General features: G+C 41.6%; 3 protein-coding genes across 3 annotated transcripts; all 3 read left to right on the plus strand.

Moving 5' to 3' along the window:
• Positions 1 to 961: 961 nt before the first annotated feature.
• On the plus strand, positions 962 to 3543 carry EIF1 (eukaryotic translation initiation factor 1). The gene is made up of 4 exons (XM_070729216.1): positions 962 to 1299; positions 2274 to 2437; positions 2534 to 2635; positions 2866 to 3543. The coding sequence occupies exons 1-4, from the start codon at positions 1269 to 1271 to the stop codon at positions 2908 to 2910; spliced, it is 342 nt and encodes a 113-aa protein (XP_070585317.1). The 5' UTR covers positions 962 to 1268; the 3' UTR covers positions 2911 to 3543.
• Positions 3544 to 22417: 18874 nt separating this feature from the next.
• On the plus strand, positions 22418 to 24858 carry GAST (gastrin). The gene is made up of 2 exons (XM_070728972.1): positions 22418 to 22619; positions 24752 to 24858. Exons 1-2 carry the CDS (start codon positions 22418 to 22420, stop codon positions 24856 to 24858), a joined length of 309 nt encoding a protein of 102 aa, XP_070585073.1.
• Positions 24859 to 29110: 4252 nt separating this feature from the next.
• P3H4 (prolyl 3-hydroxylase family member 4 (inactive)) lies at positions 29111 to 57397 on the plus strand. The gene is made up of 8 exons (XM_070729599.1): positions 29111 to 29771; positions 42447 to 42596; positions 46532 to 46703; positions 48173 to 48301; positions 49322 to 49467; positions 53400 to 53483; positions 56365 to 56509; positions 57009 to 57397. The coding sequence occupies exons 1-8, from the start codon at positions 29175 to 29177 to the stop codon at positions 57020 to 57022; spliced, it is 1437 nt and encodes a 478-aa protein (XP_070585700.1). The 5' UTR covers positions 29111 to 29174; the 3' UTR covers positions 57023 to 57397.
• The last annotated feature ends 14529 nt before the right edge of the window (positions 57398 to 71926 follow it).

Genomic DNA, 71926 nt, shown 5'->3' on the forward strand with positions numbered 1-71926 from the left:
ATTTTTTGTCCAAACTTTTTTTAGCCCCCCCCCTCAATGTTCCCCAGGATTTTGTAAATGTGAATAATGTGCCGCGGCTCACAAAAGGTTGGGAAACACTGCTCTATATCCCTACTCCACAATTGAGATAATTGTTAAGTGAAGCAGATGAGCAGATGAGGTTTCTGTTCAGATTTCTATGAAGGTGCCAATATTATAAGTGCAATCAATATACTGGTAATCCACTAACGCACACACACACATGGACAAAAAATCTTGTTATCTGTGTGCCTGCTAAATACGCAATAATTTATGAAAGAAAAAGCATAGGGGAAATTAAACTGCTCTTCAGTTGTCTGCAAGAGACAGTATAGGAATACTTTTAATAGGTTTTGAAAACAACAGTTCAATTCAAGATATAATTTACTGCTGTATTCAACATTTTCATTTATAGGCTGGGAAACGATACAATTTTCGCTTCTGGATTTGAAAGGCGGCTTGACTCAGGCACCGAAATACGCTGGTGGTTTAACAAAACGTATTTTACTTCATAGATATTTTGTTTTAAGTATCCCCCCGCCCCAAATGGACAAGAAATTTTACCTGTGTGCATGCTAAATACGTAATAATTTATGAAAGAAAAAGCATTTATTTTTGGAGAAGGGAGATGTCAAGATCCCACTACTTTTATTTTAGAAATAAAACATTATTAATATAATTAATCCCCATCGAAAATAGTGGGGAAGGGCGGCAATTAAAATGGACCTAACGCGCATGCGCCGGTTGTCCGCTTTCCTTTGTGCACCCCCCCTTCTCTCGAAAATGGTGCAGACTCCCCGCGTCCGCTGAACGTACAGCCGTTTCCTCTCCTTCCGCGCTTTTCAGCCAATCGCCGCCAACATTCGTGGCGTCACAAGGACAGCCAGTTATGTCCAGTTTGCGCTACCGCCTGCATCATAAAATGCGGAAGCTGGAGAAGGGAGGAGCTGAGGTTGACGGAGCTACGCCCACAACCCAACCTCTCCCATCCCCCTCTTCAAGTTTTCCTCTTTCTAGCCAATCCTTGCGCCCGCCTCCCGATGCGCGTTGACGTCATAAACCTCACGGCTATATAACCCGCCGGACGTTTTAAACCCGCCCTTCCTGCTGCCTTTTCCATTTTTAGTTGTCTCGGAGAGGCTGAGGAGCGACCGTCGCTGCTGTTTGTTGTTTGCCGCGCCCCGCCTTTTGCTGTCGCCGCTGCTGTTGTTGCTTCCGACCCGGGGAAAAGGGGAAGCGAAGCGCGTCGTATGTCCGCTATCCAGAACCTCCACTCCTTCGGTGAGGGGACTCCGGGAATTTGGGGGGAGGGGGATGGGGGAGGGGGCGTCAGGCCAGAGGTGAAATTCGTTTGAACCGAACGCGGGGTGGGGGGAAGCGGGAGCGGGGGGAGGTCTTTGGAAAAACCCCGAAGGGGGAGGGGAAGCAATTGTCCTCAGCTCGGGCGGGGGACTGCGGCGGCAGGTGGAGTTTAGCCAATGGGGGGGGGGGGTGAGGCCTGCCAGGAGGAGCCGCTTTGGCAACGGAAGCTGGGGGGGGGGAGTTCGGCTGCCGGGGGGGGGACGATTTCATTCGTTCAACCCACGATAGGAAGTGAGCCAGCGATTCCAAGAACGGGGGGGGGGGGGGGTCGGGTCGAGCAGGCCGACCTGGCCTAGCTCGACCTAAAATGCGCCACGTAGAAGCGATAGGAAACTGGGACAGACCCTGTCTAAAAGATGGATACCGATAACTGCTAAGGATGAATGTAGGAAGGCGGCATTGTTTAAGAAGGTCCGCCATCTTGTTCGCTCTCTTCTTTTCCTCATTACCCCCCCCTTGTTGACGCACTTGCGAATTCCTGACGGTTGCGTCACCCTGCAAGTGGGAGGGTTCTCTCGAGTCACGTGGTGACGTGAAGCGACTCCGTTTGGTTTATCGCTGGAAGCAGCCTCGCTTCCACATCTGGGCAGGAAGTGGGGAGGAACTATTTTTCCTGCTTTAATGAGGGTGAGCAAAGAAGTTTTGAGGTTTTAACCGATTCAGCAATTGATGACTGCGCCATCTCCGTAGAGGTTGAACTAGAAATATATAGCTGAAGATGCCCTCATACCTTAAAATCTGTCAGTCGCACTTTTCTTTCTCTGAGAGTGAAGTAAGGGCTTGCACAGCTTAGGAAAGTGATTTGGGCTCCCACAACATTGCTAATTCCTTAAACTGACTAAAATTGCACCTTTTTTTCTTGTTAACATATATAAAAATTAAACTTTTTTCAGACCCCTTTGCTGATGCAAGTAAGGGTGATGACTTACTTCCTGCTGGGACTGAGGACTACATCCATATAAGGATCCAGCAGAGAAACGGCAGAAAAACCCTCACCACAGTCCAAGGCATTGCCGATGATTATGATAAAAAGAAACTGGTAAAGGCCTTCAAGAAGGTATTTGTTAAATTCTTAATTCCCAGTAACTGTTTTATTCTTGGTAAGTGCTTAGAACTAAATAATATCTGCTTTTTTTGTTGTTTGTTTCTGTAGAAATTTGCTTGCAATGGTACTGTGATTGAGCATCCAGAGTATGGAGAAGTGATTCAGCTTCAAGGGGACCAACGGAAGAATATATGCCAATTCCTCATTGAGGTGAACACAGACATTTAAAATTTATGGGTTTTATTGCTCACTTTATTGTTGGACTTTTGCACATAATATTTTATATATTTGATTTCTGCTACTAAATTAAAGCCAAAATATTTTGTTCAGAAGTATCTGGTTTCATCTTGGCTGTTGGTGAAATAAATGCAACTGTTAATTTTCCTGGAGTAGGTCACATTCTTAGTATTTAATCTAAATAAAGCTTTTCTTTTTTTCAGATTGGACTGGCTAAAGACGACCAGCTGAAAGTCCATGGGTTTTAAGATTTGTGGGTCACCAAACTTTCAAGGGCGATGACTTTCCTAAGATGAAAGATTCTTTTGTGTCCTGCCTCATTAGTTTAACCAAGCCAGCTTGCATAATGTAATCACATAAGGTTCCTTTTAGTCTGGACTAGTGTAACTCGGCAATGTAATAAACTGACAAGAGCTTGTGTTGTGTTGCTGTCCCTCATTTAAACCAGGTTCGGTAGTGTTGGTGTCATGCCAGAAGTTTACTTTATAGACATTGCTGGTTAGAATTTAAAAATTCTGGCTGTTTTAGAGACATCTAGTATTTTAAGTCACCTTTTGTCACAGAAATTGAGGCTAAATAACTACAAACTGTGAAAAATTAGTTCTCACCTACCTTTGTGTACCTGAAGCCATCTTTGTGCAAAGGTATTGGGGCTATATAAATCAAAGTCTCTTAGAGATAGACATTAAGGTGACTGAATTCAGGAAAGGTTTTAGTTCAATCTCGCTTAAATTTTAAAGGTGCAGTTTTTGAAGAATGTCTTGGCAAAGTGCTGCTTTAGCAACTAACAGCTGTGTGAAGCAACAGATATCTCGGTTGGAATCCTGATGTTCTGTGTAATGTATTTAAACGTTTATTTAAATAAAAATGATTTTCAGAAATATTTGCCTTGTATTTTAATGCACTGTTAAAAGCAGTTGATGTTTTCAAATGAAAATGTGTCTTCCCTAAACCAGACTCAAGAAAATGGAAAATGCTTCTAAAAAAAGAATAATTCAGTTGATGTTACACATCAGTTGAGCTAGCCTGAATGCTCTTCTCATTACAAAATAGTGCTCTACTTCTCAGTGTGATTATACATCATAATACTGAAAATAACAAAAGCCTTGGTCATATACCTTTGACTTTTATCAATTGTGTAGAAAATTATGTCTATCCTCAGCTTGGTCTTTGGTCTTCCAATACTGTAATCTCAAAAAATGCTGCATCATTAATCCAAGTTCACTAGTCAGGTTTACCACTATACAACACAGTTCCCAAAAGTGAGGTATGTGCATTATAAATGCTAATATTAAAATAATAAATTTCAAGCTCAGTAGTTAAAAGTACATTTGTTTAATAAGTTGAAAAATTATATACAGTAATTCTATTTAAAAGGAATTTATCTTTCCCAATAAAGACAACTTTATTCAAAGCAACACAGACCAATAGTTTTTTAGAAGTTCCACACGTGTTGTTTTTTTAATGGTTTATACATATTAAAAGTATGTCCTGTAACCCTTAATTCTGAAACTGCATCCTAGGGCAAAACATTTGAATCAAGCTTCCTTTAATGGGCTAATGAGAATGCTTCCAAAACCCAAGTCTCAACTGAAATTAGAATTTGGAAATTTTATAAAATGTGATATAAACCAGCCATTTTATTCCTTAATGCAAAATGCAAATCATTTTCTGTGGTAAACTGATGTTTTGAGAGTGTTATTCAACTTGCTGTGGGCTACTTTCAAGGCAGATAGATTTATGAGTATCTTCAACCACTTAAGAAATACTGTTGAAGGCATTGCGAAACAACCCAAGGGGTCAGTCTGTCTAGCTGCAATTATTGGATACAGTATTTCTAAATGTTTTAAGAAAGCTTGCATAATTTTGTTTAATTACCCAGGTTCACATCTGATCATTTTTCATTGTAAAGAAAGGAAAAATGTTTAAAAACTGACTTCAATATGAAACCATGAAATATGAAGCCATGAAACTAGCAAAGCATTTGACAGCAAAAAATTAAAAACATTTCTGAATAACCTAATTAAGATGAACATAGAGATAAGCTGACAAGGTCAATAATAAGACCAAATGTGTGTGTTTTTAATTTGGCCTAACCTACAAGTAGCCCAGAATTCTTTGGGGCTAGGGAATGGGATGGCCCTCCAAACAGCACAATTGCCACATGCATCAATGAGACCTACTTTCCAATGTATGTTTTTTCAGGTTATTCAAATCAGGTAAGCAATGCTTACCACAAATTTTGGACATGTGATGGTGAATTGCCATAAGGAAATGTTTGACAATGTAATCTAGAAAGGCTGGTAATGCACCTGTAAAAGGGTTGAAAATTGATTTGGCTGTCAAGTACGCTATTTATTACACCTATTTCTGGTTTGTCAACAGACTTTCAATAACTGATTGCTTGTTAATACTTTTTCTAAGGAAGAAATATAAGCCAGTGGCTCATTCAGGCTTTTCTCATCAATTGATGAGTTTGCATTGGTATCTTTTTGTTTCTGTTAGGAAACCAATGGGATTTTTATGTGTTAGCAACCAACTATGCTTTCAATTTAAAAATAAATTTGTCTGTCTAATGGATGGATGTGATCTTTTATTTTTTATTAATTGTAATACTACCATTTTTCAAACATCAGCCAACAGTTGTACCTTAATCACTTCCATGATGTAGTTGTTATGTGATGTATCTATATTGAGGCCATTTTATACAGAGTTAGCAAGGTTAAATTATATGTTGCCAGAGTGTTAAGATTTGACCAAGAAAGAATTCATCCTAAAAAGGGAAACATTCCATGCCGAGGTAATTTTGTTTAGAATTTTTCTCTTTAAATTGTTGAAAAGAAAAGGAAAGAAAGAAACTTGAGGTCAGCTTAAAACTATCTCAATCTACTTGTAGTTTCTACTACAGATAGTCCTCAACTTATGACCACAATTGAGCCCAACATTTCTATTGGCTAAGTTTGTTAGTGAGTTTGTTAAATGAGTTTTGCCCCATTTTATGACCTTAGTTGCCACACTTGTTAAGTGAATCAATATAGTTGCTAAGTTAGTAACTCAACTCAAATGAATCTGGCTTCTCAATTGTCTTTGCTTGTCAAAAGAGGATCCCATGACTGGATACTGTAAACATCATGTGTAATTCAATTGTCAAGTATCTGAATTTTGACCAAATAACCATGGGAATTGCAATGGTAGTGTGAAAAAGGCAATGTCACTTTTTTCACTGCCATTCTAACTGAACAGTCACTAAGGCAAAGACTGTTTATAATGTATCATTTCCAATTGCATATCATTCTCAATTTGGGGGGGGGGGTTGTTTTTCCTAAAAAAAATTGGCCTACTGTTCTTGCAAGAGTGAAAGCAAGATGAGTTTTTCCAGACAACAGCTATAAAATTAATGCTGCTTTATTCCATCCTTCCATTATGGTCTCACACTCCTTGCGTCCAGAACCTAGATCTTCAAACGAAGGCACTATTTGTGACTATTTCACAAAGCAAAAGTTTAAGCTTTTATTTATTTATGTATTGGATTTGTATGCCACCCCTCTCCAAGGACTCATGGTGGCACACAACATATCAAAAAAACAAAAATACCATCAGGATCCAATTAATGCAATTAAAAAACCTAAAAGTTCTAATATAATTAAAAACATTCATTGCCATTCACTCCGTGAAACACACTACAACACTCGTTGGTCGGGGAAGATCTAATGACTCCAGGCCTGGCAGCATAGATAAGTCTTTAAACTTTTTCGGAAAGCAAGGAGGGTGGGGGAAGTGCAAATCTCCAGGGGAGCTCATTCCAGAGGGCCAGGGCACCCACAGAGAAGGCTCTTCCCCTAGGTCCCGCCAAGCGACATTGTCTGGTTGATGGGACCCTGAGGAGGCCAACTATGTGGGACCTGACTGGACACTGGGATTCGTGTGGCAGAAGGCAGTCTTGGAGGTAATCTGGTCCGATGCCATGTAGGGCTTTGTAGGTCATGACCAACACTTTGAATTGTGTATGGAAACTAATCGGCAGCCAATGCAGTCTGCGGAGTGATGGTGAAATATGAGTATGCCTTGGAAGGCCCATAACCTTGCATGGCTGCATTTTGGACGATTTGAAGTTTCCAAACACTCTTCAAAGGTAGCCCATGTAGAGAGTATTGCAGTAGTCATACCTGGAGGTGATAAGGCATGAGTGACCGTGAGCAGACTCCCTGTCCAGATAGGGCCGCAACTGATGCACCAGGCGGACTTGGGCAAACTCCCACCTCGCCACAGCCGAAAGATGGTGTTCTAAAGTCAGCTGTGGATCGAGGAGGACGCCCAAGTTGCGGACTCTGTTATTGGAAATGGTTTAAGAGTTCACACACAAACACACACACAAGAGGGGAGGAGACAGGGATGGAAAAAGGAGAAGATAGTAATAATAGTAATAGATTTTGGTTTTGTTTTATTATTAATTTCTTTTAATAAAAAAGAAGGGAGTTTTTATTTATTTATTTATTTATACTTCTATGACGCCCAGTCCCAAAGGGACTGCCGCTCAGACACTATACTTTTCCGCCCACACCGAAAAAAAGTTAGAGGGAACATTGCCCACAGCCACTCCATCTTGTCTGGACTGAACTTGAGCCTGTTGGCACCCATCCAGACCCTGACAGCCTCTAGCCACCGGCACATTACTTCACTGCTTCACTGAGTTGACACAAGGTAAAAATGTACAGCTGAGTATCATTAGGGTACTGGTGGTAACTCACCCCATGCCCTTGGATGTTCTGTCCTCCAGAAAGTATTAAAATATTGTAAATAGAAACAGCATAATTTTCCCAATTTATAGGTGGTGTACATGAAAATAATTTAAAATCTGGCAGTCACTGCCCCATCCTCAAATGTTTAACTTAATAAAAGGATTAATAACTTAATACATTAGCATTTCTGCTCCCTCCCCTGCTCATAGGTGTTGAGGGACATCTCTCGTTTGCCGTTGATCTTGAATAATTAAGACATTATTTAACAAGATCAGTACAGGAGCAACAGGATAAGAACAATACTGGGACAGCATAAATTAGCTATGTGAGCAAAAAAAGTCAGGAATAGTCAGCATCTATTTCAACTAATTAATTTTATTTAAAAGCTTGCACTCATTTTATTTTAAAATTGTATTGAAGCACCTCCAACACAGCATGTAATGATTACATCATTGAAATAGCATTGTTTGAACACTAGAGGGTGTCTAATGCCCAGGGCTTGTTTTATAGATGCTTTCACTTTTCTGAATACAGTACTGTAAAACAGTGATGGCGAACCTTTTTTTCCTAGGGTGCCAAAAGAGAGTGCACGCATGCTATTGCACATGCGCGAGTGCCCACACCCATAGTTCAATGCCTGGGGAGGACACAAATATTTCCCCCCCTCCCCCCAGAGGCCCTCTGGAGGCCAAAAACGGCCTGTTTCCCAACTTCTGTTGGGCCCAGTAGGCTCGTGTTTCATCCGCCCCAGGCTCCAAAGGCATCCCTGGAGCTGGGAGAGGGTAAAAAACCCTTCCCCCATCCCTCCGGAGGTTCTCTGGAAGCCAAAAACGTCCTCTCAGAGCCTCTGTGCGAGCCAAAAATCAGCTGGCCAGCACACACATGCAAGTTGGAGCTCAGCTAGGGCAATGGCTCGAATGCCAACAGATATGGCTCCGTGTGCCACTTGTGGCACCTGTGCTATAGGTTCACCACCACTGCTGTAGAAACATAGAAGTCTGACGGAAGAAAAAGACCTCATGGTCCATCTAGTCTGCCCTTATACTATTTTCTGTATTTTATCTTAGGATGGATATATGTTTATCCCAGGGATGTTTAAATTCAGTTACTGTGGATTTATCTACCACGTCTGCGGGAAGTTTGTTCCAAGGATCTACTACTCTTTCAGTAAAATAATATTTTCTCATGTTGCTTTTGATCTTTCCCCCAACTAACTTCAGATGGTGTCCTATCATTGTGTAGGGCAATGATAGTGAAGCTATTTTTTCCTCAGGGGCCAAAAGCGTGTGCACACGTGCTATTGAGTGCCCACACCCATAATTCAATTTCTGGGGAGAGCAAAAACACTCTGCCCTCCACCAAGGCCCTCCAGAGGCTGGAAATGGCCCATTTCCTGATTTCTGGTGGGCCCAGAAGTCCAATTTTTCGCACTCCCCAGACTCCAGAGGCTTCCCTATATCCTGGAGAGAGCAAAAATGCCCTCCCCCGCCCACCTGGAGGCCCACTGGAAGGTGAAAACACCTTCTCAGAGCCTCTGCATGAGCTGAAAATCAGCTGGCCAGAGCACATATGTGCGCTGGAGCCAAGCTAGGGCAACGTCTCGCATGCCAGTAGGTCATTGTTGTCCAAAGTTACTTTTCTAAAAGACACCTGGATTTTCTTGTGCTTTTCTCTGAAAAGTTTTTGCTTCTCATCCAAGACACTTCTTCTATTTTCGGATGAGTAGTGAAAGGTGGGGGGGAACCAATAAGGAAACAAGGAAAAAAACCCCCAAGAAAGTCTTGTTGCCTTTGGGACCCTTTATAGCAATGTTTCTTAACCTTGCCTATTGCTTGAGGAATTCTGGAAACTTAAGTTTGTGAAACATTACTTTATAACTTTAGGATGAATGTCATTCCTGAGCTCAAAATTATTTTAATGTAGGAAACCTCTGAAAACACAAAAGGAACCTGGTGACACCTTTACAACTAACATTTTAATAAAAGGCATAAACTTTCATGAGTTGCTCTACATCAAGTCCCACCGAGCTAAACGTAGCCTTTCGTGTTATAGACATAGTTTAAAAAAAAGAAAGAACTGTGCTAGTTAATAGTCACACAAAATCAAGATTTCAGTAGCATCTGTTCAAATACCCTTTTTTAAAAAAAGCTATAAAACAAGGCTTTATGGCAAACTGCAGTGAGCTGCAGAAATATATTGTTGTGTCTACAGCACAGTTAGATATGGGTAACTGCCCCTATTGGGCGGGAAAATACAGAAATTGGATTGGTTGGCTCAGCCTGGCAATATCACTGAAAAAAAGAATAACAAAGTAAATGAATACTGTAGAACCAAATGAAAAGAAATGGGCTATAAGCAGAGGTGGGCTGCTAGGAGTTCACAGGGGTTTGGGAGAGCCTCTAGCTAAGATTCTGTGCAGATTCTGGCCCCACCCACCCTACCCCGCCCCTCCCCGGAGTCCCCAGGCGGCCCATTTTGTATGTAGGTAAGTGCAGGGTGCACATGGAGGCTGGGGAGGGTGAAAAATGCCCATATTGAAGTTTGAGAAGGCCAGAAACAGGCCCATTTCCAGCATTCAGAGGGCCTCCGGAGCCTGGGAAGCCGTTTTTCTCTCCTGGAAGCTCAAGGAAAGTCTCTGGACCCCAGAGAAGGCAAAAATGCCTCCCCACCATGGTGCAGGAGGCCAACTATGCAACCAGGCAGAGAACCCCTTCGAAGCCCACCCCTGGCTATAAGATAATTAGACCAGAAAGGTTTTATCTATTCCGTCAGATTAAAAACAACCAAAGTTCTAGAAAATTAACTACACTTTTTGTATTGGCAAAAAGTCCTTCATGGCACTGGACCAGAATATCTCCGAGACCGACTTCTGCCGCACGAATCCCAGCAACTGATTAGGTCCCACAGAGTGGGCCTTCTCCGGGTCCCGTCAACTAAACAATGTCGGTTGGCGGGCCCCAGGGGAAGAGTCTTCTCTGTGGCGGCCCCAACTCTCTGGAACCAACTCCCCCCAGACATTAGAACTGCCCCTACTCTCCCTGCCTTCCGTAAACTCCTTAAAACCCACCTTTGCCGTCAGGCATGGGGGAACTGAAACACCTCCCCCGGGCATGTACAATTTATGCATGGTATGTTTGTGTGTGTGTTTGTTAGTAAATGGGGTTCTTTTTAAACTTTTAAAAAAGTATTTTAAATTTATTTGGATTTGTTACGATTTGCTATATTTTGCTGTGAGCCGCCCCGAGTCTGCGGAGGGGGCAGCATACAAATCTAAATAATAAATAAATAAATAAATAAATAAAATGGCAGTTCGTTCATTGTGCGTGCCTTCCAAATTCAGAAAATGCTCTTGTCGTCGCTTTGAAAAAGAAATCGCTCAACTATGCTTCATAGATTTGACATTTTTCCCCCCTGGTTGTGTTCTGGCTTTAACAGCATTTTGCACAACACATAGAAATTAACCAGAAATCAAACTGACACATTTTAAAGGTAGCTTTCCCCATCATTATCTCCAACAAATTGATGCTTTATTTTATTTTGTATGGAAAATATTTCTAATGTTCTATTAGTATAGAATGCATTAATGAAATGGTGTAGGAGCTGATTATCTGCTTGTTGTGCTTTCAGTTAGATGGCAGTTTTATCTCCACTCCAGAAACTATTAAAATCACAAAGTGCATTCAGGTGGGAAATGATAAATTGAATGCAAATAGATGTGGGTTTTTTAGTTAGAAATTCTGCACATCCTGGTCATTTGGTAATGGCAGAATAAATTGTTTGTGTTCATCTTGCGAGAATTGAACAATCTCTGATAAGTATGAAATGTCCATTTTTCCATCTACTTGCCCTTTTCCTTTAGTATTAAATTCTAATCATTCCCAAGTATGAAAGGACAGTGTATATGCTGACGTGTGCTATGCAAGATGGTAGGAGGAAGAAATACTAATCTTACTTCCGGTGGGAAAAATGAAAAATATTGATCTGTGTAGTTGTACTGTCTGCAGTTATGGGGAATGGCAAAAGAAGTCATCTTGCTACACGTATTCCTCAACTTACAATCATAATGGAGTCCTTTCGTCATTAGTCATGACGGTCATAAGTTGATTCCCCCATGAGACCAACTCAATTTTATTATCCTTTTTATGGTAGTCCATAAGTAAATACTATGGTGGATTAAGCAAGTCAGGTCCTATCAGCATTTTAGCCAGAAATTGGCTTAAAAGACTTGTTTCTGGCAAAAAAGAAAGTTATCACACCACTCAACAATGAATCACCGCAACTGGCCATGAAAGCAAGACAGTTCCCAAACCCTGAAATGCAGTCATGTGAATGCAGGTAGTTGCCACCATCAGAACTCCGGAACTGGATTGTAAGTATTTGGGGGGGGGGATCTATTGTAAATATTAATGGTCATTAAGTAAGACTACCTACATCATTCACTCTCTTCGAATTGGCACTCTAAAAAAATCTACTGCCTCCTTATATCAGGAACCATTTCTAGCAATGATTTTAAAAATGTTCTTTTTCCCCCCCAATATATTTTATTAAATTTTCTTAAAATAGACAAAACTGACAAACATACATTTAACATGAAAGTGGGGTTGTATCTTCCCCGCTTATTCTTGAAGTAAAATTTCAATACAAAAAAGAATACATTCAAAAAAATTTAAAATCAACTTATTACTTTAAATGAAAAGAAGAAATTTGGTTAACTTTTTATATTAAATCTTCATACATTGTAATTCATAACTCTTAAATCTTATTCCTAATAAGTCTGACATAACACTTAAGTCATAACTCTACTAATACAATACTATTATTTATTTATTTTTTATTTTTACTGTTAGTATTAATATTTCTTCTTGTTTATCCATATATACACTTTGTTCCATATCTCATAAAATTCTGTTTCTTCTTGATCTTTTAACCGTCTTGTCATCATATCCATTAGACTGATACGTGCTAAGCATTTTTTTAAGAGAGAGGAAAAAAGAGAAAAGAAATCTGTTTCTGTAAAGTCAATTCTGTGGAGGGGACAAATTTAGGATTCTTCAGTTCTTCCATTGGTTAAATGGAAGATTAGTTAAATGGAAGTGGTTCAATCAAGATGGTAAATTGTGATGCAACCAAAATTTCACTTACGTTTGCATGTATTGTAGGGTAGAGTTTCAATTGTACCACTGCAATTACCATCTTAACTTTTTTTTAACATACCTGTAGACCAGTGGTGGGTTGCTACCTGTTTGGACCGATTCGTCCAGAAACTTGCCCCCACTTGTCAAACCAGCAGCAATGGGTGGCTGGCCGCACCTATGGAATTTATCCTCCTTGAAAGTAGCTGGCAAATAACTCTCTGTGCATTCACAAAGCCTTCTGCACATGGGGTCATTCCTCGGCATGACATACGTGTGCAAAATGCGCACTTTGTCATGCTCAGTACTGTAGGGAAGGTAAGTAGAACCTACCCCTGAACTAAGGCCTTAGTTTCCATAGCCAGTCTAAAATGTAACAACATGGACATAATATGACTTGCTAAATGTCCATTATTCATATTGTAGCCTAAAGTAGGAAGCCCATAGAAAGGAGTCAAGGCACCAAAATGACAAACTGCGTGCAATGGGGATCTCACTTCTTTTTATTGATGTATGATGTGTGCAACATACATTAAAAAGGAGGGGAACTTCCATTAACCATTCTGGGCCATTTCATATGTAACTGATTCTGCAGAGAGAAAATCCTTTACTAATCCAATTCATATTCTCAAATATCTTTTCATATTTGGTTTCTGTAATTTTATTTTTTAAAAACCTTTTATTTGCTACCTAGAATTTGTTAGAATTGGGAAAGCTTATCAATTTTTAGTAATAATACAATAAAAATAGAGCAGAGAAACCAAGCTGAATGAAAAATTTCTAAGGAAATAGACAAAACATTTATAAGTTTCTTGAAAGCAATGCAAGAGGGGGGAAATACTGCAAAATCAGTTACAAGATTATTCACAACTTTTAAATTATTCTCAAGATCTGTGGACAGTATGATTAAAGGACAGTATGGTAGTTGAAGTTCTTCCACTATTTCATACAATTGTACAGTGTATGATTCTGAACCCAGTACAGTCACTTCACATGGGCCATAAAGGGAAAAGTCTAGTTAAAAAAAAATAGATAAGTAATTCTATCAGAAAAGAAGGTAGATAAAAATAAAATCTACAGGAAAAAGATCAATTACTGGCATCACAATGCTATATTGGTTTGCAAGGTCACCTATTCTTTGGGTACAGAAACAATAGGCAGAAATGTGTTCATTTTTTTTTCTCTCTGAAAACATTGTAATGGTCTGCACATCTTAAAGTTGGCAAAGTTGATGAACACATTCATGACAACATCATTGTGCTATGATTTAGAAGATCCATGATGATCTGGCTCCTTACCCAAGCCTTTGGCAAGGGAAAATTCACTTCATCACACTTGCCATCTTTTATCTTTGACTGTTTTATTAATTTTACTATAATTCCTTTGTCTGAATGTTGTAAGCTGCCTACACAAATAAACGTAACTAGGCTCATTCCTGAAAAGTGTGCCAATCAGGGAAGAATATCCTTGGGGCACAGTTCCTTAACATCAGATGATCCAGGAAGGTGGATTTTTGTTGTTGTTGTTGTTGTTATTATTATTATTATTATTAATTAGATTTGTATGCTGCCCTTCTCTGAAGATTCAGGAAAATTCCTTACACCAAATGGACCAGGACAAATGAATACCTTCATGTTCCCAATAAAAATTAAAAAATAGAAATTTTCCTTAAATCCATTACCCAAACAAAATTCCCAAATGTGACAAAATGGAGAAGTTATGGCTTTTGTGCTAATAAAAACCCCTAGTATGTTGTGTACTATTTTTTGTAGCAGCGGTAGCAGCAATCCGTCCCTAGTTGAAGCCATTAACAGGTTCAAGAGAAAGTTGTATTAAACTCTCTTCTGAAAAAACTCTCACACACACACACACACACACATATATATACATACATACATACATACATACATACATACATACATACATACATACATACATAAATAATGGTCCTATACCAGTGATGGCGAACCTATGACCAGGGTGCTATATCTGCTGGCATCCAAGCCGTTGCCCGAGTTCAGCTCCAATGTGCATGTGTGTTCTGGTCAGCTGACTTTTGGCTCATACAGAGGCTCTGGGAGGGCATTTTTGCCTTCCAGAGAGCCTCCGGGAGAATGGGGGAGGCCATTTTTACCCCAGCTCCAGGAAAGCCCTTGGAGCCTAGGCAGGGCAAAACACAAGCCTACTGGGTCCACCAGAAGTTGGGAAACAGGCCATTTCCACTCCAGAGGGCCTCCCAGGGTTGGGGGAAGCTGTTTTCACCCGTCACAGGCATTGCATTATGGGCGTGGACACTCACACATGCATGATAGCACGTACGTATACTCTTTCAGCACCCGTGGAAAAAAAGGTTTGCCATCACTGTCCTATACTGTCTCTTTTAACTTAAGTGTTTGTATAGTGTTCTGAAGTGTTCGGAAACTTCAGATCGTGCAGAATGCGGCCGCGAGAGCCATTGTGGGGCTCCCTAAATTCGCCCACGTTTCTGCAACACTCCGTGACCTGCACTGGCTGCCGATCGGTTTCCGGTCACAATTCAAAGTGTTGGTAATGACCTTTAAAGCCCTACATGGCATTGGGCCAGAATACATCCAGAACCGCCTTCTACCGCACGAATCCCAGCGGCCAATAAGGTCCCACAGACTTGGCCTTCTCCGGGTCCCATCAACCAAACAATGTCATTTGGCAGGCCCCAGGGCAAGAGCCTTCTCTGTGGCGGCCCCGGCCCTCTGGAATCAATTCCCCCAGAGATTAGAACGGCCCCCACCCTCCTTGTCTTTCACAAATTTCTGAAGACCCACCTTTATCGCCAAGCATGGGGGAGTTAAGATATTCTTTCCCCCTAGGCCATTACAAGTTATGCATGGTATGTTTGTGTGTATGATTGGTTTTACTATAAGGGTTATTAGTTGTTTTATTAATTGGATTGTTACATGCTGTTTTTTTATTATTGTTGTTAGCTGCCCCGAGTCTGCGGAGAGGGGCGGCATACAAATCCAATTAATAATAATAATAATAATAATAATAATAATAATAATAATAATAATATAAAAGAAATCTTATGTCTGCATCAGATATATCCACAGCATCCAATGCTTTCATTAACAAGACAAAGACAACATTGCACCATTACAACACAAACTCTTTTATATAATGTACAATAACATAATGCATGTACACAATGCATTGTGTTAATACAACACTATATTCTTCATTTGCTTCCCCTGCTCTCTGGAATCCTTTGCAACTCAGCATTCAACAGAAAGGGATAAATATAGTGCCTTTAAGGGGTGAGGTCCTCATAATTTTATACCAGTGCACTACGCTCATATCACATGCGCGAAAGGAAAGAAATTGCCAAAATCTCGTGCGCACAAGTGTCCCCTCACAAGATTTTGCATCCGTGCATGCGCAGGAAGCAAGGAAAAATGGAAAATTCAGGGGAAAAGATGGCGCACGCAATGGCCCAGCAAAGATGGTACTGGAGTCGTCGTGTGCAAATTTTGCAGACGGCGGTTAGCTACCAAAACAGCAGAGTGGACAGTACTGGTAAGAACCCAACATGGTGCCTTAGCACTAATAGTTCCATGGCAGCAATCTGACAATAATTTTAAAAATAAAATTCAAAATTATCTATCTAGATATCAGTGAAATGCTCTATCTACAGAGGAATCTGGAAAATTATGGGGATGACAGTGAAGCAAAGATAATTAAAAGATTATATTTGAGCACTGAATATTGTCTTAAAATAGAAAATATTTGCGGCTGAAGTCCTTTCATGCTACTTTTGTGTTCAAAGGGATTTTTGTTTGATTGTGATTTTCTCTAATAATATGCAATCGAACAGTTCGGTGGTCTTGCTACTGATGGATTTTCCATCTTGGTAGGAAAACGTGGGTAAGACCTCCTTCGTCGCCAGTGAAATAAATGAGCCTCAGACGCTCAAGGGTTAACCGATTTATTCTTCAAGGTTTAGCAATAACATTGTCTCCAGGCCGCTACTAAGTATTCAGGCGCGAACTGCCAGCAGTGCTTGAGGTTCCTGTATTTATACTCTTTTTTCCCCTCAAAGCAAGGTTGATAATTAAACAATTCTCCCGCCCAAACGAAGTAACCAATCAAATTCAAACATTCAACTTCGAACTACAGTGATCCCTCGATTTTCGCGGGTTCAAACTTCGCAAAACGGCTATACCACGGTTTTTCAAAAAATATTAATTAAAAAAATACTCCGCGGGTTTTTTTTCTATACCACGGTTTTTCCCAACCGATGACATCATACGTCATCACCAAGAGTCACTTCTCTCTCTCTCTTTCTCTTTCTTTCATGTCATTCTCTGCTTCAATCATTTTCTCATTTCTCTTTTTTTCTCCCCTTTTTTCTATCATTTCTCTCTCTCTCTACCTTCCACTCTCCCCCTCTCTCTTTCTCTCTATCTCTCTCCCTCTCTGTGAGAACGCCTGCCCCGCCTCTCCTGCAGTCCCCTCATTGATAGCTGAGATGAAAGTGCTCTCAGCTAAGGGACTGTGAGAGGGGCAGGGCGGGCATTCTCAAAGCGCTCAGGGCGGCTAGCGGCCGAATGAGGAGGATGAGAAGCCGTAGCCGCCAGCACTGCTGCAGGAGGACCCGTGTCCCAAGAAAGCCATTGAGAGGGGCAAATCGGGCGGGAGGAGGGTAGTGGCGAGGGGGCCGGAGACGCCGGGGGGGCAGGGGCAACTGACATTCAAAACAATCTTTGCCGGCCTCCGCACTTTCGTCGCTCCCCGCCCCCAACTTCAAGCCCGGCTCCTTGCGCTGCCTTGAAAAAGGGTGCGTGGGGGTAGGTTTTGGCTGTCCATAGCCAAAAATTGTTTTTTTTACTTCCGCACCGCTACTTCGTGGAAATTCGACTTTCGCAGGCGGTCTTGGAATGCAACCCCCGCGAAAATCAAGGGAACACTGTATTTATATTCAGCTAATACATATTCAACAGTTATTGTTGCATCTAAATGTTGATGTTTGATGTTTTTGAATTTTTGAGACAATTCTGTTGTGGCAGGCAGTGTAAGAGATGCACGAAAAGCAGGGAAAACATTGAGGAATGGAGAAGAAGCAATGGACATGGTTTGACTCAGCCTGCCAGTAAGTTCTCGCATCACATGAGGTCACAGTCGGGTTCAATTATTTTGCCTTTCAGCCTAAACTATTGTTCATCATTGTGAATCTGCTGTTGTGGATTTTCAAGAAACCATGATTTAGCACAGTTTATGAATCCATTTATTCATTTATTGTTATAGTTGAAAGGGACCATGAAGGCCATCGAGTTCAACCCCCTGCCCAAGCAGGAACCCTATAGTACACCAGTCAAGTGGCAGTTCAATCTTCTCTTTAAAATGTCCAGAGTGTTGGAGTTCACAATGTTCGCTGGTAGGTTGTTCCATTGGTTGATCGCTCTGACTGTCAGGAAGTTCCTCCTTATCTCCATGTTGAATCTCTCCTTGGTCAGCTTCCAGACGTTGTTCCTCGTCCGGCCCTCTGGTGCCCTGAAGAATAAAGTGATCCCCACCTCTCTGTGACATCCCCTCGTATACTTGTAGACTGCTATCATGTCCGCTCTGGCCCTCCTTTTCTCTAGGCTATCCATGCCCAGTTCCATCAGTCTCTCTTAGTAAGTCTTGGTTTCCAATCCCTTAATCATCTTGGCTGCTCTTTTTTGCACCTTCTCCAGAATTTCAATGTCTCTTTTGAAGTGTGGTGACCAGAACTGAATACAGTGCTCCAGGTGTGGTCGGACCAGGGTGTAGTAGAGTGGTATTAAGACTTCCCTGGTCTTGGAGTGTATTCCCCTGTTGATGCAGCTTAGGATTGTGTTGGCTTTTTTAGCTGCTGCTGATTTAAGATTTAAGCTGCTGATTTAAAATTTAAGCTGCCATAAAATCATTGAGTCATTTAGGCCAAGTCCAATCTAGTGGAGAAAATCAAAGTACCTCCAGCAAAGGTCCATCCAGCTTTTGTTTGAACACATGCAACAGAGTAGTCTCCCTAGAGGTTGATTGATTTTGACTTGCCTGATAAACTTGCAATAGTGTTTTTTAAATACGTAGTGTATTGTGTATAGTTTAGTGTATTGTGAAAGGGCATCTACAGTTCCTTAAAATAAACTTTTACTTAACGCAGGGATGCATACACCAAAAACTTAGAAGCACATAAAAACCCTTAATATGTCCAAACATTGCCACTAAATTATACTGTTTAATGTAAGGGGAATCAAATGACCAGAAAATAATTATACAGTATTATTAATATGAAAATATTAAACTTTAAATATCCATTAAAACATTGAGAAGCAGTGGGTGGGACAATGTTGACAATGTTGACATTAGAGGGTGTCACTAGAGAAGCATGGGGAGGTTCTTCTTGAGTGGGGAGGGCCATCCCAAATCCTTATCCTTTAAAAGAGCAGTTTGCAATGTTGGAAGAAGCAGAATTCGTGTTGCAAGTGAAGCACAGCTTGGACCGAAGCTTCCCATAGGTAAGATAATGGAATTTCTGGGTTAGGCAAATTGCCAGACTGAAATCATAAGTCTTATCATATTTTCTCTTGCTGTTTCAGGGTTTCTATCTTATTTCTCCACATAAATGCTAATTTAATTTTAAAAGATTCGTGGGGTTTTTTGGCATATTAATTATGTTCATGAGGTTCTTTTCTATTTTAAAGTTTAGGCTGGTTCATTAAACCAAAAAAATTCTATGCTCTCCTGATAGAAAACTGTGAACAAATAACTGGTTTTTAAAAACAAAAAATAAGATGGAAAATATGAATGAGTTTTAAACATTTATCGTTCTATATTCCTAGGATTATTAGGGTGATGTTTAAATGCAACAAACTGATGAGAATTTAACATGTTGTCTGGTATTTGTAATTCTCCTATGCCTTCTCAACAATTCTCTTTTCATCTTCTTTCTTATCCAAAAATCTATCAAAAAGAGAACAATTAAATAGCTTACAGTTTTGTTCATTAGCAATATTTTTAGTCAAATATTATCTATATCAGTGTTTTTCAACCAGTGTGCCGAGGCACACTAGTGTGCCGTGAGACATGGTCAGGTGTGCCGCGAAGCTCAGAGAGAGAAAGAAAACAAGAGAGAGAGAAAGAAAGAGAGAGAGAGAGAGAAAGAGCAAGAGGGAGAGAAAGAAAACAAGAGAGAGAGAAAGAGAGAGAGAGAAAGAAAGATCAAGAGGGAGAGAAAGCAAGCAAGCAAGAGAGAGAGAAAGAAAGAAAGAGAGAGAAAAAGAAAGAGAACGAGAAAGAAAGAAAGAGAGAGCAAGAGAGAAAGAAAGAAAGAGAGAGAGAGGGAGGGAGGGAAGGTGGGAGAGAGAAAGACATAGAGGGAGGTAGGGAGGGAGAGAGAAAGAGAGCAAAAAAGAGGAAAGAAGGAAGAGAAAAAGAAAGTGGGATGGAGAGAGAGAGAAAAAAAGAGGAAGGGAGAGAAAGAGGGAGGGAGAGAGAAATAGAGCGAAAGGGAGGAAGAGTGAGAGAGAGAATTTTCTTGTCCAAACTTTTTTTAGCCGCCCCCCCCCCCCTCAATGTGCCCCATGGTTTTGTAAATCTAAACAATGTGCCGCGGCTCAAAAAAGGTTGAAAATCACTGATCTATATGATGAGTCGCAGTGGTTCTGCCAATTTTAATTGGACACATTTCCTATTTGACTGTATGGAACGGAGCAGCAGTGTTAGGCCTATAAGGTTGGTGCTTCACCATTGAATACAGCCCTACCATCAAAATTCAAAACAATTAGACTTAAATTAATCAGAACAAGTATCACTGGTTTCAATGGGACCCACTAACTAGGAAAGCTAGACTGAACCAAGATCTTTTACGGTGGCGGTATAAAACCTGAATTTTTTCTGAGACAGATGAAATCCAATTTTGCTTTTCACCTTTTATTCAGTTACTAATAATAATGTTTCAGTATAACATATTCCAATAACTCATCTGCCCCCAATCTCCCCAGTTCCCTCCTACTAGGCCCTTAATTTCCTTGCCCAACATCACCCAAAGCTCCTTCAACTTTGGCTCTTTTAAAATATATTTTTATCTCCCTAAACCTGATCAGAACAATTACATTTCCAATTGTTGCTGGAACAAGACAATCTATTTTATCTATATACAAATCAAAACCATTAAGCTATCTAATACCTCTGATAATACTTCTACCCTTCAAAAGGACCTTGACCATGTAGCTGAATGGTCTAACAACTGGCAACTGCAAATCTTATCCAACAAATGCTCTGTCCTACACATTGATAAAAAGAATCCGAAAACTAAATACACACTTGGACAAACTGAACTCGCAGAAGACCCTCATTCAGTCAAAGATCTTGGAGTACTCATTTCTAATAGAAACATAGAAGACTGGCGGCAGAAAAAGACCTCATGGTTAATCTAGTCTGCCCTTATACTATTTCCTGTGTTTTATCTTAGGATGGATATATGTTTATCCCAGGCATGTTTAAATTCAGTTACTGTGGATTTACCAACCCCGTCTGCTGGAAGTTTGTTCCAAGGATCTACTACTCTTTCAGTGAAATAATATTTCCTCACGTTGCTTTTGATCTTTCCCCCAACTAACTTCAGATTGTGTGCCCTTGTTCTTGTGTTCACTTTCCTATTAAAAACACTTCGCTCCTGGACCTTATTTAACCCTTTAACATATTTAAATGTTTCGATCATGTCCCCCCTTTTTCTTCTGTCCTCCAGACTATACAGATTGAGTTCATTAAGTCTTTCCTGATACATTTTATGCTTAAGACCTTCCACCATTCTTGTAATGACCCAAGTGCCAGAGCCCACTGCAACAGCATTGCCAAAAAAGCACTAAGAGTCACAAACTTAACTGTACACAGCTTCTTTTCTAGAAGCACTGATCTACTAACCAGAGCATACAAAACATTTGCCAGACCAATTCTTGAATACAGCTCACCTGTATGGAATCCACACTGCATAACAGACATTAATACAATTGAAAGAGTCCAGAAATACTTCACAAGAAGAGTCCTCCACTCCTCCTCACACAACAAATTACCTTACTCCTCCAGACTTCAATTACTATGTTTAGAAAATTTACAGCTACGACGCCTGCGAACTAACTGTTGTTCATAAAATCATACATCACAATGTACTCCCTCTTAGCGACTTCACCTTTAACAACAACACAAGAGCATGCAATAGATACAAACTAAATGTAGATCGCTCCAAACTAGACTGCAGAAAATATGATTTCAGCAACAGAGTGGTCAATGCCTGGAATTCACTACCAGACTCTGTTGTTTCTTCCCCCAATCCCAAAATCTTCAACCTTAGGTTGTCTACAATAGCCATCTCCCCTTTTCTAAGAGGTCTGTAAGGGGCGTGCATAAGTGCACCTTTGTGCCTACCGTTCCTGTCCTAATGACTTTTTTATCTTTTCTATCTCTACTTTATACTTATATTATGTTAAACATACTACAATACAATACTATATTTGTATGACAAATAAAATAAATATAAATAAAATAAATAAAAATAAAATAAATAAAATAAAATAAACATTAGCAGAATGAGTAACTAGAAAATAGCCAGATTTTTCATGCAGTGGAAGGATGATTTGCAGCCATATTTGAAATTCAAGCTTGGTGATATGATAGAAGGGGCTCCATAACTTTTAAGGAGGGCCATAACTTATTAAAAATTCTTTTCAATGAGTGAGTAACTAGCATGAAAACAAAAATTGCATTTTTTTAAGGCACAGTTTAGAAAGTCTAGGCAAATTATTATTCTGGAGAATTGATTGGGGGTTAGAGGAAAAGACTGGTGGGGATGGGCTATTCAACAAACAGCATTCTTATTTTTTTCCCCAGATATGCATGCCAAGATGTTTGCTGGCCTGTTGCTGACCATTCTTCTCAGCATCATCTTTTTAACATCTGAATCTCAAGCAAAGGTTGTTCCAAGGCCCGACAGGATGCAAAGAGGTGTGGGACTTGTCCGGAGGGACTGGCCAATGCAGCTGACACAGGATGAGAAGCATTTGATCTCCCAGTTCTTGCCTCACCTGTATGCCTGTAAGATAAGTTGCACATACTTTTTTTGCACTCTCTTGGAAGTTTTTAATAATGGTTTGGGACATTGATTGGAAAGAATGAAAATAGGCATTGCTTTTATTTTTGTATTAGCAACATCTGAATTGTGGAATGTGGAATAAATCCACACGATCAATTTCCGGTCACAATTCAAAGTGTTGGTTATGACCTATAAAGCCCCTCATGGCATTGGACCAGATTATCTCCACGACTGCCTTCTGTCGCATGAATCCCAGCGACCGGTTAGGTCCCACAGAGTTGGCCTTCTTCGGGTCCCGTCGACTAAGCAATGTCGTTTGGCGGGACCCAGGAGAAGAGCCTTCTCTGTGGCGGCCCCAACCCTCAGAACCAGCTCCCCCCAGATATCAGAGTTGCCCCCACCCTCCTTGCCTTTCGCAAGCTCCTTAAAACCCACCTCTGTCGTCAGGCATGGGGGAATTGAAATTTCCATTCCCCCTAGGGTTATAGAATTTATACATGGTATGTTTGTATGTATGAGTGGTTCTTTAAATTGGGGGTTTTTTACATTGTTTTTAATATTAGATTTGTTTACATTGTCTTTTTATTTATAAATAAATAAAATCCTATTTTACAAATGAAATGATGGCTTAAAGATAGCAATAAATCAAATTCTTGCTCAGTTTTCAGTCATCTCCCTCTTATCATGCTTATTCCTCCTAAAGCACATTTTTAATGGACAAGTCTATCTATTTTTAATGCAGTTTTCTTAGTATAGTAATTAGCTTGGCTGAGTAATTTTTGAGGGAATGAGTTTTTGCCCCACCACTTGGCAGGGAACAACATCTCTTATTAGTTTTAATTTTCAAAATCCCAATATTATTTTTGTCCCTTCAATCAAGTAGCAGATTGAGGATAAAATTCAGAGTACGGTATATTCATTGCAGGACCTAAATCATAATAGCAACTGATACCACTGCACCCGGCAAGAAAAATGTAGTGTTTCTTTGTGAAAGTTCCACTTCAATTTTAAAAAATTACTTTGGAAACTAAAGTTCTCAATGACAGTATTACTTCCATAGAATAAAATATATGTAACTCAAGACTGAACTGTGGAGTCCATATTGCTCTCTGAGCTTGGCTGTTTGTTTGCAGATACAGTATTTTATTATCTAGCTAGGCAATACCATCAGCACCCTAACAATTTTACCACACAAACAGGCAAACCTAGCAAAAACAAAGACTCCATAGATTGTCTTCTAGGATAGACCTTGGAATACTAATATCGAATGACCTAAGTGCTAAAGCCCACTGCAACAATATCGCCAAAAAAGCTAGAGTTGTTAACCTGATCCTACGCAGCTTCTGCTCAATCTCACACTACTCACAAGAGCCTACAAAACTTTTGCCAGACCCATCCTAGACTACTGCTCATCTGTCTGGAACCCATACCACATCTCAGACATCAACACCCTTGAAAATGTCCAAAGATATTTCACCAGATATTTCCACTCGAAACAGAATACCCTACGAAAATAGACTAACAATCCTGGGCCTAGAAAGCCTAGAACTACGGCGCCTAAAACATGATTTGAGTATTACCCACAAGATCATATGCTGCAACGTCCTACCGGTCAATGACTACTTCAGCTTCAACCGCAACAACACAAGAGCACGCAACAGATTCAAACTTAATACGAACCGCTCCAAACTTGACTGTAAAAAATATGATTTCAACAATCAAGTTATCGAAGCGTGGAACCCATTACCGGACTCAATTGTGTCAACCCCTAACCCCCAACATTTCTCCCTTAGACTCTCCACGATTGACCTCTCCAGGTTCCTAAGAGGCCAGTAAGGGGCATACATAAGTGCACTGGTGTGCCTTTCGTCCCCTGTCCAATTGTCTTTCCTTTCTCTCACTTATCATATATATTTTCTTTCTTTCATATAGCCTCTCCTCTAAGTTCACTTTACCCTTATATATATTACTACATGTCTATTTTTCTTCCTATGTATTTGTGTATTGGACAAATGAATAAATAAAAATAAAATAAATAAATAAATATGGAGAGTCAAATGACTCATTCCAAAGATACAGGGCAGTTAGAATCATTTCATCTACCTGCCTTTAACATATGTCTATTTTCCAACAGCTGAACTTGCTGCTATGGGAAATAATCTGAACGAGGATGATACACATTTTCCAAACTGGATGGATTTTGGACGACGAAGCTCTGAAGATCAAGAGGGAGATGCCTAAGTTATCCTGGGTCAGGGTTAGCTTAAGCCTCGGGCAGATATCTGGTAGACAAATTCTAAATACAGTTATTTAATCATTTTGCCCAGTTTGTAGATAAGATTTTCATGCCTATTTGTGCCAATAAAAATAATATTACTGCTGTTGATAACTGCATTGGTGTGGTTTATAGATGGAGAAAGATGGGAGAGTTATTGGATTTTTAAGTCCTAGTTTCATTCAACTGAAGATGTGAAAAGAACAGCAGCCTTAATCATAGAGCACACTAAATCCAACATAAATTACATGCTACCTTGATATTATACAGTATATGAATCATGGCAGACCTCTTGTTACTGTGGGTTAAAAATTCGTTTGCATTATACACAAATAAAGTAGTTTGTGCTCATGTGAGTGGGAAGAATTTAGGGTTCTGCCTGGAAACTTGGCAATTAATATCAGGGTTTTTTTTAATATGAAAAAGTTTGGATAATGAAACATCTGCAAGAAAATCACCACTATTTTCTCTTAATTCAACTAAAGCCCAACTTTTCAGGTGCACTGAATCAATTCCTGTCTAAAGGATTTACATTCCATGATTCTATAGGAACTGGCAGAGGTCACTTCAGATCCACTGATTGAAAGTTTTTAGAAAGCCTGGAGCATAGAGAAATTGCCAGAAGACTTAAGAAAAGCCAATATTTTTCATTATTTTAAATCAGGAAAGGGAGAAAACCCAGAATACTACAGAAATATCAATAATATTAATAACTGAGAAAATCCTAGAAAAGGATTTGTTTGCACACAAGATAAAAACAAGATTATTATTAGTTAGTTAGTTAGTTAGTTAGTTAGTTAGTTAGTTAGTTAGTTAGTTAGTTAGTTAGCTATCTAGCTAGCTAGTTAAATTTCTAAGCCACCCAATTCCTTGCGGACTTTGGGCGGCTTACAACAGTTTAAAACTATCAAAACAGTAAAAACCCAGAATATAAAAGAAAAATTCATTCTACTTGGGCAGAGCGAGATGATACAGTTCAACGGCCCCAGGTCTGCAAGAAAAGTCAAGTCTTCACGGATTTCCTAAAAGCTAGGAGTGCGGACCTCCGGGGGCAGCTGTTTCCATAGAGTTGGAGCCACCACAAAGAAGGCCCTCCCACGTGGCCTTAACCTACATTGTCTAGTCGACAGGATCCAGAGTAGGCCAATCCTGTGGGCCCTAATCAGTCACTGGGAGGTATGTGGCAGAAGACGGTTCCATAATTAGTCAGGCCCTAAGCCATATAGGGCTTTATAGGTGATAATCAACATAAATTGCATCCAGAGACCGACAGAAAGTCAGTGCAACTCATGGAGTGTTGGTGTGATGTGGGCATACCTAGGCACATTCACAACAGCTTGCATGGCTGCATTCTGTATTAATTGTAGTTTCCAAATGCTTTTTAAGGGTAGCCCCATATAGAGCGTGTTACAGTAAGTCATGAAGTGATAAGAGAATGAGCGACTGTAAGGAGAGACTCCTGATCCAAATAGGGCCGCAACTGGGGCACAAGATGAACATGTTCAAAAGTCTTCCTAGCCACAGCTGAAGGATGGTGTTCCAATTTCAGCTGCTGATCTACAAGCACCCCCAGGTTGTGAACCTATTGTGAGAGTTATTTGTCACAAAGAGGCCATGCCAGACAAATCTTAATGCTTTCTTTGACAATGTGATTAGATGTTAGGGCAAGAGAATTCTGCAGATGTTATGTATTTAGAGGTTATTAAGCATTTGGATTTATAATAAACTGGAACAATATAGGATGATGACCTCTCTACCAAATGGATTTTCAATTGCTGACGAACTGAGGCCAATATGTAGTCCTAAATGGGTTTATGTCTACATGAAAGGAGTTATGCAGTAGAATACTTTAGACACTGGCCCAGGTCCAGTCCTATTCATAAATGGCTTAGATGGTGAAATGGAAAGAATACTCATACAATTTACAGATGACATTAAGCCGAGCAGGGGATTACTAACATCCTAGAAGACAAGCTCAAGGGTTCAGAAGGATCTTGCTAGCCTTGAATATTGGACCCTATCCAACAAATCCTACTCAATGGTGAAAAATGTAAATTCCTGCACTTGAGAGAGGAAAAAGCAGATGTACAAGTAAGTACAGTTATCTGCCTTAGAAGCATTTGCAAGAATGATCTGGATATCCTAATAGGCACTGTTGGGCTGCTGCTGGAATAGCTAATTAGGCTCAGCTCTGCAACTCTGGAGCACAAGCACAATTTTGCTTCTTGCACCTATACAGCTAGCAAAATCTCGCACAGGGACACAAGTGCAGCTGCATTTCATGAGGTTTTTTGCTTTCCTGCAAGTGAGCAAATGTGCAATGCTCAATTTGTGCAAGTGGCGGGCACACCTACCCATCACTTGTGCAGGACCATCCCCTCTTGCCTTTGCCGCTGCCACCGCCAGTCTGCAAAGCCAGAAAGGTTGGAGACCACTGCTCCAGAGCACTCAACATTAGATAAAAACCAATGGCTGGAAGCTTTACAGTAAGGAACCCAAACTTAAATTAAGTTCCTGATTGCAAAATTCTATAATAAAAGTCTTCTAAAACAGGATTTCTGCTTTGCGTTTCATAAAAACAGAAGAAGCTGCAAGAAAGCTTATGCTTATTGGATCATATACTTGAGTAAGGGATTGCTGAAATATCCACAAATTTATGGCATCTTATTTTTATTTTAAATAAGTGTTACAAAGCAAAGAGTGCAGCAGATTTAAAAGAAGGGACAGCTGAGAAAAGTATTAATTCAAACCAGGATTTTGACCACTACCATTTGCAACTAGACTAAATGCCCCGTCTCAGTTTTTAAGGTTTATTTGAATGTTATGCACCTGTTTTACTTCGGGTGTACATGGTTAAGATAGATTTGTCAAACCAATTTTAACACCTTATAGAAGACATGGAACTCCATATGTTGCTGTTATCCCTGTATGCACTCTCCCACACATACAGTATTTTTATTTTACGTGTGTTGTTTTACCAGAAACTATTTTTATTACTTTTAAGACAAAGTGAAATGATAAAATTTGCAAGGCTCTAAACAATAGAAATTGTTATGCATATAACTACTCAATCTTTGGTTTTTGCAACTGGAATTTTTTTATTTTATAGCAATAGCATTTAGCACTTAGATTTACTATATATACCACTTCACAGTGCTTTACCCTCTCTAAACAGTTTACAGAGTGTAAACATACAGTATCGTCCCCACCAATCTGGATCCTCATTTTACCAACCTTGGAAGGATGGAAAGCTGAGTCAACCTTGAACCTACTGAGATTCAATCTGCTCAACTGCTGGCAGCCAGGATCAACAGTACAGCAGTTTGCAGTACTGCACTCTAACCACTGCTGCACCACCGATGGCAGGGTAGTTGTGCGAAATTAGCTCCACAATTAGAGAATACAACTTGAAACTATGCTGTATGTTGATTTACAATTTGTAATTTAAGGTATTTGCAAAAATAAATGCATATGATGATTTATTACAAAAGTTACATTATAGTTTAGGAAGCACACAAGATTGATTTAAAATTGTCCTCTTTCTTGTTTTCATGCTCTTCTGTAGTTCTCCAAATTGTGTTGTATTAAATATATATTTTGCTTCCAGCAAACCCATCTTGAATTCTCAAAAGTATAATTCAAGCCAGGGCCTACCATCTATGCCTGGATGCCCATTCAGAAAAAACAAAGAAGCTGAAAAAAAAGTGACATGTCTCATTAATCATATTATCAACCTGGCATCTCCCATCAGTCACAATCAGCATTGCTAATTGACCTATTATAATCTAACACAGAAGATGGTTCAAGTGTGTATTTTCCAACTTCTGGGAATATTGCTTTTCATATTGTTTTCTCTCATTGTTTCTATCTCACAGGTGACTTGCTTCAGTTTTATTTTTTAACTGTTTCACCTTATTTTGATTTTTTGGAAAAAGTGATGCTTAACACATTTTGTGTGCTTTCCCTGAAGCCTGAAGAAAGTTTGAAGTTTTTTGCACTTTAGTTTGGCTCATAATGAAGCCAAACGATCATCACATTTTCTCTGCCCCGTTTTATCCATAGAATTAAAAACAAACAACCAAATCAGGCTTTCTTTCACCAATTTATGGAAACGCCCTCCCTTTTTTTTAGCGTAGGAAGTATATCAGGGCGCGCTTAAGACCCTGCGGAATCCAAATGGGTCTGTCCCGTCTGCCTTCCCCCCTGCTTCCCAGAGACTCCTGATGGGCCTCCAAGTAGTTGGTCTGGTCAGAGGGACGGAGTCGCCGACCGCAGGGACGGCATGGAGCGGAGACGATGGGGGTTCCTGCTGGCTCTCCTACTCTTAATAGCGTCGGCGCCTACAGTGGGCGCGCAATACGAAAAATATAGCTTCCGCGGCTTTCCAGAAGCTGAGCTGATGCCTCTGCAGAGCGCCTACTCCTACGCGTTAGAGCAGTACGAGGGCGAGAACTGGAGGGAGAGCATCCGCTATTTGGAGGCGAGTTTGCGCCTCCACCGCCTGCTCCAGGACAGCGAGGCGCACTGCCATAAAGAATGCGCGGGGAGCGAAAAGTTAGACACCGGGCCACTTTTTACAGAACTTGCCAAGGGCGCGTGGAACAGCCCGTCACCTTCGGAGCTGCTTCTGAAAGGCGGTTCACTCGCAGGGACTGAAGGCAGCGAGGGATGCGGCGCAAACGCTTCAGGGATCGCGCCCGGCGAGGGTCTCCAGGACCAGGAGATGGAATACTTCGGGCTCGTCCTCCAGCGCGCCTCCTGCCTGCGGAAATGTAAGGGCAACCTTCCCGTTTTTCAGCTCACCTACCCGCCTACCGAAACTTTGCGAGACTTTCAGAGGCGCACTCCTTACCAGTATCTTCACTACGCGCTTTTCAAGGTGAGCGTGGGATTAGGTGGGGAGCGCGTACCAGGAGCTTTGTGCCATTAAGCATGGACGGTTCCAGTGAGGCGTTTGCTTAGTTCTGAATGATACCGTGGGCGGAGCTTAATCGATACCTCAGCATTTAGCTTCCTTTAGCGACCATAATTGAAACAGGCAAAGTCCTAACTGAGCAACGCAATCGTTAAGACATCTCACTGGACCACCATGGCCTTACAACCTTGTCTTGGTTAAGCAGGACACTCTCGTGACAGCGACATGAATTTTACTGGCACTTCTCTAGTGCCTCTAGTGACCCTGCCTTATATTTTGGGGGGGCCTGAAATAAGCCTTCAGCCTTATTGCCATGCACTCAAAAGCCCCATTGGGCTTATTATCATAGAAACATAGAAGACTGAGGCAGAAAAAGACCTCATGATCCATCTAGTCTGCCCTTATACTATTTTTTGTATTTTATCTTAGCATGGATCTATGTTTATCCCAGGCATGTTTAAATTCAGTTACTGTGGATTTACCAACCACGTCTGCTGGAAGTTTGTTCCAAGGATCTACTACTCTTTCAGTAAAATAATATTTTCTCATGTTGCTTTTGATCTTTCCCCCCAACTAACTTCAGATTGTGTCCCTTTGTTCTTGTGTTCACTTTCCTATTAAAAACACTTCCCTCCTGAACCTTATTTAACCCTTTAACATATTTAAATGTTTCGATCATGTCCCCTCTTTTCCTTCTGTCCTCCAGACTATACAGATTGAGTTCATTAAGTCTTTCCTGATACGTTTTATGCTTAAGACCTTCCACCATTCTTGTAGCCCGTCCTTGGACCCGTTCAATTTTGTCAATATTTTTTTGTAGGTGGGGTCTCCAGAACTGAACACAGTACTCCAAATGTGGTCTCACCAGCGCTCTATATAGCAGGATCACAATCTCCCTCTTCCTGCTTGTTATACCTCTAGCTATGCAGCCAAGCATCCTACTTGCTTGGTGTCATGAGGTGTCTTATTTTGAGTGAAACAGGATAGTTTTCAGAAGATGGTTGAAAGGTGTGCATGTGGCAGCCATGGTACCGAGAAGCAGTCAGTGCCATGGTACCATGGTACTCACTGGAAATGCTTGCTCTACTCTCAATGCGCAAACGTCTTCATAGGAATGTAGTACATTATTCCATATTAATCAACCCATTTGGCAGCTCCCTTTTAGCCATAAACACTAGCCAAAGTCTCAGCGTGCTCTTAGCATATAGAATATATTTTTCCTCATTTAGATCCCTTCAAAGTCTGTAACACGTCCAAAATACATGTTTTTATGGAGAGATTATCATAAAACATGCAAATCCTCCATATTGAACAGCCTTCTCTTTGATAGCATGCTTTCCAAATGAAACTAAAAACTTCACTGGAATTGAGGGTCGATTTGGAGGTGAGGCGCAGAAGAGTCATGCTTACCTCATCCCAGGCTTTTTTTTTCCTGGTTGAGTTTGAAGCACTTTCCTTTGGGTTCAAGTCATTTTGAAGAGCTCTGGCCCTTTAAATCTGGAGGGAGCAGAATCTACTAGTCTTTTCAGTTTCTCCTCCTTTCTTTCTCTCTCTCTCTCTCTCTCTCTCTCTCTCTCTCTCTCCCTCCCTCCCTCCCTCCCTCCCTGCTTCTTTTCCCAATGAGTGAGTTCTTCTATGCCAAAAGTATTTAATGCCACGTCTCTCTGGTATACAAATCCCTGAATTTCTCAAGTGGACAAACGAATGAGTTTCTGTACTCATTTGACCCCTCCCTCTCTCTTTGTTAATTGACTTTTGTTGAATTCAGAAACCATTTACTCTTTTTCCTACTGGAAAGTCATATGATAGGTACCGCAATGGCTACAGAGTACTTTGGTGTTAAATGCACATGCGGTTTCTCCAAGGAAGAAACTGTCAAATTAAAATAGGTTTTGTGTGCAAAGCAATGAATACCGGACTCTGTGCTTGTTGAATTGCTTGTTTCTTAGTCCTTCCCATTCAAGTTCTTTATTCTTATTCATACTAACATGTGGGGTTATGGGGAATTCCATCTTACTTTTATAATGTTTGTTGTTCTTTTCTATCATGAATATTAATTTCTATATAAATATGAATCAGATTCTCTGACATGTAAATTTTGTTTTGCACCTAGATGTGGCTATTTCATCATCGTTTATGTTTACAAGTTTGTGCCAATATTTGTTTGTGCCACGTTTGTGCCAACACTTTCCAAGTATCTAGGAATATATGATGTATTTTCATATGATGCGTGCAAATCCAAGTACAGTGGCATTATTATTATTATTATTATTATTATTATTATTATTATTATGTCAATACAACACATGAGATCACTATGCTGGATTTCGTATTTCATCACCAGTCGGGCGCTTCCCAAGCACTGAATGATGTAGCGGCGAATTATGTTTGCTGATCCCAGTAAAGCAGCCTTTTGCAATTGACAGATGGAGATTTTGTCAATTCCGATGGTTTTCAAATTTCTGCGGAGATCCTTTGGCACTGCACCCAGCATGCCAAGTACCACTGGGACCACTTTCACTGGCTTATGCCAGAGTCGTTGCAACTTGATTTTTAGATCTTCATATTTCACTAATTTCTCTAGCTGCTTCTCCTCAATTCTGCTGTCCCCTGGGATTGTGATGTCAATGATCCATACTTTCTTTTTCTCCACAATCAGGATGTCTGGTGTGTTATGCTTCAGAATTCGGTCAGTCTGAAGTCGGAAGTCCCACAGTAGTTTTGCTTGCTCATTTTTGACCACTTTTTCGGGCTTATGATCCCACCAGTTCTTTGCCACTGACAAATGGTAGTTCCGGCACAAGTTCCAGTGGATCATCTGTGCCACAGCATCATGTCTATGCTTGTAGTCAGTCTGTGCGATCTTTTTGCAGCAGCTGAGTATGTGATCGATTGTTTCATCTTTACAGAGTATGCCAACCTCTCAGACTTAAAATGGGTAAAAAACCTGGCTTGCAGGCATAGAGCGTGAGATCTAGTGGGTCACTTTTGTAGGGCCTAGCCACAACAGTACAAATAGCCTCTAGTTCTAAAAGTGTTAAAAATCTGTAGAGATTTTTCAATCATCCAGGTCATGGTTGTCCCAAAGTTGCTTTTTTAGGAGGCAATGGACTTTCTTGTTTTTTCTTTGAAAACATTTTGCTTCTCATATTCTGACATGATAGTGAGAAATGGAAGGATTTATATTCCTTGCGAACAGCTGGTCATTCTTTTAGAGCACGGATGTTAACTGTGGTGTCATGACGTTGTCACGTGGTGTATTGCAACTTTTCCCCCCTTCACTAAACTGAGGGTGAGTGTGGCCAGTGTGTGACACATCTAGCCTAGAGGCCAGAAGTTTTAACACCCTTGTTTTTGAGGTTCACTGAAGCACTTGGAGGGTTATCTGTGTCTTTGGAGTCACCTGACTAGTGCTCCTGGTTCTTGTAGATCAGCTGTTTGCAAGAAATATAAATCCTTCCATTCCCCACTATCCTCTCTAAGCTGAAGAAGCTTCTTGGATGAGAAGTGAAATGTCTTCAAATAAAAAACAAGAAAATCCAGTTGCCTCCTTAAAGGGCATCTTTGAGTCTAAAAGGGTTAAACTTACACAAAATTTATTTTGGGCTTAAAATTTTGAACTCAATTATGGTCATAAGTCAAGGACTATCTCTGCCTTCCTCTGCATGGCAGCCTTGTCCTAGTAAACGTCTTCTCCTTTCTGGCAATTTCCCTCTCTAAGAGGCACCAAAATAATCCAGACAATGTAAGATTTCCTGCTGCAGCAGGGAATTGAACTAGATGACTTCCGAGATGTCTTCCAGTCCTAAATTGCTGTGTGTTTCAAAGTGTCTTCTGAAGCCACATTTAGTGGCAGGGTTTGTGGTGCTTCCTTCCTCTTCTTTCTCTTTCTCTTTCTATCTCTCTCTTCTTCTCTTTTCTTTGCTTTCCTTCCTCTTCTTTCTTTTTCTTTTTCTTTTTCTTTCTCTCTGTCTCTTTTTCTTTGTCTCTCTTTTTCTTTCTTTCTTTCTTTCTTTCTTTCTTTCTTTCTTTCTTGCCTCTCTCTCTTCTCTCTGTCCCTTCCTCTTTCTTTGGCTCTTTCTCTCTCTCTCTCTCTCTCACACACACACACACAAAGGCACGAAATATCTGTTGTTACAGCAGTTTTCCTTTCACTCTAAAATAACCTGATACTAATCAATACCTTATCTCTCAACTAACTGAAGCCTATGCATGCTTACTTGGTAGTAAGGCTACTCTCTTTTGGTGGGATTTACTCCTAAGATATGCATGATTGCAGGCAAACAGCTAGCTCCATTGTTTAATTGGCTTTAAGTAAAATTTCTACATTAACAAAATATATACCTAAACAACAGAGTTTAGGAGCAAAAAATCATAGCAATAGTCTGAGTAATGCTTTCCTACTTTAAATGGAAGTATGTAATGGACCCCACAGGGTGCCTGCATCCGCACAGAACACCAGTAGTAGATGGCGTGCTTGCAAAGCCACCACCTCTAGCTTACCGCAGCACAGGATGCAGCTGCCTGTGACCTCCATGATGCGGCTGCAATACGGATGGCTTCGGGAGACACTAGCCCATACGGGGACAAGGGGTGGTGCACTGGTGATTTGACAAACTTTTCAGCAACACGGCTGCAAAGCTTGCTGGGCGGCCTCCCACGCCCACTGGAGACGTTGCCAGGAGGGGAGGTTGCCACCTGGGGTGGAAACCTTTGTAGTCACGTGGCTGCAATGCTTATCAGGTTGTCCTTCCCTCACACCTCAACATGACGGCTTTGGGAGATGCTGGCCCAGGGGGGGCGCTAGCACAAATGCTTACCTGTGTGTAGGCAGGGGGAGGCAGTTCTAGGGATGCTCATGGAAAAGGTGAGGCAGAGAGCGCATCAGAGGGGGGATCAGTTCAGGGATATGGCCAGCCAGCAGTCACTACAAGTTTGGCGACCCTGGCCAAATCATTGCTACCAGTTCTCCCAAACCATTGCAAACCGGTAGCAATCCACCACCTCATGTGACCCCATTACTATTGAGAAATGCACATATGTAACTAGTGGAAAGGAAAAGGTAGCCAAGGAAGGACTAATGTGCACATACACTATTTGCCAAACCCTTCCCAGCCTCCCTGAATCGTTGAAGGAAAACAGGTCCGTAGATAGAAGGCTGCCTCTATGCTCTGCCATCCTGGGGACAATGGCTTCTTTCTTCACCTAGAGCAGAGGAGATGCATCCAGGCACGAGCCTCCTTTCCCGCAAAGAGCCTAGCACCCTGAAATTCTAAACGATGATGACTTAAACAGCCATTGGTGGGAGCTGGAGAAGCTTAACTGGTGAGATCATTCATTAGGGGCAGATATTTCTCCAACATGTCTGGAATAGACTGCAAAGCATACTTTGGTAGCAGACAGATGTGTTTAGTCATACGTAGTTTGACTCAGGATACTGAGTCCGCCCCGAGTCTGCAGAGAGGGACGGCATACAAATCTAATAAATAATAATTAGAATAATACTGCCTCAGAGGTTCTCAGTGTTAAAGGAGAAACAAGTCAGCTGGTGAAAAGGCCAGAAGTATTAGGATGATCCCTGGAGCATGCTGCACTTCATTACTATTACATATTTATTTTATTTTATTTATTTTGTCCAATACACAATGAGGGTTTTAGTGGGTATATATCTACATACACATAGTAAAATACATGATGAAGGTTATAGAGGAGATACTCATAGTAAAATATATCTAAGAAATAATAGAAAAGAAGATATAGTAATAGAACATATCAATGAAAGAATAGAAGAAGAGATATAGGAATAGAAGAAAGGTATAGGAGATATAGGAGAGCAATAGGACAGGGGACGGAAGGCACTCTAGTGCACTTGTACTCGCCCCTTACTCTTAGGAATCTGGAAAGGTCAACCGAAGATAATCTAAGGGCAAAGTGTTGGGGGTTTGGGGATGACACTCTGGAGTCCGGTAATGAGTTCCATGCTTCGACAACTCGGTTACTGAAGTCATATTTTTTACAGTCAAGTTTGGAGCGGTTAATATTAAGTTTAAATCTGTCATGTGCTCTTGTGTTGTTGTGGTTGAAGCTGAAGTAGTCGCCGACAGGCAGGACATTGCAGCATATGATCTTGTGAGCAATACTTAGATCTTGTTTAAGGCGTCTTAGTTCTAAACTTTCTAGGCCCAATATTGAAAGTCTAGTCTCGTAGGGTATTCTATTTCGAGTGGTGGAGTGAAAGGCTCTTCTGGTGAAGTATCTTTGGACATTTTCAAGGGTGTTAATGTCTGAGATGTGATATTGGTTCCAAACAGATGAGCTGTATTCGAGGATGGGTCTGGCAAAAGTTTTGTAGGCTCTGGTAAGTAGTGTGAGATTGCCAGAGCAATTGAATTTTACATTCTGAGAATCTCTGTTCACACATTTAATTTAATTTTCAAAGGAAGGAGGTAGTGTGTTTCTTATGATCACTTTATTCCAGTGTCCCTTGAAAAAAAAAATCACTACTCCATGTCCTTCTTCACTACCTTGTTTATTGAAGCTAGTTCAAAGGTTTAATTGCACCCCATTTAATTACCAGGAAGTGCATAATAGATGCCAATCTTCTTCCTCTGGGTCTTAGCAGATCTTTTAAGAATGACCTCCAGGAAAGTTGCCAAAGTCTGTTTGATCGACACTGCTGTATGCCACAAAGCAGTCTACACGTAGTCCTTGACTTACAATAGTTCATTTAGTGAGCATTCAAAATTACAATGACTGAAAATAGGGACTTATGATCATTTTTCACAGCATCTCCCATGGTCAAGTTATCAAAATTCGGACACTTCGCAACTGACTCATACGCAGCATCCCGGAGTCACTGATCCATTTTGTGACTTTCAGACAAGCAAAACTAATGGGGAAACCAGACTCACTTAACAACTGAATTGATTCACTTAACAACTGTGGCAGGAAAGGTTTGTAAAATGGGTCAAAATTCACTTCACAACTATCTCACTTAGCAATAGAAATTTTGGATTCATAAGTTGAGGAGTACCTGCAGCCCAGTTTCCCACTTTTTAATTCATTTATCCATCTGTATACTGTGGTATATATGCTAAATTATTTGTTTGTTTATATAAATAATATATATATATATATATATATTTCTATGCTGCCCTTCTTGAGGTGACTCAGGGCGGCATATAGCATTGAATGCAACAATATATAAGAAATATAAATACGGTAACTATAAAAAATTATGGAAATTTACTAAAAACATTTTTTAAAGACCCCATATACAATCACACATATTCATCCAGTCCAATCATATTTAGTATTGGTCGGAGATAGTCTCATCACTCACGTCCCCCACACCCGCCGGCAGAGGTAGGTTTTTAAAGCTTTATGAAAGACGAGGTGGGGGGGCGGCGGTACGTATCTCTGGAGGGAATTTGTTCCACAGCGCCGGGGCAGCCACCGAGAAGGCTCTTCCCCTAGGCCCGCCAGTAGACATTGTCTGGCCGAAAGGACCTGGAGAAGGCTGACTCTGTGGGTCCCAACTGGCTGCTGGGATGCATGAGGCAGAAGATGGTCCCGAAGATAATCTGGTGCTAAGCTGTATGGCCCCTGCAGCAGAATTGTAAAATGATGACTGCATAGAAATATTGTGCTAAATTATTCCTGTTTAACTTCCGGCAGCCAGCATTTAGAACTCTTGGAAACTTCATCACAATTCAATTTAGTTTATGCAAAGTGAATAGAAAGATTATGTACAAACATCATAAAATTATACAGAATTAGATTTCTTACATAAGACTTTTCAATACTGCAATAGTTAATATCTTCTCTTTTTTTCCAATTCTATAACTAGCCAACTCAAACAAGTGACTCTGGGCAGTGAATAGTCATAAAACAGTTAGAAACAATTGTGATACGGTACAAAATTAAATATATATGCCAGCCAACAAAAATTGTCTAGATCTATAACCAGGAAACAGTTCTTCATGCATTTGGGACCCCAGGCCCGGGCATAAAATCAGATATTTAAGACCTTGCAAAAGGCCAACAGGATCAGGGTTATCTTCAATTCTGAAGGGGGAATGTCCCACAGGACAGGGGTTAGGGAGAAAAGCTACTTCTTCTAGTCCCTGCCGGCCAATATTCCTTGTAATCTACAAGGTCTACGGAGTCTACAGAGAGGGGCGGCATACAAATCTAATTAATAATAATAATAATAATAATAATAATAATAATAATAATAATTTGACTATATTCTATGTATAACTTTTTAAAACTGCAAATACAAGTAGTAATGTACTTTTCACTAGTATAATTCATATAAGTACAATAAGGAATTACTGTATAGCATCTTCTGTTCAAACTCTAGAAGAGCCATTGTTATTTAACAGATCGTTGAAATATTAGCATGTTAAGACTTTATGTTAATAGAAACATAGATTTTGAATGTGGTAAAAGATCTTATATAGAATTATTATTATTAATAATAATTATTATAATTATTATTATAATTATTATTATTATTATTAAATTTATTATTTATTAAATTTATATGCAGCCCCTCTCCGAAGATTTGGGGCGGCTTACAGAATATAAAAGCAGTATACATCAAGATATAATCATTAAGTTAAAATTAAGAGTTACGTTTAAAGATAAACTAAAAAGCCTATTAACAGGCATACATACCCATTCAAATAAACCTATTATACATTCACTGGCCAGGGGGTAGAATCTAATGACACCAGGCTTGGCGACATAGATGAGTCTTTAGACTCTTTTGGAAGGCAAGGAGGGTGAAGGCAACATGAATCTCCGGGGAGAGTTGATTCCAGAGGGCCGGGGCCCCTACAGAGAAGGCTCTTCCCCTAGGTTCCGCCAAGTGACATTGTCTAGTTGACGGGACCTGTAGAAGGCCGACTTTGTGGGACCTAACTGGTTGCTGGGATTCATACATGGTTTTCAGACTAAATTAAACTCTGCACCAGATTGAATATGAAGTTATTTTGCATTAAGGCTAGCGTTCCCAATCCTCAGGCTGTAGCACATTTTAAACCGGCTATTGGTGGAAGCGGTGGGTGAACCTGCACGTACAGCTCCACTTGTGAGAGTAGCCAGTGTGCGCATGCATGCCAGCTTTATTTGTACAAGGGACAGGCATGCGTGCTCACTACTTATGTAAATGGATCTGTGTGCTTGCTCGCCACTTATGTGGAATCCTCCTTTTTATCCTGCCCATCAGTCCTCAAAGCTAGAAACATTGGAAACTGCTGGATTAAGGCATACTCCCATAAACCTAATTAGCCATTCATCTGCAAAGGAATTAAGCAGACTTTCCAATAAGAAGTAGAAAATGTACTTGTGGCAGGAACCACATATAAAATGCATTTGACACATGTTATACTTTCTTTAGCAATATTTAATTAAGAAATAGATTGGGGCGAGGAGCGAGTCAGGGGCGAGGAGCGAGCAATAGTGGAAGAGGAAGGGGGGGAAGTGAGCAAATAAAAAGAAACAAAAGAAAATTAAAAGGGGGGAGAAAAAAACCAGGACTTGTAAAAAATGCCCCGGGATGAAGGATAAATTGCTAAAAAGGGTGACTGTCCCGCTGAATGTGGGACGTCTGGTCACCTTACTCTTGGGTCAACTTCTGGGCCAGCCAGCCTACCTGCCTCAACCATGGAAAACCCTGGTCTGAGTGTTGATTCCCGAGCCGGTTTGGGCCTCCGCCTCAAGGTGGACATGCCCTCGCCATCCATCCACCTGCATGCCGCCCAACTGCTCGGCCTCCACATCAGGTTGGGATATGCCAGTCTCTTGCTCAGGACTTCCCCTTCCTACATGCTGCCTGCTCGCCCTCCCCCTTGGGTCCGGGGACGCACCAGACTCTGGCTCAGGACTTCCCTGGGGCTTCCACCCACATGTCACCTGCTCACCCTCCACCTTCCTCATCTTCTGAAGGACCACCTTGGTGAGGTGGGGACACAGCAAGGCTCAACTGCCTTTTGCAAGAAGCCTTCAGCTACCGGTAGTTTTTGGCGCAAGAAGCTGGCTTGGTTCTGGCTGGCAAAGAGGCAGCAGCTGCAGGTTTCTTGCACCAAAAATTATTGAAAACTACAGGCTGAAAAAGAGGCCTGACGTCCCATAGCCATCGCCCAGTTCTTTGCACTAGCTGCATACATGCACCCAGCAGTGGGCTTCTAACCGGAATGCTAAATTGCGCTCGCTGCCACGGCTCGTAAGTGCTTGCAGGGCCAGCGCGATTTTGCTTCTACACCTATAGAGGTAGCAAAATTGTGCACGGAGTCACAGGTGCGCCCGTGTTTCGGTACACCTCCCCCAGGCTTTTATATTTTATGTTTGGTATGTATGTGTTTGTATGGTTTTAATTGTTGGGGTTTTATATATTTTTTAATATTAGATTTTTTTACTGTTATATTGTTTTTACTATTGTTGTGAGCCGCCCCGAGTCTTCGGAGAGGGGCGGCATACAAATCTAATAAATTGAATTGAATTGAATGTGCAGAAGCAAAACAACCTCTCCGAAACACGGGCGCACCTGCGGCTCCGTGCGCGATTTTGCTACCTCCACAGGTGCAGAAGCAAAATCGCGCTGGCCTTGCATGTGCTTATGAGCCGCGGCGGCGAGCGCAATTTAGCATTCCGGCTAGTAGCCCGCTGCTGCACGCACCCCATTGCCTGGCGGTGCCACTCGTGGCCACCCACAGAGGCGTGGTGTCTACCTACTGGCCAAAAGTGTAGTGACTCACAAGACCAGAACGGCAGATACAACACAACTTCAATGCTTACAGTACTTCAGAACTGGTTAACAACAAAGGTGGCAGGTTATTTATACTTTAACGACAACCAATGCGAACATATTATTCCCGCCAAATGGCGCCCCCTGTTGTTGCTATGGTCATTACAAAAAGCACTAAACTGAAGGGGGAAACTAAGTAGGCCCTCCATTTTGAATCCAACATTCCAATATTACAGTACAGTACAAAGAAGAAAAGTTCTTATTTCTCTATTCTGTGGATTTACAACATAGCTCGTCCCATTCATTAGCCTTTTATTAAAGGTGAAATGATTAAATTTAAGCTTCTCTGACAGTACTATTATTCCAGTCCTCTGTTAATTCTGAATTGCCTGTTTATATTTCTTGTTTGGAGTATTTTATTCAGAACCACATAACATCTACCAGCTGTTGATCCTACTGTAGACTTATAAGTTATTAGTAATACATGTCTAATTCACCACAAGTCAAGGTGATTGATAGGTATGCATACATATTTCCACTTTTATTTTCTGATTTCAGTGAAGAGGCAAATGAGAATGAAAATGAAGGTCATCTTGATGAATATAAAAGGCCTTCTTTAAAATTGCACAACCTGTGAGGGATTCATTGATTAAATAATTTATCTCTAAATGAATGTTTAATAGTTGCAGGCAGCAGTCAAAATCACCTGTTTATCTAATATGATTAATAGTCTGAGCTCAGTTTAATGGATCACACCTTATGCAAATCTGATCAACTTTTCAATCTTTAAGCGTGCTGTTGGCAATGATTGCACTGTGAGGTGTGAAAGACCACATTTGGAGTACTGTGTTCAGTTCTGGAGACCTCATCTACAAAAAGATATTGACAAAATTGAAGGGGTCCAAAGACAGGCTACAAGAATGGTGGAAGGTCTTAAGCATAAAACGTATCAGGAAAGACTTAATGAACTCAATCTGTATAGTCTGGAGGACAGAAGGAAAAGGGGGGACATGATCGAAACATTTAAATATATTAAAGGGTTAAATAAGATCCAGGAGGGAAGTATTTTTAATAGGAAAGTGAACACAAAGACAAGGGGACACAATCTGAAGTTAGTTGGGGGAAAGATCAAAGGCAACATGAGAAAATATTATTTTACTGAAAGAGTAGTAGATCCTTGGAACAAACTTCCAGCAGACGTGGTTGGGAAATCCACAGTAACTGAATTTAAACATGCCTGGGATAAACATATATCCATTGTAAGATAAAATACAGGAAATAGTATAAGGGCAGACTAGATGGAGCATGAGGTCTTTTTCTGCCGTCAGTCTTCTATGTTTCTATGTTTCTATTATCCATGCATTTCTTTTATCCAGCAGCTCAAGGCAACATTCTAGTGCTCTACCCTTCCATCCCCCCCCCACAATAATCCTGTTAACTGGCCCAAAGTAAACTTTCATGTCTGAAGATGGGAAAAATTGAGTGTCTTTGATGCCAGTCTGACACTAACTTTCTGGCACGTGTATCTTTATAGCTGTTGCAGTTATTAAAAACAACTTAATACCTCTGTTTTAAATATATTTTATTTAAGCAAGCTCCTCTAATCTCATTGGGATATCCAGACAAAGTTTATACTGTACTAAACTTAGATCATTTGATTGATTTGTGAGTTCACATGGCTCGCTGCTGAAATACTTGTGGTAACCAGTAGTGGATTTTTGTGCTGAACTGTTAGGTTTCTGGAACTCAGAACAAACTCTTTCAATTAAAGTTCTTTAATTCTAAACATATGCAGTTCTGGTGGAAACAAAAGAATAAAGTAGGTTCCAGAAGCCCACAGTCTGCCTGGTCCTGCTTTCTATTTTTTTAAATGTATTCCTTTCCAGGCAAATAAGGTTGAGAAAGCTGTATCGGCTGCCCACACGTTCCTACAAAAGAATCCCAAGCATGAGATGACCCAAAAGTATCTCAATTATTACAAAACTATGGTGGATGTAGATGAGTACCTTGTGGACTTGGAAGCACAACCATATGAGGTATGTATTTGGAATATTATGGAGAGGAAAATTTATCCCCAAGATTGAAAGCCATAAAGAATTGCTAGTACAATTTGCTCTGTAGTTAAGATCTGTAGGTCACTTTGCAGTAAATGTCTGTCTGTCTGTCTTGTTTTAGAATGTCATAGTCAAGTAACTAATAGATGATTAAATATCCATGATATAATAACATAATGGTAGCTTGCTCTAAATCTGCTACCCGAAAATCAGCAGGTAAGTTGGAAGATTGTTCTACAAAATGGAAACCACAGAAATATCTCCTAGCTTCAGCTCATTTAATTTCACAATAGTGGAAAACTTCTAAAGAATATTCCTGAGTTGTTGTACTGAATAATTCATTTTGGTTGAAGGAGATGGCCCTGAAAATACTTTGATGCCAAACCAAATAGGCCTTGATAATCTAAGAACAGCCCTTTAAACCGTGGGAAGAAAGCTATTGGCAGCCAACACAGACCCTCAGCCCAGGTGTAATATGCTTATAGAACCTAGCTATGTTAGTTTGTGGATCACTATATTTTGGTATAGTTTCTGTGTGATCTTCAAAGGCAAACCTTTGTTGTGCACACTTCAGTAGTCCAAACAGGTAACGAGAGGTTAAAATTATGATGCCCAGCCATTTCAGGTAAATCAGTAAAATGCCTTCCAGTTATGGTCCACAGCGGTCTATTGTAAGAAGGATGCTCAAATCATGGTCATGGTCCAGGAATAATACCATCCCTTCATCCAATAGCAGCAAAAGTTAGCAGAGAACATAAGTGAAGAAATAGTAATTGCACTTGTTTAGATTTAATTTCAGTTCAATCCTACCTATTCATACCTTCTGATACTGGAATGAGATTCTATCTGTATTGTCCGAATGGACTAGAGTGATGATACCTCACCTAAACTAATGGAACCAATCCCAACTACAGTAATACCTCATGATACGAACTTAATTGGTGCAAGGAGGAGGTTCGTAAGACGAAAGGTTCGTAAGACGAAACATTGTTTCCCATAGGAAACAATGTAAAGTCAATTAATCCGTGCAACCAAACCCCCCCCCCCCGCAAAAAAACGGCTTTCGGTGACTGCTGGGAAGCCGCGCGGCTGTTTTAAAAGGTGACAGACGGCCTGGGGTGCTGGGAAGCCCCCCATGCCGGCTGCGACCTTTTAAAACAGCGGCGTGGCTTCCCAGCTGTCGCAGAACGCGGAAGTTCGGCTTTGGCGTTCGGCTTCGGGAGACAGCTGGGAAGCGGCGCGGCTGTTTTAAAAGGTCGCAGCCGGCCTGGGGGGCTTCCCAGCACACCCCGAACCCGGGTACGGGGGGGGGTGCTGGGAAGCCCCCCAGGCCGGCTGCGACCTTTTAAAAGAGCTGCGCCGCTTCCCAGCTTTCTCCTGAAGCCGAACGCCAAAGCCGAACTTCCACGTTCGGCTTCGGGAGACAGCTGGGAAGCGGCGCGGCTGTTTTAAAAGGTGACAGCCGGGCTGGGGGGCTTCCCAGCAACCTCCCGAACCGAACCCGGGGTTCAGAAAATTTTTGCCTCTTCTTACGAACTTTGTTCAAGTTACGAACCGGCGTTCGGGAGGCTTCTGGGAAGCCCCGCCGCCCGGCTGTCACCTTTTAAAACAGTCATGCGGCTTCCCAGCAGTCTCCGAACGCCGGTTCGTAACTCGAAAAAAGTTCGTAAGAAGAGGCAAAATTTTTCTGAACCCCGGGTTCGTATCACGAGTTGTTCGTAAGACGAGGGGTTCGTATCTTGAGGTACCACTGTATTTCATGTAAGCATTAAAGTGTAGTGGGGTGTGCAGTGACGATCCATCTTGTCTGGGAATTACCAGCCCGAAGAAATCCTTTCCCATTCACCGCCCCACTCATGGTCTTTCTCGGCGAGCCTGGCCTCCACACCGCTGTGGAGACTGGGCTTGCCGAGAAGGACCATGACTGGGGCATGTCTGGCCGGGCCAAGCAGGGCAGCAGCAGCTGCAGCCGCAAAAGCATCAAAGGGGCCAGGCCTGGTAGCGGCAGGAAGCTCCCTCTTTTTTTCCTGCCTCGATTTCTTCCCGGTGGCAACTCCCGGGTGGGATGGACCGCTGCTGCCGCAACCGCCACACAGAAACCTAGCCATGGGGCTGCTGGGAAAGGTGCCCCATTTAGTCCCAGATTTCTTCCTTCTGGCAGCTCCCCCACGGGACTTAACCAAGCGCCTTTGCCAGCAGCCATGGGGCTCGAGCAGGCAGAGCATCAGGCCCGTCTCCTGGCTGAGCCAGTTCGAAAAGCAGCTCGGAGAGATGGCCGCTGCCCGCCACGCCCACCTGTAGCATTTTTTCCTGCTGGCACCTCTGGGCTGGAACTGACATCCGCCACTGCAGAGGCCAGCAGTAAAAAATACTCCAGGGTGGGCCTGGTGGGTGGGCATGGCGGGGGCGGCCACCTCTCCCAGCTGCTTCTTACACTCACTCAGCTAGGAGACACGCCCAGTGCTCTGCCTGCTCGAGCCGCCTTGGTCCCACTTTGACTGCGGTGGGGCAGCAGGCGTGTCTCCTACCTGAGCCAGGAAACATGCCGGGCGGCTCGAGTCTCCTCTCCAAACGGCCCCAGCAGCGGCAGAGGCACCTCACGCCTGCTGAATGAGCGCTGCGCTCTATGGCCCCACCTAGAAGTAGGTGCTGTTGCTGCTGGCTGGAGTGGCGAGATTTGGTTTTTGCATATGTGCAGAAACTAATTCTTGCATGTACGGCATGTGAATGGCACATGGCAATGGAGATGCGCACGCAACTTATTTTCGCCAGTGGAACGGCATTCCACCCCATCCTGGCAGCAGCCCGCCTCTGCCTTTCCCCCACACACATGCGTGCAGACTTCCCCTCTACCCCCTGTGATTCCCCCCCACCCGCCCTCCCGTGAATGTCTGCACAATCCCCCCACCCTGCTTTGGGCTAGCAGACCTCCCTGCAGCCTCCTGGGACCAAAAATTTGCCATAGGGGGGCACCGCAGACTCCCATGCCCTGTTTTTGGCCTCGCAGGCCTCCCTGCAGCCTCCTGGACCAAAAACGGGCTGCAGTGGAGCACCTCTCCCTGCCTTCTACCCATTTATGCACAATCCCCTCTGTGCATGTGTGTGCACCGCGCTCATGTATCCCGCCCACTGCACATGTGTAGCGGATACCCCAAAATCAGCTGGTCACTGGGAGGCACATGCACATGCGTGGTGGAATTGAGCTGGGCAACCGGTCACATGTATGCAGTGAGGGCTCAGCATGCCACCCGAGGCATGCATGCCATGGGTTCATCATCACTGGTATAGGAGCTGGAGAATCTTCTTCTTCAGTATATACAGTTCTCTGAAGTATTTTGGAATTCAGTATGAAGGTTGTATCAATCACCAAACAAAATCAATAAAAACCTGATAAGGCCAGTGAGTTTTGAACATGAAACAAACTGATATTGGACAATTGCACTTTAATGCTCTTTCTTGTATGTTTTTAATTTCCGCTACATGTATGAAAAAAGTCATTTCAGAAATCTTTGTTTGCTAAATTGATGTCCTCCACTATATATCAGTCTTCCTCAACTTGATATCCTACAGAAGAGCTGGAATTGCAACTCCAGTTGTAGCACAAGGTACCAAGTTAGGAATGCTGCTCTAAATATTCAAGGATGAATTAATTAGAACTTATAGTGATCAGTGGGAGGGACTAGGGAATGTCCATTACTGGCTTTTTGAGGTCTTCTGATTATCCATATGGCCCATGAGGGGACCTTGTGTAGCCTGCTAGTATATTTTTAAAAAATTAATACATTGACTTTCTTGAGTCAAATTAAGAAATGCAGGAACTAGAAAGGGGGAAATTATTAATCTAAATTTAAGAAGATTAAAAACCTAAATAAAAACAAAATATACTCACCCTGTTAATTTCTATTTATTCTTTGCAGACGGTTTTTGTCAGAGCAGTGAAGCTTTACAATAGTGGAGATTTTAGGAGTAGCATTGCTGACATGGAGCATGCACTGTCCAAATACTATGAGGCCTATGAAAATTGCCTAGCTGGCTGCGAGGGTAGCTATGAGGTCTCTGAATTTAAAGATTTCTATCCAGCCATAGCAGGTAAGGGCACCAGGGGGAGATCAGCCATTATGCATATACAGTAGTATACTGATCCACTGTCCATTTTCTTGCTGGTGTAAAGTTCGAAATGTCAATTATGCAACGTGTATATAATTATTTCTCCTCATTTTTAATTGGTTTTGGGTGGAGCAAGGACTGCAGGATTTAGTATGGAGTGTAAAAGATACTACAGAATTACTTCAAGCACTATAAGTTCATTTGGATACAGAGCTGTTCTGATACAGTGATATACATTTTAAAATTCTGCACTGTTTGTTTTGACCTTTGTAATCAGATCTGCAAAATCTCCAGTAACATCTTATCCCACCTCACCTGTTGCTTTTTCAGAGAGATACTTCTGAAATACTAACTCTCCCTTACCGAGCCCTAGCATCTTTTTCTGTAAATAAATGCAGCCCTGTGTTCACTTCCAAAACAAAAGCCCTCATCAACTGTGTAAAAGAGAACATCCAATTGCATTGACTGATAGAAAATGGGATAACTTCATAATGGCAATTAATTTTGTGCAAAGGTATAAATAATATAAAAAGAAAGTGGTTGTTTAGGCCATCTAGATTAAATGTAAACGTTAGGAAAGGTAAAGCCAAATTCAAAAATGTATAAAAAATTTGGAAATACAGTGTTCCCTCAATTTTCGCGGGTTCGAACTTCACAAATAGCCTACACCACGGTTTTTCAAACAATATTAATTAAAAAATACTTCACGGGTTTTTTTCTATACCACAGTTTTTCCTGGCCGATGATGTCATACGTCATTGCCAAACATAATTTTTGCAAATAAATAAAAATAATAATTTTTGCAAATAAATAAAAATAATAATTTTTGCAAATAAATAAAAATAATAATTTTTGCAAATAAATAAAAATAATAATTTTTGCAAATAAAAATAATAATTTTTGCAAATAAATAAAAATAATAATTTTGCAAATAAATAAAAATAATAATTTTTGCAAATAAATAAAAAATAATTATTATTGTTAATAAATAATTATGTTTACAAATATCAGGATCAAGAAGTGTCTTATTCAATGGTGAGCACCAGTAATAATGGTGAGTAAATGGTTGTTAAGGGAATGGGAAATGGTAATTTACGGGTTTAAAGTGTTAAGGGATAGTTTGTGATACTATCCATAGCCAAAAATGGCGTATTTATTTCCGCATCTCTACTTCACGGAAATTCAACTTTCGTGGGCGGTCTCGGAACGCATCCACTGCGAAAATCGAGGGAACACTGTACTGGAAATAAGTATAGAGAGACAAAATTGTTAGGAAGGCTAATAAGAAATTACAGCTGCTTGTATATGGAGGCCTTATTGAATATGCTGATCTATGAACCTGCATAAATAGGAATAGAGTTAGGTTGCAAATGCTGTTTTTCCAAGTGATGATGGATTAGTGGCTTACCTTTTTTTTTAAAAAAAATCTTTATTTCTTTTTATCTCCCCAGATCGTTTTGGTTTTGTCCTGCAATGTAAAGTAGATTGTGAAGATGACCTGACCCCAAATGTTGGTGGCTATTTTGTAGAGAAATTTGTGGCCACGATGTATCACTATCTTCAGTTTGCATATTACAAATGTGAGTTCTTGATTTGATTTGGGAGCCTTGATTCAAGGAGTGGGTAGGATTTGAAATATTGCCATCTTGTGGAGGCATTAGGTCAAAATCTACTGGTTTGAGATAAGATGAACCAGTAGATATTTTTCCATTTTTCTTCTTTGCCTTCTATCCCCCATTAGAATAATTTCCTTTAAAAAAAAACAAATTGAATGAGATAATGTTGCCTGTAGCAAGAACAAAAAATCTGGTGTTTGGAAAAGTCAGATTGCTTTTCCATCTGGCCTCATCTATGCTACCTGACAATGACACTTCAAAGTTTAAAACTTGAGTTTTCTAGCTGTGCTTAAGACAAGACCTGCATCTTTCAGTTTGTAAAAAATGGTTCCCTGAGTGAACTACAGTCTCCTTTCTAAGTTCAAAGCTCTGGATGGCCAGAACTCCTTTCTAAGTTCAAAGCTCTGGATGATCTCTGTGGCGGCCCCGACCCTTTGGAATCAACTCCCCCCAGATATCAGAGTTGCCCCCACCCTCCTAGCCTTTCGTAAGCTCCTTAAAACCCACCTCTGTCGTCAGGCATGGGGGAATTGACATGTTCCTTCCCCCCTAGGCTTATAAAATTTATGTATGGTATGCTAGTGTGTATGATTGGTTTTAACTTGTGGTGTTTTAAAATTAATTTAAATATTGGATTTGTTTACATTGTATGGCGATTGCTGTGAGCCGCCCCAAGTCTGCGGAGAGGGGCGGCATACAAATCTGATTAATAAATAAATAAATAATAAATAAATAAATAATAAACCTGGAAATACAGAGACATTTTTTTTTCTTCTCTTTCAAGAAAGTGCAGCATTTTTAAAAAGTATGTTCTGATTAAAATTTGATAAGGCCAGTATTAATATTATTTTCAGGCCATATTTATAAAGACATGCTGTTTTAGTGAGAGACTATTTTTCCTGATTTTTTTCCCCTTCCTTCCTTATTTTTCATGAGCTTAGGATGTGTCTCTTCTGCTAATTTTGTATGTTATTCTTTGCACAGTGAACGATATTAAGAATGCAGTACAGAGCGTAGCTAGCTACATGCTCTTTGACCCTGGAGATGAAGTCATGCAGCAAAACCTGGTTTATTATCGTTTTTATCGTGAACGTTGGCATCTGGAAGAGGAGGACTTCAACCCACGACCAGTACGAACAAAAACTGTGGTTGGGATAAGAATTACTGTTTTGCTTTGGAGCACTGATATACACTGCTCAAAAAAAATATAAATAAAGGGAACACTTAAACAACACAATATAACTCCAAGTAAATCAAACTTCTGTGAAATCAAACTCTCCACTTAGTAAGCAACACTGACTGACAATCAATTTCGCATGCTGTTGTGCACATTCAACTTTGTACAGAACAAAGTATTCAATGAGAATATTTCATTCATTCAGATCTAGGATGTGTTATTTGAGTGTTCCCTTTATTTATTTTTGAGCAGTATATTTTGGATGCAGTATTATGGGACTCTACAGCAGTGTTTTTCAACCAGTGTGCCACGGCACACTAGTGTGCCGTGAGACATTGTCAGGTGTGCCGCGAAGCTCAGAGAGAGAAAGAAAGCAAGAGAGAGAGAGAGAAAGAGAAAGAAAGCAAGAGAGAGAGAGAAAGAAAGAGAGAGAGAGAGAACAAGAGACAGAAAGAAAGCAAGAGAGAGAGAGAGAAAGAAAGCAAGAGAGAGAGAAAAAAAAGGGAAGGAAGGAGAGAGAGAAAGACATAGAGGGAGGTAGGGAGGGAGAGAGAGCAAAAAAGAGAGGAAGGAAGGAAGAGAAAGAAAGGGATGGAGAGAGAGAAAGAAAGAGGAAGGAAGGGAGAGAAAGAGGGAGAGAGAAATAGAGCGAAAGGGAGGAAGAGAGATAATTTTTTTGTCCAAACCTTTTTTAGCCCTCCCCGCCCCGCTCAATGTGCCCCAGGGTTTCGTAAATGTAAAAAATATGCCGCGGCTCAAAAAAGGTTGAAAATCACTGCTCTACAGCATCCTAGGGACAATGTGATTGTCTAGATCAGTGTTTTTCAACCAGTGTGTGTGCCGCGAGACATGGTCAGGTGTGCCGCGAAGCTCAGCTTCTGAGACCGGAAGCCGAGCTTCATTCTTTGTGCCTCCTTTTTCGCGCCTTCCTTCTTCGTGGCAGATGAGCTTTGGGGCCCAGCGGGAGAGTGCCGGCAGCAGTGGCTTCAGACAGTAGCCGGGGGTGGCTGCTGCGAGCGGGAGCTCCAGGTCAAAGGCACCAGCACCGCCCCCGCCAGGGAAGCTGGAGCTTCCCTGGCGGGGGCGGCGACAAATATCCTTTGAAAGAGAGAGGTAGCAAGAGAGACAGAGAGAGAGAAAGAAAGAGATAGTAAGAGAGACAGAGAAAGAGAGAAAGAAAGCAAGAGAGACAGAGAGAAAGCAAGAGAGAGAGCAAAAGAGGGGGGAAGGAGGGAGAGAGAAAGACATAGAGGGAGGGAAGGAGGGAGAGAGAAAGAGCAAAAAAGAGAGGAAGAAAGAAAGAGGGATGGAGAGAGAGAGAGAAAGAGGGAGAAAGGAAGAGAGAGAAAGAGGGAGGGAGAGAGAAATAGAGCGAAAGGGAGGAAGAGATATATTTTTTTGTCCAAACTTTTCTTTACCCCCCCCCCCCCCTCCTCAATGTTCCCCAGGATTTTGAAAATGTGAATAATGTGCCGCGGCTCAAAAAAGGTTGGGAAACACTATTCTAGATTCCCCTTGATTGTCAAAGTCAGAACTCCAAACTCAGAGGGGGGGGGGAATATCCCCTCCCTCCTGAATTTGTAACATTAGCTTTCATAACTAGTTGAGAATCTGGACAAGGAATACAGTGGGGGCTGATGGGGATGAGAGATTGAAGCATTGGGAGTCTGCAGAAATGTTGGAAGGTCACAGAAATGCTACAGGTCACATTTTCTACTTTCTGATAGGGGTGAGGGCGCTTGATGTCTTTGTTCCTCTGGCATAAAGCAAAGTAGATTGTTCACTATGATTTAGAGCAGTGGTTCTCAACTTGGGGGTCGGGAGTTGGGGCCCCTTTGGGGATTGAACAACCGTTTCATAGGGGTCACTTAAGACCATGAGAAAAGACAGGTTTCCCATGTTGTTAGGAACTAAAGCTTCTATTCTGGCGCCTTGGAGCATATTTTTACAATCCGACCAATCAGGCACTTACAATAGGGGTGGCCCTCTGACCTTCCTGCCAATCAGCTTAAAGCTCTGTTGGGAGAATTGGCGCTACACTTATGGTTGGGAGCAATGTTCCCTCTAATTTTTTTTCGGTGTGGGCGGAAAAGTATAGTGTCTGAGCGACAGTCTCTTTGGGACTGGGCGGCATAGAAGTATGTATGTATGTATGTATGTATGTATGTATGTATGTATGTATGTATGTATGTATAAATAAATAAATAAATAAATAAATAAGAAAAAATTCCCTTCTTTTTTTATTTAAAAAAATTAATAATAAAACAAAACCAAAATCTATTACTATTATTACTATCTTCTCCTCTTTTTCCATCCCTGTCTCCTCCCCCCTTGTGTGTGTGTGTGTGTGTGTGTGTGTGTGTGTGTGAACTCTTGAACCATTTCCAATAACAGGTGAGCTATTGGAAATGGTTCAAGAGTTCACACACACACACAAACAAATGGCTGGGGTTTTTTTTCTCTGTTATTATTTGGGTGCTTTTTACCATATGCTTTAAATCAGGAGTCATTTCTCTTTCTTTCTCTCTTCCCCTCTTGCTCTCTCTCTTTTTTTCTCACTTTCTCTCTCCCTCTCTTTCCATCTCCCCCTCTTTTTCTCTCTCTCTTTCTCTCTCTCTCGTTTTCTTTCTCTCTTTCTATTGCTTTCTTTCCCTCTCTTTTCTTTCTTTCTTTCTATCTCTCTTGCTTTCTTTCTCTTCTCTCTCTTGCTATCTCTCTTCCCCCTTTCTCTCTCTCTCTCTTTCTCACTCACTTTCTCTCTCCCTCTCTCTCTGTCAGCGAGGGGCCTGCGAGAGCGCTTTCTCCGAGCGCTTCGGGAACACCTGCCCTGCCTCTACTGCAGTCCCCTTGCTGAAAGTCCGGGACGAAAGCGCTCCCAGCAAAGGGGCTGCGAGAGGGGAGGGGCGGGCATTCCTGAAGCGCACGGAGAAAGCCCTCTCTCGCAGTCCCCTGGCTGGGAGCGCTTTTGTCCCAAGAAGCCGCAGCCGCCCACCACCACCGCAAAAGTCACACCCCAAGGCAGGAGGCGGCGGAGGAGGAGAGGGGGCGGGCAGGTGGCAGGGCCGAGAGGCCAGGGGCGCGAGGGGCCCGGAGGCACCGTGGGGAGGCAGGGGCGGCCGCGGCTCCCTTTCCTCCTACTGCCGCCACCTCCCCACCCCCCCGCAGGCTGGCAGGGAGATGGGGAGCGCGCGCCCGTGGAAAAGGGTGCGTGGGGGGTATTTTGGGGGGCACGCGTGCGCACGCATGCAGCTTACGGGGAACGCTGGTTTGGAGTCACCACAACATGAGGAACTGTATTAAGGGGTCGAGACATTAGAAAGGTCGAGAATCACTGCTTTAGAGTAACCATTTTGGATCATTTTTGTATAGTGCTATAGTTGTCTTTGGTTCTGATTAATAAACAAGGCCCAAGGGAAGCAAGGATAACAGAGGATGGAAGTGTGTAAAAACAGTTTGATTGACTGATTGATTGATTGATTAATTGTATTTATATGCCGTCCCTCTCCGAAGACTTGGAGGATTACTTGATTATCACTTAAGAGGGAAGAAGATCCACAGTTTCATCTTGAAATTTGAGATAAACAGAAAAATTATACTGATATTACAGTAACTGACAGCGAACTCGATCTGCCAAGGCCTCTGATTCTTTGTTTAATATTGATACCGATGTAATATCCAAATGGAAACTTTGTCAGGAAGGGTGCATGTTAGATGCATTACTAACTATTCAATTACTTTTTCCTTCCCATGCAATTAACCTTAATGCTCTTTGGAGCTTTACAACTCGAAGTGCCCAAGCCCTCTAACTGTATTGTACAAAGTACAAACACTCTTTATTGTTCTCTCACTTGTTCTGGCTGATTGCTTCCTCTCTGATATTCTCAGGAAGCCTTGCGTTATCATAACTGGACATCCACACAGAAGAAACTCTTGGAGTTTGCCAGGCAATACCTCCAGCCAGATGATGAGGTGAGAAAAAGGTAGAAAAATGTGATAAATTGAGAGCTAGCTTTTGTTTCCTTTAGTCCAGCTTTTCCCCATTAATTTAATTTGAGGATGGCATGTACTAGATTAATCTGGAAGACAAAAGGGAATTGTTTAATTTTCAGCTTTCTCATCTGAAATAAAAATAATTTTTAGCTCCCTAAGGATTGCCATCAGGATTTTAGAAACATAGAAAATAGAAGATTAACGGCAGAAAAAGACCTCGTGGTCCATCTAGTCTGCCCTTATACTATTTCCTGTATTTTATCTTAGGATGGATTTATCCCAGGCAAGTTTAAATTCAGTTACTGTGGATTTACCAACCACATCTGCTGGAAGTTTGTTCCAAGCATCTACTACTCTTTTAGTAAAATAATATTTTCTCACCTTACTTCTGATCTTTTCAACTAACCTCAGATCGTGGCCCCTTGTTCCTGTGTTCACTTCCATAGAAACATAGAAGATTGACGGCAGAAAAAGACCTCATGGTCCATCTAGTCTGCCCTTATACTATTTCTTGTATTTTATCTAAGGATGGATATATGTTTATTCCAGGCATGTTTAAATTCAGTTATTGTGGATTTACCAACCATGTCTGCTGGAAGTTTGTTCCAAGCATCTACTACTCTTTCAGTAAAATAGTATTTTCTCCCATTGCTTCTGATCTTTCCCCCAACTAACCTCAGAATGTGCCCCCTTGTTCTTGTGTTCACTCTCCTACGGAAAACACTTCCCCCCTGAACCTTATTTAATCCTTTAACATATTTAAATGTTTCGATCATATCCCCCCTTTCCCTTCTGTCCTCCAGACCAGTGATTTTCAACCTTTTTTTGAGCCGTGGCACATTTTTTACATTTACAAATTCCTGGGGCACACCAACAACAAAAATGACACAAAATGACAGTCTAACGCAGTACATAGTTAATAATATAGTTTCTAAATGTATTTATACTCACTTCGTGTGAAACCTGGGCCTGTTTCAATGAACACAAAAGGGATATCCTGGCAGGAATGGTAATTTGGGGACTCATGTTTAATTTCCCCACGGCACAACTGACTATGTCTCACGGCACACTAGTTGAATAACACTGCTCCAGACTATACAAATTGAGTTCATTAAGTCGATTGAATTCATTAAGTCATTTTAAGCTTTTACCAGGCATTACCTATAGCACTGTTAGAGTAGAATAACAGAGTTGGAAGGGACCTGGAAGGCCTCCTAGTTCAGCCCCCTACTTAGGCAGGAAATCTTATACCAGTGATGGCTAACTTTTTCTGGACCAAGTGCCCAAAGCATGCATGCACAGGTGCACAGGTGCCCAAATGCACGTGTGCACAACCCCCCAAAATGCAATGCATATGTGGCCCCATGCATGTATGCACCCCTGCATGTGCACTGACCTTGTGCGTGTGCACATGCCACCGCATGTGTACCATCCTGTGCATGTGTAATGCCCCACATACATGCGCTCCTCCATGCACATGCCACCTGCATGTACCCTTCCCTCTGAATGTCCTATCGATGCATGCGCCCCCCCATGTACCCCACCACATGGCTCCCTCCACCTGCGTAGGCAGGGCAGAAACCCTAAGACCAGCCAGTCAGCGGGAGATGAACATGCACGGCAGAGCTGAGCTGGGGCAACAGCTCGCACTTGTTCCAAAGGTTCGCCATCACAGCCTCATAGCATTTCAGACAAATGGTTATCCAATCCCTTCTTTAAAACTTCCAGTGTTGGAGCATTCACAGCCTCTGGAGGCAAGCTGTTCCACTGATTAACTGCTCTGCCAGGAAATGTCTCCTTAGTTGTTGTTATGCCGTAAGTCCAAAGGAGAAATTCAAACACAAATGTTTGTAAAGTAAACCAAGTTGGTTTATGAAAAGGAAAATACTGTCCAAAATGCACTTTTAATCAGCCAAAGTGCTCTCCCACACACAACAAGCCTTGAATGCTTTGAAAAACATAAAACAAAAGCAAAGCAAATAAAAAGCAGCTGTGAAGACGTACGTCACAGCCACACACACCCTTCAAGAGTCCTCAGGCTTAAACAGTTCTAAGTTGCTCCTCTCCTTGTTTAATTTCCACCCATTGCTTCTTGTTCTACTCCCTGGTGCTTTGGAGAATAAGTTGACTCCCTCTTCTTTGTGGAAATCCCTGAGATATTGGAACACTGCTATCATGTCTCCCATGGTCCTTCTTTTCATTAAACTAGCCATGCCTAGTTCCTGCAACTGTTCTTTGTATGTTTTAGCCTCTAATCATCTTTTTTGCTCTTCTCTTACTCTTTCGTCTTGTTTTTAGGAATAAAGCCTAGAAAAATGTTTTTTTAATAACAATACCAAATAATATACCAAATAGTTCATCTGCAGAAGACAGAACAGTCTAGGTCAATGATGGCAAACCTTTTTTTCCTTGGGTGCCCAAAAAGCGTGCATGCTTGCTATCGTACATGTGTGAGTACCCACACCTATAATTCAATGCCTGAAGAGAGCGAAAACAGCTTCTCCTGGAGACCCTATGGAGATGGGAAACAGTCTGTTTCCAAACTTCTGGTGGGCCCATTAGGCTCGTGTTTTGCCCTCCTAAGGCACCAAAGGCTTTCCTGGAGCTGGGGGAGGGTAAAAACACCCTCCCCCATACCTCTGGAGGCGCTCTGGAAGCAAAAAACGCTCTCCCAGAGTCTCTGTGTCAGCCAAAAATCAACTGGCCAGCACAAACATGTACGTTGGAGCTAAGGCAACGGCTCGTGTGCCAGCAGATATGGCTCCGCGTGCCACCTATGGCAGCTGTGCCCTAGGTTCGCCATCACTGGTCTAGGTTCTCGATTGCTTTGTTTCTGACTAGTTCTTATATCCTGCTTTAGGGAGAGGTGGATAAAGAGGTTGATGGGGTAAAAAAACCTGCATTGCCATCTGATGCTGAGTTTGAAGACATTGGTGACTATGAAGAGGGGTTTTTGTCTGAATGGTGGCAGGAGCCCAGATCAAAAGGAGACAAAGATGATGAAGGTAATTGAAAACAAAACTGAAGGATTAATTGTTCACCTTCCATTGGTTGTTCTTGCATGTATCTCTGAGTTCCATTGGGACTGGGCGGCATAGAAGTCGAATGAATGAATGAATGAATGAATGAATGAATGAATGAATGAATGAATGAATGAATGAATAAATAAATAAATAAATAAATAATGAATCTCTTACATTGAGTTTTCATCATTATTTGCTGTCTCCTTTCCCCTGCATGTCTGTCTTTAGTTTGCTTATATTGAAGTGTATCTCTGACCTTTTGGTTGCTAGAGCTCTGTTCAACCTTTTCAACTATGCACTCTTGTCTTCTTCCTCTTCATTACAATGTTCTGTAGTTTGCAATTATTGTGAATGTTGCATGGATCCTGCAGGAGGCAGCAGTGAGCAAATGGATTTTCGCCCCCTTGATTTTCTTAGTAGTGGCAGAGACATCCACTACTATAGAAAGGCTGCAATAATCTCCTTTGTTCTTTGTTCACAGAGAGACTTGAGTGAGGAATATGATTCCTGTAGCATCTGCAGGTAAAGGGGAGGCATTGTTGCTTTCTTGGACCTACCAAAGAAGTCTTCGGAGAGGGGCGGCATACAAATCTAATAAATAATAATAATAATAAAAGAAGACTTGGAACTGGCAAGATTAAATTTGACAGCATTCCAACACGTTCTGTGCCTTTTGAACCTCACATTACTATCTCCAAAGACTGGGAAAGTTTCACCAGCACAATCTCTATGCAGAATATTTAGATCTACTTTCTCTCCTGCAAATGGATTAGAAAAGCAAGAACAGCTCTGAGCTAAACCAGGAAACTCATTTCTAAAAAAATACTGTGAATGGGCTTAGAATAAAAATATCTCAACAAAAGGACAAAACTGAAGGCAATGCTGCATTTATTTCTGGTTTTATATATTCTGCTTTGTGACCTCATATACATTCGGAACCAAAGTTCTTACCCATCTATGAAAGGTAGTATGTGCATAACTGGATTTTCCATATTCAGATTTATTAAATGCTCTGTTTGCCCAAAGGGAGGACAACTTCCCTTCCCAATAATTAACTTTTAAGTGTGTGTATAACAGAGAAGTTATAATCTATCTGCAGTGTCATGGATTCTTTTAACTATATTCAGTTTAGTGGCTACAAACACAAAAGGCTCAATAACAATATAGATCTTTAGACCAGTGATTTTCAACCTTTTTTGAGCCATGGCACATTTTTTACATTTACGAAACCCTGGGGCACATTGAAGGGGGGGGGGGGGGGACTAAAAAAAGTTTGGACAAAAAAATTCTCTCTCTCTTCCTTTCACTCTATTTCTCTCTCCCTCCCTCTTTCTCTCGCTTCCTCCTTCTTTATCTCTCTTTCCATCCCTCTTTCTCTTCCTTCCTTCCCCTCTTTTTTGCTGTCTTTCTCTCTCCTTCCCTCCCTCTCTTTCTCTCTCTTGCTTTCTTTTTCTTGTTCTCTTTCTCTCTCTTGCTTTCTTTCTCTCTCTTTCTCTCGTCTTCTTTCTCTCTCTCTCTCTCTCTCTCTCTCTCTCTTTCTTTCTTTCTCTCTCTGAGCTTCACGGCACACCTGACCATGTCTCGCGGCACACTAGTGTGCCGCGGCACACTGGTTGAAAAACACTGCCTTAGACAACACAAACGAACATTCACACTATTACTACTCACCATTAGTCCATTCTCCAGTGCTACTCCTACTACTGCTATTCCAACTCTATTCCTTGTGAGTATTGCTAGAGAGAGCTGTCTTTCTAGCTGCTTCATTCTCACACATCACCACATGCCTTCTTTCCTGTTCACTTCCCCAAATACCATCACCTGCACCCAATTCCTCTCAGGAGAGTTTTTATAGTGTTTCTGTACTGGCTGGTGAGAGGCCTTAGGGGTTAAATCCTCCTGATTCAGGCGAGTAGGTAGCGGTTGTGGCGGCTGGTTTGGAGAACAGGGTTGGCTGCATGAGGCTCCACCCACTTGCCCTGACATCACTTCCTGCTTTTTAAAAAAAAATTGTTAAGGCCTTTTTTGTCTACCAGTTCAAAAAAAAGAAAGAAGGAAAGAAAGAAAGAAAGAGAGAAGAGAGGGAGGGAGAGGGAAGGGAAGAGAGAAAAAAATAGGAAGAGAGATGTTAGAAGGAAAAAATCAGGACTCGCTTTCCAGCTGCGAGATTGCTTGGCAAAGAAGAAAAACAAATGCTGTCGCTTTAAATCAGGAATCTCCAAAATTAGCCATATATTAGCTGAGGAATTCTAGGAGTTGAAGTCCACAAGTCTTAATGTTGCAAACTTTGGAGACTCCTGCTTTAAAATTGAAAAGCCTCTAGAAGCTGCACAGAAAGAGGTTTTTAATTGCAGAAGTGAAGTGACATTCAGCAGTGGATAAAAGGCAGGATTCTTATGTGGTTCTATGTTTTTCACCTTTTGGGGTTTGTGCAATATGGGCTTTGTATTTCCAAAAGGGTTTGGGTCAGGGGTGAAATGCTCCCGGTCGTTCGTACCTGTCGTCCATTGGAGAGCTGGTCGCAAAGTCCGTCCAAATGCCACCATTTGGGTTATTTTACCCTCTGCACATGCGCAAAGAGTTCTGTGCATGTGCAAAGGCTAAAAGGACCCAAATGGCTTCAGGGCAGGTGGGCGGAGCCTCGCAGTCCCTTCGTGACCAGCTCTCTGATGACTGACAGGCACGAGCGAACCGGGAGCATTTCACCCCTGGTATGGATAGAATAGAATAGAATAGAATTTTTATTGGCCAAGTGTAATTGGACACACAAGGAATTTGTCTTGGTGCATATGCTCTCAGCGTACATAAAATAAAATATACATTTGTCAAGAATCATGTGGTACAACACTTAATAATTGTCATAGGGGTCAAATAAGCAATGAAGAAGCAATATTAATAAAAATCTTAGGATATAAGCAACAAGTTACAGTCATACAGTCAGCATGGGAGGAAATGGGTGATAGGAATGATGAGAAAAACTAGTAGAATAGAAGTGCAGATTTAGTAGAAAGTCTGACAGTGTTGAGGGAATTATTTGTTTAGTAGAGTGATGGCGTTCGGAAAAAAACTGTTCTTGTGTCTAGTTGTCTTGGTGTGCAGTGCTCTGTAGCGACGTTTTGAGGGTAGGAGTTGAAACAATTTGTGTCCAGGATGCAAGGGGTCAGTAAATATTTTCCCCGCCCTCTTTTTGACTCGTGCAGTATACAGGTCCTCAATGGAAGGCAGGTTGGCAGCAATTGCTTTTTCTGCAGTTCTGATTATCCTCTGAAGTCTGTGTCGGTCCTGTTGGGTTGCAGCACCAAACCAGACAGTTATAGAGGTGCAGATGACAGACTCAATGATTCCTCTGTAGAACTGTATCAGATGATTTCCATTGTGGCTAAATGACTTTCGTCCTCTGTCGGGTCTTGAATGGGATTGCTTATTCTGATTCTACTACTGTATTTTGTTAGCTGCCAAATCTTGCCAGAGGGAAATTTCAGAATATCCCATCTTGAATGGGTTTCCCAGAGATCTGTTTGCCTGCTTGTGTGAATGAAACCAAGAGTCAGGCTTCCACTTTCTATACAGTCATCATCTCATCCTGTCTATCGGGCAGGAATGTGGAATGAGCTTCAGGCAGGTTCTTTGTTAACAGCTTGATTTTTCCTTGTTTTTCTGTGAGCCTTTTATTATGAGTAATATTTTATTTGGGAGTGGGAGTTGCTTCCCACAAAAGAAAGGAAGGAGACAGGGCCACAAACTGACACTAGACAGAGCTTTAGATGATGCTTTCAAACAGCACAGTAAGGCTGGAAGGGACCTCAGCGGTCATCTAGTCCAACCCCCTGCTCCCTGGCAAAATGGATTGCTAAATTGTCCACACCCAGTCACATCACAACCTGGCCATGCCCAACCCAGTCACATGACCACATCACCACGCCCACCTGAAGCCACTCCTACAAAATAAGCCATACCCACAGAACCAGTAGGGAAAAAATTAATGTTTCACTCCTGCCTTGAAGGGACAGGATGAAAGCAGCATAGATGCTTGGCATTTTCTGGGCATCTTCCTCTCATATGCAGAGAAGAGTCTTTTGTCTTATTTGTATGTGAGGTTTGTGGATGAGTAAGACTTCATTTGTACAGTATGTATTTCTTGACTTGCTCTCAAGGACAAAAGCAATGGCAGTGTTATCATACTTTCCCCTTCCCCTGCCTTATTGGAAGTGCTCATTTTGGGAAGGCAGGCTCTTACTTCCTCTGCAATTTTTAACTTCTTTTTTTCCCCTTTTCCCTTCCCATCATTTTCTGTTTTTCCTGTTCCTGGAAAAAGGAAGGTGTAAATGTGTGTGAATGTATTTATGTAGTTCTGAATATGAGAGTGATTTGTGTGGAAAAAAAATGGAATGGTCATCATCAGTGTTCCCTCTAATTTTTTTGGAGGGTAGGCGGAAAAGTATAGTGTCTGAGCGGCAGTCCCTTTGGGACTGGGCGGCACAGAAATAATAAATAAATAAATAAACAAACAAACAAATAAACAAACAAATAAAAAACCCACCCTGTTTTGCCTCAGAGAATTTCAAAATAAAATACTGTATTGTGTGTCTATAACAGTGAGCTCATAATAGGGCAACTCTATCAATATCAAAATGCCACTTAAATAGTTGAGCTAGTTTCAAACTAGATTTTGATTTTCTTTCTCTTCCTTACTCCCATTCTTTTTCTTTCTTTTCCTTCCTCTCTTTTTTCTATCTGTTTCTCTCTCTTCCTCTCTTCCTCTCTCTCTCCTTCCCTCTCACTCTTTCCCTCTCGGCTTCTGGGCAGGTTTGGAAAACTCTGAGTTGATGATGATTTTTAAGTGAGCGATTGCTCACTGCTCAGCTTAGAGGGAACACTGGTCATCATACGCATATAGGAAATTGATGTTATATTATTTTACTTTACTAAAAGACTTAGCAATTAACTGATAATTTATTGTGTGGTCAGAGCAACTTTTGACATGTGTGTATACCCACAAGCACAGTCTCATGCTTTCAGGTGCAGGTGTTGGAGACTGGCCTGATGGGAAAGAGAACCTTTGCAGTGTGTGTGTGTGTGTACTTTCCTTTCTGTGGCCAGGGAGCAAATCGTCCTAAATTAAAGATTAACTTCCTTTTAACTCAATAAAGTTCAAACAATCAGATCTTTGTGGCTTCATGAGGAGAGCTCTGTACTTTTAGAACTGGGGACATGTTCGTCTCAATAATTAGTTTTCAAGATGAGTTGCTTTAATGTCATTTTTGTGCAGGTTTTTGCTCCTGCCCTTCACTTATCCATAAAACTTTACGTACGTCACTCATCTCACAAAACTGGGCAATAACTTTTTGTACTATTACAATTCTTTTTATGAGGGTGGAAATATATGCAGGTCAGCTGCAAAACTGCTAACAGATCCAGGTCTTCCTTTGAGTTTTTAAAGAGTCAAACTCCCAAGAAGCTCTTGTTTTGACATTTCTCCCATCCCGTGCAGTTGATAGGCTATTCTTTAACTTTTCTGAAAGCAAACAAGTTTCATCAAAGATTTTTTTTTTACATTCAAAGAGCTGCATTTGTTTTTCAGTTAATTTAAGCATTTTACTTTGTATATACATATATTTTAAATAGTGGTAGCTATATTTTAATAAAAATTTCTCCTAGCTTGTCTGTCTTCTGGGTGAGTTCTTGCTGCTGTCATCCAAATTTCTTCCTTGAGATATTGAGAAAGGATGCCTTTGTAATTCCTGAAAAAGGAACAGTTTTCTGGAAAAATAGAGGCGCTGTTGCCTGGGAAATTCAGGGTGCTGGTCTACCGTATTTCCCCGAAAATAAGACATGTCTCCATAAGAAGGCCAATTAGCCTTTTCATTGCATAAGCCTCTCCCACTTGTTTCCGGGGAAAGGGGGACAGGCAGGGAGCCGCTCTTCTTGTGGCAGGCACTCTTTTGATTGGGAGAGCAAGAGCAAGCGAGAGCAGGTGCTAACACACCCTGCGGGAGTAGTTCGGCTCTGCCTACATCAATTTGAAACCCACCCCTGCCTACAAGGAAGACATGGCGCGCACCGATCCCTGCCCTACCACCTCCTCACAGGCAGAAGCATGTTTCAAAATGCTACATGAGGTGTGTGCATACCCGCCTCTCCCTCCCGCTCTTTCTCTCCCCCCCTTCTCTCTCTCCCCCCCTCCATCTCTCCCGGCCAAAAGAGTCCCTGCTTCAGAAAGAGTGGCTCCTGGCCACGAGAGCAAGCAAGAGGTGGGTGTGCACTCCTCCACTCGAAACAGAATACCCTACAAAAGCAGACTATCAATCCTAGGTCTAGAAAGCTTAGAACTACGTCGCCTAAAACACGATCTAAGTATTGCCCACAAGATCATATGCTGCAACGTTCTACCTGTCAATGACTACTTCAGCTTCAATCGCAACAACACAAGAGCACGAAACAGATTCAAACTTAATATTAACCGCTCCAAACTTGACTGTAAAAAATATGACTTCAGCAACCGAGTTGTCGAAGTGTGGATCTCATTACCTGACTCAGTAGTGTCAACCCCTAACCCCCAACATTTTCCCCTTAGACCAATGATTTTCAACCTTTTTTGAGCTGCGGCACATTTTTTACATATACAAAATCATGGGGCACATTGAGCGGAGGGGAGTGGGGGGACTAAAAAAGTTTGGACAAAAAAACTCTCTCTCTCTCTCTTCCTTCCTTCCTCTCTCTCTCCATCCCGCTTTCTTTCTCCCTTCCTTCCTCTTTTTTGCTCTCTTTCTATCTCTCCCTCCTTCCCTGCCTCTCTTTCTCTCTCTCTCTTGCTTTCTTTCTCTCTCTCTCTTTCTCTCTCTTGCTTTCTTTCTCTCTTTTTATCTCTCTTGCTGAGCTTCGCGGCACACCTGACCATGTCTCGCGGCACACTAGTGTGCCACGGCACGCTGGTTGAAAAACACTGCCTTAGACTATCCATGATTGACCTCTCCAGGTTCCTTAGAGGTCAGTAAGGGGCGTGCATAAGTGCACCAGTGTGCCTTCCGTCCCCTGTACAATTGTCTCTCCTTATCTCATTTATCTTTTCTTCCTTTCTAATATGTTCACCTATACTTTATAATATGTTCACCTATTCTTTTCTTTACTTATATTATTACATATCTTTCTCTTCAATGTGTATTATGTATTGGACAAAATAAATAAATAAACAAACAAACCCCCTTGCAGGACTAGCTCAGCTCCTCTGGGCAGTCTTCAGCAGCGTTTTGAAATGCATAAGGAGACGGCCAAGCCAATCAGGTACAGCGAGCCCACAGGTGCAGGGCTTGAGCAGCAGACTGGCACATCCAACCCATCACTGTCACAACCCCTTTGTCTCTGCCTTCTGCACCCCTACCCTCACTCACTTGCCAGCTCAGGCCACTTCTCCTGCACTTACCCTCCCTACATCGTTCAGATGGGGGATGCAGGCAAGGGAGGTCGGTGGGAATCCCCTGCAAGAACAGCCAGCCATTCCTCAGTGTTGTGTCCACTGACCTTCCCCATCCTCCAGGTCTCGAGCAAAGCAGGAGGGGGAAAAAACTCTCGTGGGTTGCCTAAGAGAAAGGACCTCCCTTTCTTTCTTCCTTCCCTCCTTTCCTCTCTCGGCAGGAACTTTTTGGCTGCATGCAAGATTTCCAAACCATCAGAAATGAATCTTTGTGAGACTCATCCTGCGCAGCCTTTTGAAGCAAAAGGGGAGAAAGATTTCTTGCATTCAGCATGCAGCCAAAAGGTTCCTTCTCCTAGTGCTGTGTCTTAAGTGTACTCTTCTCTCTTCTTCCCTCCCCCCACTGAGAGACAGGGGGGAGCATTTGGAAGAGACAAGGAAGTGAGTTCCTCCCAGCTGCTTCGGAAAGTTTGGCTGTCAGCTTTGCTTCCTCAGGCAGCCCACAAGAGTTTCTTCCCCCTCCTGCTTCATTTGAGAATCAGCGGTGGGGGAGGATCAGTGGATACAACACCAAGGAATGTGACGGAGTTACAAGTCCTATGTAGGATACACGTCTCGTAGCCCACCGTGTCCCGCCTTACCTGCCGCTCCCAAATTGTGCTCCACCGTGAGATGTGCATCCTACCCGACACTTGTAGCTCCATCACATTCCTTGGTCTCCATAGAATCCCAATGTAAAAGGACATCTCGCCAGTTCAAGAAGTTTGATTGAACTTGCCAGATGTTTTCTTTTACAATGGGCTTTTCTGGACACGAGGCCAAAGAATGTGACAGAGTTGCAAGTGTCAGATAGGAAACGCCTCTCATGACTTAACACGTGCCACCTGCCAGAAATGATTCTCTGTGAGACTCGCTACGCAACCACTGCTACTTTGTGGAGCAGGACTCTGCAAAGCTTCTGCCATTGCATGTACAAACACCCTTGAAAATGTCCAAAGATTCTTCACCAGAAGAGCCCTTCACTCCTCCACTCGAAACAGAATACCCTACGAAAGCAGACTATCAATCTTAAGTCTAGAAAGCTTAGAACTAAGACGCCTTAAACAAGATCTAAGTATTGCCTACAAGATCATATGCTGCAACGTCCTGCCTGTCGGCGACTACTTCAGCCTCAACCACTGCAACACAACAGCACACAAGAAATTTAAACTTAATATTAACCGGTCCAAACTTGACTGTAAAAAATATGACTTCAGTAACCGAGTTGTCAAAGCGTGGAACTCATTACCGGACTCCATAGTGTCATCCCCAAATTGAAACTGCCAGTTTAATATATTTCCTCTTCTTTTTCTATGCATTTATTATTTTATTTAAGAAATGTTCAGAAAAGCTTGAAATGTTGCAATTACAAAATTATGGGTGCCATAATAAAAAGCGTTACCCCAGTGGTTTATGATTTTGGATTTTTTAAAAACTCATGATCTACACAATTATAGTTGTTCTTTAATGTCTATGGATATTCTCAATCATCCAGATCATGGTTGTCCCAAATGTGCTTTTTCCAAAAGGCAATTGAATTTTCTTGGTTTCTTTTTTCTATGAAAACGTTTCACTTCTCATCCAAGGAAAATTGATGCTTATTTTCTCTGAAAATAAGGCCCCGCCTTATATATATGTGTGTGTGTGTGTGTGTGTGTGTGTGTCACATGTTTTTTTGCTGAATTTGAAAATTAAGGGAGACTAGGATAGATCTATTTCGGCCTTATTTTGGCCTCATCAGCTAGCCATACCCACTGGGACTTGAACGTGCAACCTTTGCCTTGTAAGACAGAGAATTATCCTCTAGGCTACAGTATCCAACCCCTTCAGCTCTGCACCAGGGAAGGGTTACATATTTTTGTGTTGAATCACCCTGGTGTATTGAAGGAACATCACAGCTCCTTATTTGCCTCTCGGCCCACCCCAGGGCCATTTCCAAGGCAGTTAATTTTATTGATAGCCGACAATTCTATCTTTATGTGTCACATGTTTTTTTGCTGAATTTGAAAATTAAGGGAGACTAGGATAGATCTATTTCAGCCTTATTTTGGCCTCATCAGCTAGCCATATCCACTGGGACTTGAACCTGCAACCTTTGCCTTGTAAGGCAGAGAATTATCCTCTAGGCTACAGTATCCAATCTTTTCAGCTCTGCACCAGGGAAGGGTTACATATTTTTGTGTCGAATCACCCTGGTGTATTGAAGGAACATCACATATATATATTTGAACCCTGAAATGAGTGCTTGGCCTTATTGCCATGAACTCAAAAGTCTGATTGGACTTATTATCAGGGGATGTCTTATTTTGGGGAAAACAGGGTAGAAGGAAAATGTTTTCAAAGAAGAAAAAAACCATTTGGGTGGGAAAGCACCATTGTTGTTCTTTAAATAAGTTCAACAGGAGACACTGATCTATAAAAGTAGTAAATTATCTATCCAATGCTATAGTTAATTGATTGGAGGCAGCTTGAATTGACAGTGAAATCAATGAAACTTGGCATTGAGAAATAACTTGTCTAGTTTCACTGAGCTTTTTTCGGTGACCAAGGCTGGATTCAGCCAGTTTTTCTATTTACATCATAATATTTCTCAACAATAGAGAAAATCTCTATATTCAGCCTTGAGTCACTGACTGATAGATATAGAAAGCGGCAATGATGGATGCCCATGTGATGAGCTCACTGGTGTTCCCCTGCAATTTTATTGAGTCACAGTAAGCTTATCCTGTTGCAGAAGCAGGCAGCTTGGAGTCATCAGTTTAGCTTCTTACCACGGCTCCAAATTGCTTTGCGGTGTTTCAAGGATTTTTAAACATCTGCTTGCAGACCCAGCTAAACAGCTATCTGAAAAATGCCATATGCGAAAAGGAATAATTAAGATGCATGTATTTGTGAACCAGCTTAAGAATTAGAGAAATTCACATTAGTTAATTTAGCTGTTTGGAATTTATGAGCTTTGAGACCAAACAGATGCCATTTACATCAAGAGCTTCATGTTCTCTTTCTTATTTAGAGAGCATAGATATAAGCATATGTACCTAAGGCCATAATGTATTTCATTGGATCGGCCTTCCTATCCTCCAGATGTTCTTGGAGTCCCGATAAGCAAACAAAGAATTGTACTGCAGTATTTCTGAAGGATTCCAGTGTTGAAAGATGCTTTTAGTTAGTAGTATGTGACCTACATGCGTTCTAAGCTTTATCGTGAGTAAGGCAACTAGTTGCAACAGCAGGATTTAAGCTTCAGAAATTGTTTGTTTGTTTGTTTGTTTGTTTGTTTGATTGTTTGTTTGTTTGTTTGATTGATTGATTGATTGATTGATTGATTTTTATGCTACCCTTCTCCTTAGACTCAGGGCGGCTTACAACATGTTAGCAATAGCACTTTTTGTTATGGTTAATACAGAAATAAGAGAGAGAACAACAATTTTGTATGTTCAGAACCAGTGTTCCCTCTAATTTTTTTGGGGGGTGGGCAGAAAAGTATAGTGTCTGAGCGGCAGTCCCTTCGGGACTGGGCGGCACAGAAATAATAAATAAATAAATAAATAAACAAACAAAGAAACAAACAAAGAAACAAACAAATAAAAAACCCACCCTGTTTTGCCTCAGAGAATTTCAAAATAAAATACTGTACTGTGTGTCTATAACAGTGAGCTCATAATAGGGCAACTCTATCAATATCAAAATGCCACTTAAATAGTTGAGCTAGTTTCAAACTAGATTTTGATTTTCTTTCTCTCTTCCTTACTCCCATTCTTTTTCTTTCTCTTTTCCTTCCTCTCTTTTTTCTATCTGTTTCTCTTTCTTCCTCTCTCTCTCCTTCCCTCTCACTCTTTCCCTCTCAGCTTCTGGGCAGGTTTGGAAAACTCTAAGTTGATTATGATTTTTAAGTGAGCGATTGCTCACTGCTCAGCTTAGAGGGAACTATGTTCAGAACCCACACAGCGCTAGCCATGACCCCATTTTTCTGTTTTATTTTATCTTTTTAAATACAACACACACTTTGAATTCTCCAGTAGGTGGCAGGTTTGGGCTTTGCATAAGCCTGTTATGAAAGTTAATGTATTTATTATTACTACTACTACTGCTACTGTAGTGTGTAACTGTCAAGAGCTAAATATTTCTAGACTAAATTTCTGGCATGGTGAGAACAAAAAGTTTCAGGGCCTCGTTTTTCTTCCAGATGTTACTGTGAACTGGATTCAAATTGGTGGGATTTCTAAAAGATGCCTGCTGCTTTCCTGTATAGCAGTGGTTCTCAATTTTTCTAATGCTGTGACCCTTGATACAGTTTCTTATGTTGTGGTGACCACCAATCATATGTTTAACACCAATTCTCCCAACAAAGCTTTAAGCTGATTGGCAGGAAGGGCAGAGGGATACTCCCACTGTAAACGCCTGATTGGTCGGATTGTAAAAATACGTTCCAAGGTGCCAGAATAGAAGCTTTAGTTCCTAACATCATGAGAAATGTGTCTTTTCGCATGCTCTTTGGTGACCCCTATAAAACTGCCATTCAACCCCCCAAAGAGGTCCCAACCCCCAAGTTGAATGACTCCAGGTTGCTGTATAATAATCTGCATCAGATTTGAGATGTAAAAATCACTGGTCTCTGCTAGGAAGGAGGGAGTATTTATTCAAAGATTTGATTGGATGGTCCTCAGCATCAGGAAGAAAAGGGCACAGCCCAAACACAGCATTTGCTGTGGCATTTCCCTCTAAAGACTCAGAACAGTAGAGGTTAAAAATTATCAAACCATATCGGTTGATAAGCTAGCTTGAGGAAGTTCACAAAGTTTTTTTGTGCTTCCTCTTTCCAACAGCAATCCTGTAACAGTCATGCACATATGAATCACTGACACTCCCTTTTGACATCAGAACTTAACAACCTTCTGAATTAAATGGAATAGGACGTGAGAGGTTATAATGCATGTTATCCAAGTTGAACACAGGTAAGTCATCTAGCAGCAACGGGGATCAGGATGTTGTCAGAAAGTGAGCCATGTCACTTACTGCCGGAAATTCCAGCACTTCGACTTGTTGTTGTTAAGTGAATGGCTGAGGGGTGTTAAACCAGGATACCATGCGGTGACCATTTTGTGGTCAGCTTCCTCATTGACTACTTGGAAAAAGCTGGGAAAAGTCACAAGGAATGCTGTGTGCTGGTGGGTTCTAAAACCCTTCACCCTTCACTTACGGAACCGCCTGCTACTGCACGAATCCCAGCGGCCGATAAGGTGCCACAGAGTTGGCCTTCTCCAGGTCCCGTCGACCAAACAATGTCATTTGGCGGGTCCCAGGGGAAGACCCTTCTCTGTGGCGGCCCCAGCCCTCTGGAATCAACTCCCCCCGGAGATTAGAATGGCCCCCACCCTCCTTGTCTTTCGCAAGTTACTCAAGACCCACCTATGTCACCAGGCATGGGGGAATTAAGACATCTGCCCCAGGCTTTCTTATATTTTATGTTTGGTATGTATGTGTTGTATGGTTTTTAAATTGTTGGGGTTTTTTAATGTAATTTTATTATTAGATTTGTTCCATTGTTATACTGTTTTTATTGTTGTTGTGAGCTGCCCCGAGTCTTCGGAGAGGGGCAGCATACAAATCTAATAAATTGAATTGAATTGAATTGAACGGGCAAGTGGGTAGAGCTTCCCACCGCCAGCACTTCCTGTTCTACGAATCGTGCTGAACCGGGAGTCACCCACCGCTGATGCTGCGACCCACATAAATAAGAGGACCAGTTCAGATTAGCATCATCATAAATTTTAACATCACTGAACAATTGATGTTAAGCAAGGAACACCTGCATATTTGAATAAAGATGAGGAATAATAGTAGTATATATTGTTGGCCTGTATGGACCAGGCTGGTTCATATAATAGGTGTGTGTTTCTCAACCTCTTGCCATTTTGAAATAGGTGGATAAAATAAATTCAATTTTATTAGAATATAATAGAGTCTATTCTAATTTATTTAAAATAAATTATATTCATTTTATTATTTAATTTATATGCTGCCCAGCTAGCCTTAAGGCAACACTAGATGGCTCACAAGTAAAAGTCCCAGTCCAAAACATTAAAATATTATGACTATGAATATTAACATTAAAATTGGCAAAGATGGCAAGCGAGAGAGTAAGGGGAGGAGGTAGAATCTTCTCTCAGTCCATTAACCACCTTCAGAATGGCACACCCCATCAAGGCTCACTATATGCCACTTATCTTAAAATGGCCACGGTTGAGAAACTCTGCTTAGAGATTAATCATTTTCCAGTGACACTAACATCAAAAGATTATTGGCATAAGGGAAGTGCCAAGTTAGAAAAGATTTGCAGGTCAGCCAAATGCATTATTTCTTTTCAACGGAGATACAAAATGGAGTATATGAAAATTGAGCCACCATTAGGTGTACCGGCATGTACAGTCAGGTTTTGGAATTACAAGTTATCAAGGGAGTAAACCAGTACTGGTCATAGTCAGTATAGATAAATTGTCTTATTTTCTAAGCTGGTCTCTTCTTGGAAAATCACTGAAAGACACTTTCTCCTCCACCTTCTCACACAAGGTGCTGCTGCTGCCTGGTGCTTTTTATCCCACTCTTCCAGTTTCGCCCACAGGCCTCACCTACTTTTCCCTGAAACCCTTTGGCACCACGGCACTTGAGCTTATTCATTGTCTGTCACATGATTCACCGGGCTCCACCTGTACTCAGCACCACCTAGCAACCGTGTACCACACCTTGGCAACCATTTTATGAACATTCCAGAGGTTAGGCAGGTGTGCTGAAATTCACATTTATTGTTCTTATTGCTTCTGCAAATCCTTCCAAAGGGTAGTAATCTTTAGCTTTAGACTATACACTGTTGATCTCAACCGATTCCTAAGAGGTCAGTAAGTAGCGTGTATAAGTGCACAAGCATGCCTACCATCCCTATTGTAATGTTTTCTCCATTAGTACCCATTAATGAGGGGCAAACCCAACGGTGTTCAGGTTCGGCAAGTTCGGACGAACTTCACGCAAAGTTCGGCCGAACCCGAACGGTCTGTGGCACCAAAACTCTGCCCCCGGAATCCCATCGTTTTTTATTTTAACATATTTTTTATTTTTTTTTATTTTTATATTTACGAAAAAGGACACCACAGCGGCGGCGCAAGCAAGGGGAGGTCCTTTCACATATTTTTTTTTTAAATGTGAAAAGACCTCTCTTTGCTCGCAGCGCCGCTGCAGCATCCTTTTTCATATATATATTTTTTTAACATGAAAAGACCTCTCTTTGAAGGAGCTGGGGAATCCCTCCCACGAAGAGATTTCGGGGGCGGAGCTTGGATGTCACATATACTGGCAGGTTGCTAAGGACGCCAAGGTGATCACTTCCTGGATTCCATGGAATTCAGGAAGTGATCACCTTGGCGTCCTTAGCAACCTGCCGGTATACGTGATGTCCAAGCTCCACCCCTGGAATCTCTTCGTGGGATTCCCCAGCTCCTTTTGTGCCTCCCTCCCAGCCTCCCGACCGGCCGACAGCTCCCCGGTGTTCGCCTTCCTCTGCCGCCACCGGCACCCGGTTCCTCCTCCTCTTCTCAGCAGAGGACAGCTGGGCAGTGGCTTTCGCGGTGTTCACAGTGTTTGGGTCCGGCATGCCGAACACCACAAAATTCAGTACGGACCCGAATTGTGCGGGTTCGGTTTGCCCAACACTAATACCCATCTCATGTATATAAACAGCATGATATCTATGTATACTATCAATACGTACTTGACAACATAAATAAAATAAAAAATACCCTACATCATGGAATCATTTCAGATTCTTTACTACCAGACCTCCTTACTATTGGAAACCATAACTGATAGGGCAGGGTAGAAATGTAAGTGGGGGAGGAAGGGAAGGTTTGGAAAATTGGCAACCACACTTAATAGCTTTGATGCAGTCCAAAGAACAAGAG

Source organism: Erythrolamprus reginae, chromosome Z (assembly GCF_031021105.1).
Source record: "Erythrolamprus reginae isolate rEryReg1 chromosome Z, rEryReg1.hap1, whole genome shotgun sequence".
NCBI lineage: Eukaryota > Metazoa > Chordata > Lepidosauria > Squamata > Dipsadidae > Erythrolamprus > Erythrolamprus reginae.

Coding starts and splice junctions, on each gene's coding strand:
- EIF1 (XM_070729216.1), top strand. CDS start 1,269: ATGTCCGCTATCCAGAACCTCCACTCCTTCG. Junction 1,300..2,273: donor CCAGAACCTCCACTCCTTCG/GTGAGGGGACTC, acceptor AACTTTTTTCAG/ACCCCTTTGCTGATGCAAGT. Junction 2,636..2,865: donor TATGCCAATTCCTCATTGAG/GTGAACACAGAC, acceptor TCTTTTTTTCAG/ATTGGACTGGCTAAAGACGA.
- GAST (XM_070728972.1), top strand. CDS start 22,418: ATGCATGCCAAGATGTTTGCTGGCCTGTTGCTGACCATTCTTCTCAGC. Junction 22,620..24,751: donor CTTGCCTCACCTGTATGCCT/GTAAGATAAGTT, acceptor ATTTTCCAACAG/CTGAACTTGCTGCTATGGGA.
- P3H4 (XM_070729599.1), top strand. CDS start 29,175: ATGGAGCGGAGACGATGGGGGTTCCTGCTGGCTCTCCTACTCTTAATA. Junction 42,597..46,531: donor TGGAAGCACAACCATATGAG/GTATGTATTTGG, acceptor TATTCTTTGCAG/ACGGTTTTTGTCAGAGCAGT. Junction 48,302..49,321: donor TCAGTTTGCATATTACAAAT/GTGAGTTCTTGA, acceptor TTCTTTGCACAG/TGAACGATATTAAGAATGCA.